Source organism: Rhea pennata, chromosome 6, assembly GCF_028389875.1.
Source record: "Rhea pennata isolate bPtePen1 chromosome 6, bPtePen1.pri, whole genome shotgun sequence".
NCBI classification, from domain to species: domain Eukaryota; kingdom Metazoa; phylum Chordata; class Aves; order Rheiformes; family Rheidae; genus Rhea; species Rhea pennata.
Window position 1 is genome coordinate 41948781 of NC_084668.1, and position 72089 is coordinate 42020869.

Consider the following 72089-nt stretch of genomic DNA (forward strand, 5'->3'; position numbering starts at 1 on the left):
CAGTATGAGTGGAAGAGTATAATATAGTCACTCAAAAACAAGAACGCAAAATGATCTATTCTTACTCTCTTCCCTGTCTTTCTCAGTTCTCATTTATTAATCAGTTGACTTCTACTGGTTCAGGCAAGGGAATAAGGGAAGATGCTGACACTTAAAACTTTGCCCACTGCCTTTGGTGCAAGGAGGGCAGATTCATAGGGAAAGCAGTCCAGTTTCTTTCCCACAGAAAATGGGATGGGCTCTTCCCTATTTTCCTTAAGGAATCCTCATTTCTGACAGCTCAAAATAGGAAGGAAACACATGGATGCAATAGAAATGGAATAAAATCCCAGAAAAGAATCAAGACTGCAGAGAGGATGAACCAATCTTCCCCAGTTGGATTCCAGAGGAGGGCTTCGTTTTCTCTTGCAGAGTAGGGCAACTCAGCATCTGCTTAGCTGCATGAATCACCTTACCACTGCTGGATCTTAGATTTCCCAAATGGCTACAGCAATGACACTGCATTCAACACGTGCACAGGAAGCTGGAGGCATACAGTTATCACAGAGGATGCCAACACCAAGATTTTTTTTTTTTTTAAGCCTTGAAATAACACCATATGTGCCACACATCTGTCATGGACATTTGACATGTAGAATTTGTCAGCCTTTAATAAAAGCATGGCATGATTGTGTACTCACATAGTCCTGGACAGAACTTCAAGGCAATCTTGGACTCTTCCAAAACTATATGGGCTATGGCTCTGTCAGGAACATTTGAACAGAACAAGTCCTCTAAATCCTGCCCAAACAGCTCTTCCAGGTAGAAGGAAGAAACTAGTTACAGGGTAGCTTTATTATGCCCATTAATTCAGCCACTACCAAGTCAGAATAACCAGACAGAATTTGCCCATACTACAAAAAAATGCAACCTGCAGTAATACCCACTTGTGGCACTCTGATGTGATCTGCCTTCGAGCCTGCCATTTGGGCATGTGAGCAATCCTGCATTATCCTAGTAGGCAAGATTAATGCAGAACACATCTCTAGTTGGACTATTGCCAGCACTAGGTCCAGTCTAACTAAGACTGAATATTTGCTGAGACATGTGGCTATCTCTGAGACCATTTACCCATAGCAGATGTTTGTCAGGAGCTCAGATTTTCCAAGTTTGCCTCCATTAAGCATTTTCAGCTTTCGAAAAGATCCTAAAGCAAATATTTTTACTAATCAAGAAAAGGTGCTAATGGATCAAAACAGAGAGGTTTCTGGAAGCCTGCACGTGTCATTCTTGCTGATAGTAAATGAAAATACTTCATGATAATACAATATTAATCCCTCACACTGGGAAAGGTGAGAGGCATCAAAGTGAGTCAGCAGGGGAGTTACTGGAAGGACAAGATCCTGCAGTGAACAATGCAGGATGTCACCTGTCACCTGCCCTGTTCACATGAGGCTGAGCTCACACCCAGGCAGGGAAGCTTTAAGATGCTGATCAAGCACTCAGCAAAGGACACAAGGGGAACTCAGACAACTGAGTGAACAGATGTAGAAACAGATGCCAGTCCAGACAAAAGAAATTAATCTTCCTGCTGCAAAATTGGTCCACTTGGACAAGTTGGTCCATCTAGAGATCTGCTTTCTGCTCTGCAGGCATAGGGAAGTTTTGCTGTGGACTACAGTCAGGATTCAACCAATGGTCAACTATGAAATTTAGCAATGTGGCTCTATTGAAGCAAAATGCACAGTTTGTGAGGGCGATTTATACCAGTTTAGCTGTATCCATTTGTCTGCAAAATGAGTTTGTGAGAGGAATTTATAACAGCTTATCTGTATTCATTTGTTGTGCAAACATGTGGCTGGGAGCAGCATTTGTCATGTAAACATTGGGCTGGGAATAGGTGATTTGTGACAGGACAGACATTGATTGCTGTGCTCTATGAGAAAAGTGTCTAAAACTAAACAGAGCAGCATAGCAGCATTTACCCAGCATAGACTGATAAAGTTGCATTGTCTCTTGTGCCAGCACGTTCACAATCTCAGGTAGAAAGTCTCCCCACAGCCCATGATACACTACCTCGGAGGCTGGCAGGGTCAAAATCTGTTACCGGATTTCAGCAAGGCAATGATTTCTGGCCATTCAGTGACAGAGTATCCCTAGAAGTAGGTCTGATCATAATGACCCTGTGTCTGAACTCAGGAACAGCAAGAAATGATGGAGAGGAACCTCTTTTCTACTGGTTAGAAGCCATGAAGTTGTCTGAGTTAAAAAGAAGAAATAATAAAGAATTCATTTCTAGTATTAAGAGATCAGGATTCAGCGTGTAAGGTCAATTCAAAGCAGAAAGATAGCATCCAGATACCTGTCACGGAGCAGTGAGAGCAGGACTACTCCATAAGCCATGAGCTTAGGGTGACCCCCTCCCTCTCAGGGAGGGTGTAATCTCGCAGCACCTGAGCAAAGCAGGCTCCATTTACAGGAGCTAAGGGGTAAGGTCCATACAGCCTAGGGTGGGCCCTGGAGCAGCAGAAGCTGGAGCTGGAGATCGGACAAGAGACAAGGTCCCTCTGGGAGATTAGACCAGAGACAAGGCTACCTAAAATGTAAGCCCAGGGTCCATCCAGGGAACCCAGTAACGACACATGGGACAGAGATAAACACAAGTACAACTACAACCTAGCTAAGTTTGGATGCCCAGAGATGATCTTAAATGGAACAGCTGGCCCCATAGTCATAGAGGTGGGGAACCCATGTCAGGCTGGTCAGGGCCATTAAGGCTCATCGGTGCCCTCAGAGACCTGACAAGCACCATCTCACATCAAAGAATGCCTTCATACCTTACAGACAACTGGATTCAGAAGGACAGTCATATGAAGTGCTCTGGGTGTTTCAGGTCATCATGGGGCTATTTTAGGAGGACATGGAGCCAGAGCAGGGATATGGCAGGAGAGACTTGGAGCTGTAGGATTCAAGGTGAGGCCCTACAGGCCAGGTGGAAAGAGGAGGTGGGAGTCATTGCTGAGAAGCCCTGGAGCAGGGAGGAGCTATGGAATCATGGGGCCAAGGGCAGGCAGGGGCTGAGGGAATGGAGTGGGGTAAGATCCATGGCACTCAGCTTAGCGGGAGCCATGGGAGCAAGGCCCTGCAGTTTGAGGGCCAGGCATCCTGGTGTCAGCCCAAGGGTGGAGATGAGCTATCAGCAAGCAGCAAGAGGGAGGCTGTTCCATGTGGTGGGACAAGCTGGGAGCCAAGGGGGACCCCAGCTCAAGCAGGGTGTGCACCAATGAGATGCAGTCTGACAGCAATCCACATACAGTGGTGCAGAGCAGAGTGCTGGTAGCAAGGTCCACCAACAGCCTCAGGTAAGTCAAGGGGATGAACCAGGGCCTGGGTCCAGCCATGGAATCCAGTTAGGAGCAGCAGGAGATGGGGTTAGGGGGTGACAACTTAGACAGGGAACTGCCCTGATACCCACAGATGCTGCCAGTTCATTACAAGACAATGGGCTAGGAATTATTTGACAAGTGAAAGCAGGAATAGATGAAGAAATCTGATTATGGAGGGAAAAGTCTGGGAGAGAACAGTCACAGGTTAGGGAACAGCATTGAATCCAGTTTGTAGGGAACAGCATTGAATCCAGTTTGTACCAGGATAAACTGGAACCCTGCCAGTTCCACAGAATATTGCTGGGTCAGAGCCATCACCTTATTCAGAGCAGAGAAATGCTGCCCTCTCTTGCTGTGACAGTTTGGGGGAGAAAGCCACAGAAACTAACCTTGAAGATAAAAGCAAAGCTTTTCTGCCCACTTGGCTCTCTAAACTGGCCAGAAGTGGCAGTGCATGTGCTCTGGAGGCAGCACAAGGTAGTGCTAATCCTCTACCCATTCCTTTTTCTGGAAAAGTTTCTCTTCCAGCAAAGAAAAGAAACCTCAGTTCTGGGATTAAAGAGATATTCACTAGTTAATCCTTAAGCAAATCACTACTCCTTCTGTTTCTGTCATGCCTACTATCAGGACAGTCTGCCACAGACTGTGTTTAGGTGAGCCAAGCTGCCCTGGATGGCTGCATCCTCAGGCAGCGTGGTCCTAGGTGCATAGGAGACACCAGGTATGGGGGAACAGCAGTCCCTTCCCACTCTCATGTCTCTGATTTCTTTTTCCTCCTACCCATTTGTTTCAACGAGGCATTTCCAAAATGTCCCCTCCTACTCATTTGTTTCAATGAGACATTTCCAAGATCTCCAAGCTCAGTCAAGACCTGAGTATTTGAAAAACAGATTCTTTACTTCATTCAAAGGTTTCTCTGTAGTTTTTTGCTTCTTTACCAACACTAAAGGTCATGCTGGCTGGGCAACCTGTCTTTTTAGACGCAAAATTTTAGAAGGAGAGATTCACGGTATGATTCATTCTATGAGACAAGCCATGGTTCTCACATACACTTTTGTCTCCTGCAGAAACTGGTATTTGAGATTTATCTTGGAGGTCTTGCCAGTCTGCATGGCTCTGAGCTCCACAGAGTCTTGGTGAAATGCTGCATCACCAGGCATCCTTGTCCTACTGTCTTCATCCCACTGAGGATGGGGTCACTGGGGTGAGGTGTTTTCTACTGGAATTTTCCCCCTAGCAGGAGTGAAACAGCCTCTTCATTCCCATGAAACCATCACCCTGGCAAAGAGACAAGAGAAATCTGGCAGCAGGAAGGTGTAAGTTGCCCAGTGAGGGCAGATGGTGTGAGCAGGCCAATGCAGGGAGCCTGGCTGGCTTTGTGGGCTATTACCTGGAGGACATGGCTGAGCCAATGCTGCCAATGTGCTGCTAGTTCTTCCCCAGAGCCTCCTGTTAACTCAGGGCCCCACAGCACTGGTGATGGCTAGAAAGGAGAAAAATGGATTAGATAAGAACATCTCAGTCCGAGTCAGGATCTCGTTTGCCCTCTGTGCTCATTTCATGGCACCATCATGCGTAGGTGGCAGGAGTCGAAGAGGCCATGGTGGCCAGTAGGGAGAAGGCATTTTTCCTTGAGCATTACCCAGCCCCATCTTGTGGCAAGGACTAGAAAAACTCCCAAGAACATATGCCACATGACACATACCACGACCACATGGTGTGTATACCATATATCACACATATATGTGTATCACACATATGTGTGATATATGCCATGACCATGTGTGATAAATGCCATGACCATGTCTTCCTGCTTCAGGATGGCTTTCCTGAAGCACTGAGCAAGGAGGTTTTCAGAATTGGCGCCTACATCCCTGTGTAGGGAACAGGGGAGAGGTAAGTGCCAAAACTGTTTTTCCCAGGCACTCCTGGTGGAGTCCTGAGCAGCAGTTCCTCTGTGCTAGATCCAGGTCCTGCCAGATCCTGGCTCATGCCAGTGCTCAGGGACTGCCACATAGAGTTTAGAGCAGAAAGACCATGAACCATTCTCCTCCCACCTCCACTGTTTGTTAGTGTTTGTTACACATTTGCATTGCCAAGCCCACATTCCTGCAGCACCTCTCCCTGGCACACTGAGTGCTTGTGCTCTTGGGAGTCAGACAGCTCTTACCTCAAAAACAGGAACAACTTCAGCAACTCCAGGTTTCACAAGCTGTCACAAAGGCAACTAGAGCCCAACCTTTTAGGGAACATGTTATTACAAGTGCTTCAATATCTTCTGCTGATTTTAAGATGCTGATTTTGTTGAGAAGCCTCTTTTTCTAGCAATCCTGATGCATACTGTTGGTAGAACAATGGCATTTATTTGTCAGGTGATGATTAGACCCTGTCAGGGCTCAGACAGCAGTGCCATATCTCACCACAACATTCAGATTCATGCTCTGTACTGTTGGCATGTGTTAGGTGTGCTGGGACAACAATCAAGGGCTGCACATCCTGAACAAAGGCTGGAGATGGGTACTGAGAAGGGTGGCAGCTTGGGCACACACAAAAACACGATACCAGGTACCTAGGGAACTTTCCAACACATACAGGTCCTAGCACATCCCAGCCTTGTGAAATAAGACGACAGAGGTTGTGAATAGACATCATCTAAATTTCACCTAAATCCTGTTGTGCAGTTGGCATCCATGATCCATTTGGTATTCTCTATAGTCAGTGGCAAATAGGGAGCAGGCTCTAATGGCTTCACAGATGGCTTTTTGGCTAGTAAGAACATTTTTCACATATACTTTGCAAAGCCAGGCCTACCTCTCCCAAGCTCCTCCTCTCACCCTGTTTAAGAAGCTGTACTATTGATCATCTGGGTCCCAAACAGTTCACCTTTGAGGGTTCAGATACTCAGAATTTCACTCATACCAAGGGTCTGTGACTGTCTCCAGTGGCCATGGGCTCCTGACACACGCTTTGTCTTTCCTGGGTGGCATTCCTGGGTGGTCCCAAACAGTTCACCTTTGAGGGTTCAGATACTCAGAATTTCACTCATACCAAGGGTCTGTCTTTCCTGGGTGGCATTCTAAGGGAGTCACAACTGTCTTGACACATCTGGACCATCCATTTCCCCACTGCCCATCAGTCTGTAGCTCTGATTTGCTCACTCCTCCACCACTATACAGAGCTGAGCATCCTCACTGACTCACTGCCAGGGAAAGTCAAAACTTGCTACGGTTTCATCATCCTCATCACACAGCAAGGTCAGGGTTACAGCAGGGAAGTTCCTAGAACTAAAGGGTTTAAATTGTCCTTGAAGTCTGACTCCAAGACTGTGGATTGAGGCACAGATACCCTCTGTTGAAGCAACAGAGTTGACCCAAGCTGCAAGTAGTCAGATCAGGTCTCTGCACCAGGACCTGAGTGCACAAGGAGCCTGTCTTCTGCATGGGACCTCACTCCAAGGGCCTATCCCCAGCTGCTGCCAGCTACTGAGCCCTGGATCTGATGCATGGTTTGTGCGAGCTGGCTGGACAAGTCTTGTTTGAATACACACACAGTCTCTAGGCAACTGGTGAGTTACCCTGCATCTCCTCTATTTAACACTTCATTACAGCCTTCAGTCCCAGTCTATCTTCCATTTTTAGAGGCTATCAGGGAAGGTCACTCCTTTCACCACTGAATGAGGCCCATAAGCAGAGAGTGATGGTTAGAAGCACCAAGAAGACTCCCTTCTCTCCACATGTTCTGTTACTGGAGGGTGTGGGCTGAGAGACTGACAGAGAACCTTTCTGTGGGGGCTGAACAAACCCAGGTCTGAAGTAGCTAATGGCATCATGAAGAGTATTGAAGAATCATGGATGTATTTTAATAGCTGGAGAATGAGATAGATTCTAATTTCCATCTCTTTGCTTTGGCAAATCTTGAATGATGCTGATAGCCAGGCACCAGTGTCTTTGGTGTAACAGTCTGTCTATGATGCATATCGACTGGCTTAGAAACAGAAGAGGTGTTTTAGCCTATCCTATTCCCAGCTAAGGGGGCCTTTGCAGTGCTGACAGCGGGGCTTTCCTTGATCTCATGGGTTCCTGTTGTGGGGAGACAGAGGCAGCACACTGACTGCATCTTTCACATCTTATCATGTGGTGGCTAATGAAAAGTGACACAACAAAAAACACAATTTATATTTCACATTTTTGTATCACAGAAGAAGAGACAGGAATGAACAGTAAATCTACAGTGAATCATAGCTCATTTCCCTAAAACTCAGGAAACCAAAGCATATGCATGTATAAGTGCAGTTATGTACATGCATATTTACACACCTGTACATGCACACACATGACTGTGCACAGATATGGACATATATACAGGTGTATCCAAGTGTCGGGATATCTTCACATGCCTGCAGAGAAGCAAAAGCACTCATCTAGACCCCAGACATCATGCTCATCCCTGACTCACAGATCCTATGAGCAGTGGGAGCTTTTGCATGAGACCATCTTTACATTTACTCTGATACTTCAATGCAGACTGAGCCCCAGCAACTATATACATTTTTGTATCTGTAATATTACCCCATTGCAAGTTCTCCTTCCAGTACTTTTTGAATTGCCAAGAGAATCAGATTTGCCAAGTTGTTTTCAAAGTGTGAGGAACCAAACATTTGCCACATGTTGCAATTAGACACAGAGTGGGGGAGAAACCTACATCTTCTTGCTGGGCATGCTAATGCTTCTAACATTTTCCCAAGACTTTTATCTTGTCACACAACTAAGGCACTGGAGGAGGTTTGGAGCTCTTCCTTCAGTCCCTACTCCCCAGGTCCTAACAGTGGGTCTGTATACTACTTGCTTGGACCATGTGAAAAGGATACTGAACCATGTGTGAGAGTATCATGAAAGGGAGGCAGGAAGTGAGGCTGAATGTGGAAGGGACTGTCATAAGTTACTCTCTTGAAAATTAATTCATACAGAGAGTTTGTTAAATCATGTCAGTAATTTATTTAATTAAGTAAGCAGTCACAAGCAAAACAGTGCTGGGTGGCCGGGGAGTCTTAGCTCCGCCAACGGCGCGCACCTCCTTCACATACAGTCCCCTTTTTATAGTCTGCTAGTTTTGGGATGAGTTGTAATCTCCTGGTGGGTTTTGCGCATATGTGAGTTGCTAGGGGGGTCGTCTGAAGTGCTGTGGTGGTCGTGGAGAGGAAGGCCGTAGTCCTCCTCCGTCTCTTTTTGTCTCCTTGTGAGTGATCACAGGTGTTTGCTTATCTGTTGTGTTGACTCCCTTTGGGATGCTGTCCTGTGAGTGATTACAGGCGCCTGCTTATCTTTTCTTCTTTACCCTTTTGCTTTCAAAGGAATTCCTTCTTGGTGACCTTCGAGCAACTTGTTGCTTACTTCAGCTCTTTATAGTCCTGCAAGATAGCTAAGGCCCTGACACCAGTTCCACAAGGGGTCATATAAGCTTTTGAGCTTACCATAATTTATTTCTCTGTCACCATGTCTCAACACTGGTTGTTGTAAAACCTCCTCCTCCCACTCCACCGGCTTATTCCTCCTTTTAAACAATGAACAAATAGTTACAATTTATTACAGGGACAGGGGTTTTCATGGACATTACATAACACATCTTAACTCCTTACACTGTCCGGCCCCCTGACAAACCCTAGCGTACCCCAAAAACTTCCAAAGACAAAGTTGGTACTAGGAAAAGAGCAAGACTCCCTCTCATTCAGGTAGCTCCCATCCCATGGCATGCTCATCTGTATTGTCCTAAGCCTCCAGCCTTTGCCCACTGTTCCCCAAAAAGGCCTTCCCTTGGGATTCTTCCCTTTCACCTGTCCTCGACTGGATTAGCCTGGGGCCGACAGCACACAAACATGTTGGGCTACCTCCGTTTTCTCTTGCCTCTACAGTCAGGAGGCACAATCACCTTTCCCTTTCTCACATCCTCTTTCTCCTATAATACCGATGAAGCACCTGAGGGGACAGAACAGTCCATCACAAAAACTGCTCCAGGATAGAAGATAAAGAATTCCTTCAATATTGTGGCCTGCTTTCTGCTCTTTCTCTGTCGAACCAGGTGCTCCAAAAAGAAACAGCCCATGCCACGATTTCTGTCTGTAAACCTCCTCACTACAGCCTGTCCTCTCTGCCCACGATCAGACACCAGCTAGAGCGTTCACACCGCACCTTTACTGCCTCGTGAGGAGGAAAGGCGCACTCTGAGCTGCTGCTTCCGCAGCATACATGCCACAGCCCAGCCCCGCGTTTCCATCAGGCACCCAGCTAGCCACCTTCCTCTCCCCCCCTCAACACCGCCCCTAAATCGTGACGTCATCTCTCTGCGAGGCCAGCGTAAGGCCCCCGCCGTGGCCCTTCCGTCGCAGCGGGGTTAGTCACGTTCGTTTGGTGGTCGCTGCGATGTCCTTGTGGCTGGCGAAGCTCCGTCCCGCCGCGGCTGCTGCCGCGCGGGGCCGCCTCGGGAGCGTCGTCCTGCCGGCGGTGAGCGGGGCCCTGTCCCCGCCCCGGGGAGGGGGAGCCGTGCGCCGCCCTGGGCGGGTGGTGCCCCTGGCCGGCCCTGCGCGCCGATGCGCGGCGCCGAGCGCCCCGGCTGGCGCGGCCGTTGCCGTGGTTACCGAGTGGTCGTGCTCTACGTCCCAGCTAGGAGGAGGCCTCATCTAGGAGCACCGCTGCACCACACCCTTGAAAGTCCCTCTTTTCCGCAGCAGCCTAGGGCAACCGCTGGTCTCCCTTTGAGAGGGTGGCAGTAGAGGGTGTCCCTTGTCCGCTGACTGTGCTCATAGCTGCAGCTCTCCTAAAGCTCGTTAGATGCTGAGCGGAGATCCTGGCATCTCTTACAGCAGCATTTTGCTGCTGAATGTGGAGAGGAAAATATTACTGGGAAGTATGAGAGCAGGGACAGATATGGCATGAAAAATACTAGTATGGGCTGTACCATAGAGAGGGAAATTTTGAGTGGGTGAATGCAGCAGGGACCTTAGGAAGGAGATGAGATTTAAGGTAGAAATACAACTAAATATGTGAATCCTGAGAGTGATGACCCAGTGACCTGAGCAGATGAATGTGACTTTTGGAGGTGGAAGTGGGGGATGACAAATAAAAATGAAGAGCTTGTATGAGATCACTGTGTTGCTCTAAATAAGTTTTTTTTCAATTTTTACCAAGGTATGTAGGCAGATTGGCTTCCAGCCATATACCACCTTCAGCTTTTACAGGCTCGGTGGGTATTTCCTTCCACCCTCATGTCCGGGAACTGTGCTAAGCAGCAGTGAGACTGTAACTCTGCAGAGAGACTGGGAGAGGACTTTAATATTAATCTCCATCCACTAAACAAAAAAACAAACAAGAGCCTGCTATAGGATATCCCTTAGGAAATGCAGGGCACCTCATGTGTCTGTGGTCTTTAGTAGGTTTGGAAAATTCTGGCAGAATAATCCTACTGCAGACTTCAAACACACTGAAAATTGATTCACTATTTCTGGCTTCTCAATCTTGCATTTCAGAAGTAGCCTCTCAGCCTAAGGACTGCTTTGATTGTTGAGCTGAAATGACAGAGTTAACTTTACTGCATTAAAATTATATGTATTTATACAAAATGCATTTAATTTACATGTATCTGTACAAAATGCCTGAAAGCTATTCTTTGAGCATATTTAATTCAGTTAAGAGTGTTAAAATCTGTTAATCTTATTGCTGTTTTTTCTTCCAGGCCAGAATTCATGTGAGTCCTAACCAGAATTTGCAGTATGGTTGGCTGGCTTATGTGTTGGGAGACAGAGCTACTAAAAAGTTCAGTGAATACAGCAAAGTTTTTACAGTGGAGGGCAACCTATCTTCTGGGAAGGGCAAGCTTGCACAACAACTAGCAGAAAAATTAGGTATGTCTTATTGTTTCTATTTCTGTAATGTTTCATAGAATAATAGTGTAATTGTCATTCTTGTGTAAAGAAAGTTAGTTCACCAAACCAGCAGGTCTTGACTAGCAAAGTATTAGTTCAATCATGCCACTTTAATGTGGAGGGTTTATAGATAAGGGGAGACTAAAATGTTGGTGAGGCTTGAGATTTCTAGACAAGGTGCTTCTCAGATCTGCAGGATACATATGTAGGTATCATTCATTGTGGATGAAATTTTAGTTTTAATGAACTCATTTTTTTCACTGAGCTCCTAGATCTGCTGAAGTTATTGAGCACCTTGAGAGATTTTTAGGTAGGGTTTTCTATACTAATCTTTTCATACTATAAAAGGAAGTAGAGGATGGGTTGCAGAAAAATTCTGCTTAGAGCAGTAGCTTAGCTCTCATTGTAAAGGTAGAAGGTAATACTTTTGATTAGGTTTTGTCCACCTTGTGTCTTGATTGACAAAGTCACAAGGTGGACGAAACCTAACGTATGTGCTGCTATCAAGTGTTGTTTAGATTAGAGCTATTTATTTAAATAAATTGAATAGGAAACATTTATTATAAACAAACAAAACTTATTATCTTACCATATTTCTTTTTTGTCAGGAATGAAGTATTTCCCAGAAGCAGATATCCATTACCTAGACAGAACCACAGGAGATAAAACGCTGCTGGATGAGAAATTTAATGGTTTTTGTAGCCTAGAGAAATTTTACAATGATCCCAAATGTTCTGATGGAAACTCTTACCGACTACAGGCTTGGCTATTTGGTAACCGTGTCTTACAGTATGCTGATGCATTGGAGCATCTGCTGAGCACAGGTTAGATTTCACAGAAAATAAATTTCATTTCTAAATTAACTTGTGAATATGAGTTCTGTCTTTGAAATACGTAAGTTGGTCTTAAGTGTTTGCTAGGGTTTTTTTTAAGTTTTTTTTTTTTTTTTTAGATTTTTTTTTTCCTTTAGTAAGGGAGTATAGGTTTGCAGTCCTATTCGAACAATATCTTGTTTCTTTTTCTGTTTTGACAGTATCTTGTATCATCCTAAGCTAAGGAAATAAAAAATCGTTACAAGTTTCATTAGTTTTAATTGGGCGATCTCTGATTATATACAAAAAACTGTCTTAAACATATTGAGACATAGCTCTTCTTTAAAGCTTTTTATGCTGAGCTAGTGTAACTCAGCCCTTAATGTGAAAGAACTGAAATCCAGGTATACATGACCCACTGCATTTGTCTTGAAAAGGGACTGTCCAAGTAAGACTAGATAATCTCTCAGATCTCCTTCACATTCAAAACCTGTGAAGAGTCAGATAAATGTGTAATGCCCAGTCATGCAAACATGAATAAATGTGTGATCTGAAAGTTGAATCAAATAATTTCTGGTTCATATAAATTACCAAAAATACTAGTCTTGTACTGAGGTATAAAGCAGAACAAAAGAAATACAATATAACAAGCTTCTATTTTACTGAAAAATAAAAATGAATATCTTGAAAGAGCCTCAATTTGCTTAAACTGTCAGTTCTACAGCCTTTTTTAGACTCTCTGTAGGCTTTTTTCCTGACAGCAGCTTTTTTAGTCCTTTTGACTTCATTAAACACTATTCTGTGATGGTATTGTTATAATATCTTAGTATCTTAATTAAGATGAGAGAAGCTTCTAAACATCACCACGGATTTCCCTATTGCTTATGCTTTAATATCTGGTTTCAAAAAAAGATGAGAATATGAGAACGTGTTTCAAACAACAATGAAAACGAATTGCTTCAATATAGCTTAGCTACTATTAAAATAGGCACAGTAAGAGAATATATGGATTAGGCTGGCATGTTCCGCTTTAAAATCACTACATTTGTGCAAACAGAAAGCACTTATTATTTTGTCTTATTTAAAATTTCTTAGAGAAGCATTCAGAAGACTGACTGTAAGAGCAGTACTGTCTTTGATCTTAAATGTTGTCACAAACAATCTTTTTGAGTTTTTCTTGACTGGAACCTACTTTCAATTGCAGGACAAGGTGTGGTGCTGGAGCGCTCTCCCTACAGCGATTTTGTGTTTTTGGATGCAATGTTTAAACAAGGCTACATCCACAAACGATGTGAGTTACCTGCGAGTGAAGGTTATTTTGCCGTAATCTCAGCCTGCATTGTAATAGTTTAGTATTTAAAAGAAAAACAAAAAAAGCCTGCTGGAAAGACTTATTTAAATGTTCAGGGTTGTTGATAAGGAGCTTAGCATCCTGATGTTTCATGCATCAAGGACTGAATTCAAGCAATTGGACTTTACAGTTTTTCTTGAAGGCTTCTGTTCTGCTTGTGTGTTAAAGATGATGTATTCAGTATGTTGGCTATTTGTGTCCAGTCAGCCAGAACTCCTGCAGTTCCCTGTAAATATGAGTGAATATGCTTATGAAGATCATATGTTCTTCAGGCAGACCTTTATCTTGCAGCATTAGGTGAGAGGTAGATCGTGCATTTGACCCATTTCCCATAAACAGCCAGCTTCTTTTTGAATCTCAAAGTCTTAATAGTCAAATTGTATTTTTTTTTAAAAAAGATTATTCACTCATGTCTCCTAATGCGCAAGATTCTTTTTAAACTCTTTCATTTTATGTAGTTTTTTTTGAAAAGGAAGGTTGGCCTAATTGAGTGATACTGCTAGGTTGTTTTGTTCTTTTTTGTCTATTAAACTATTTTTACAGAGGTGGATGCTGAGGAACATCTAATAAGAATGGATCTTATTAGAAGAACCAGCAAATCTAATGGTAGATAAGCAGGCAGAAGTTGCAATTTTAGAGAACTGGGAATAAAGTATAGAGATTATATGAAAAGGAATAAAAAGACACTGTTGAAGCACACAGGAATAGGGTTAGAAAAACTGAAGCCCACCTGGAGTTGAATCTGTGAAGGGCAACAAGAATGGCTTCTATAGGTATATCAGCAGCAAAAGGGAAATTGGGCAAATAGGGAAAATGTGGGTCTGCTTTTGAATGTGTTACAGGACTTGGTGATGGGGAGCAAAAAAAAGGCCAAGATATTGAATGCCTTTGTTTTTTTCTGGGAAGATTTGCCTTCGGGAATCTCAGTCCCTGAAACCAGTGGGAAGGTCTGGAACAGTGAAAATGGTGAAAACTCCTCAGTAGAAGATGTTTAAGTTAGGGAACTTTAAATAAGTCAGATGCACACAAATCTGTGAGACCTGATGAGATGAATCAGGAGATGTGGGATTGCAGAGAGATACCACTGGAAGGGCACTCCCAATCTTTGAAAGATCATGGTGGACATGAGAGGCTCCTGAGGGCTGGAAGAATGTGAATGTCACTTCTGTTTTTAAGAAGGGTAAGGAGGAGGATCCAGGGGAACTACAGGCTAATCAGCTTCACCTCGATTCCTGGAAAGGTGGTAGAGCAAATCCTCTTCGAAGTCATTTCCAAACTTACAAAGGAAAAGAAGGTGATTGGAAATAGCTGTCACAGATTTATGATGGGAAAACTATACTTAACCAATCTGCTAGTCGTGGAGGATGAGGGGAGAGTGGTGGATGTTGTCTATCTTGACTTTAACAAGGCTTTTGACAGCATTTTTCATAACATCCTTATTAGCAAAATGATGAAGACTTGATAAGTAGAAGGTGATGTGGATTGAAAACTGGCTGAACTGCTGGGCTCAAAGGGCATGTGGTAGTGAGAAGTTTAAATGGAGACCAATCAGGTTGAAGAATTGGGCAGGCAAGAACTCCAGGAAGTTCAACAAAAAGATGTGCAAAGTCCTGCCCATAGGGAGGAAATCCCCATGTGTGAGTACAGATTAGAAAGCAGCTTTGCAGAGGAGGACCAGGGGTCTTGGACAGCAAGTTGAACATAAGCCAGTAATGCACCCTTGCATGAAAGACCGATAGCCTCCTATGTTTCATGAAGTAAAGTGTCACCAGTAGACTGAGGAAGGTGATCCTCTCTGTTCAGCGCTTCGGAGGTGACGTGGAATGCTGAGTACGGTTCTGAGCTTCCCTGTGCAAGAAAGATATGGACTGACTGGAGCAAGTCCAGCATAGGGCTGCGAAAGCATACTGGACTGGGGTACCTCTCACATGAGAAGAGACAGAGAGAGCTGTGATTATTTAGGGTTAAGCAGAGAAAGCTCTGGAGAGATCTTATCAATACTTGAAAATACCTGATGGGAGGGAGTGGAGAAGATGGAACCGAACTCCTCTCAGTGGCGCCTGGTGAGAAGGATGAAGGGCAAAGTGTACGAAGTAAAATACAGGAAATTCCACTTAAACGTAGGAAAAAAAGGGTTTTTACTGTGAAGGTGATCAAACACTAGCACAGTTTGGCTAGAGAGACTGTGGAATGTCTGTCCTTGAAGACTTTTAGAACATGACTAGACACAATCCTGAGCAATGTACTCTAAGCAGGGTGGTTGAACTAGACAATTTCCAGAAATTGTCCAGAATTGCTTCCAACTTCAGCAATTCTGTGATTCTAGGTTGTAGACTCTACAATTCTTGAGTAGTTCAATATTACTGTGTTGGTGTGTCTTGGGCAGACTTGTTGAGTCTTTGTTACTTGGCTAGAAATGGAGTAATTACCTACTATGTAATGTAGGTATGTAGGAGACCAGCTGCAGCCAAGCCTTACAAATGTCAAGCTGTGCAAAGGTTTGAAAAAAGTCTGTAGAAGTAGCTGTAAAACCAACTCTTCAGTTTTCCCCAGAGTAAGTTCTTACTGAAATTATTCTTTCTATCTGTTCTTGGCAAACTTAGGGTTTTGGCTACTCCTATCGTGAAGATAGTTGTTTCTCAGACTACCTTGTGTTTCTGGTGTCGTGTTTGATTTGATTTAGATTTAGGCAGTTTATATATGTGTTTCTAACACTAGCTGTAAGTTGCAACTTCCTTGTTGAATGAATTTTTGAGAGTTGATGTTAATGAACTATGTCTTACTGACTTGTGTTAGTAAGGCAAAAAAGGCCCAGCAACCTATGATTCTGTAGCTGGCAGAATCATTTGTGTGCATTTGTTCTTTAATATAAAATTCAGTTAACAAATTAACAATTGCACTGGAATCCTGAAATGGCAAACACTTTGATAAAGAAACAGCTGACCACTTCTTGTGGGGTGCCAAGTACAGTAGATTTTAACTTTTTCATCAAAGTATTTAAATTTGAAAGCCTAGCACTACAGTTTTAGGTCAAGCAATGAACCTTATTGAGGAATGTTTTCATTTGAGCTAGGTTACCTAGTTATAGAAGGGAACCTATCTATTCATAAATGTTAAAAAGATGCTTCCATTGAGTCAGAGTGTGTTCTTAATTATCAAACTATTAATCAAAGGATGCTTTAAGCTGCTGATGTGTTGAAAGAATCCAGTGGTGAAATCCTGTGGTTGCTGTACGCTGTTCCTGGTGGTAGAGCATAAAGCTATTGAGAGACAGTAGTATAGAGTACGCCTCCAAGATAGCTGGAGGGGAACAGTGTACTTGATTGCTGACTTCTTTTATAATATTTGCTTTCCTCCAGAATGATTTTGTGTATGCATCAGGGGACAAGGTAAATGTATGCCTTACCCTTGAATTCTGCCTCCTGTGGTGGGAAATAGAGTACTTCTTGAAAAGCATCCTGTTAGTCTTCCTGAACAACGTGATGTTTTCCAGCATGCTTTTTTGCCACACTCTCACCTTCACTTTGCTCGTACAGTACAGATTTCCTTCGCTCCCTTCCCTCTCTTCCCCCCCCCCCTTTTTTTTATGAGACTATGCCTAATGGAAGGCAGCGGCAGCCATTGATCACGTCAGGTAAACTATGTGTTGCAGCTGTCTGACTTTTATGAGAAGCTGTACAGGGTGGGGAAAACCTATGTTTCTCCAAACTTAAGTCAGAAATTTCCATCTGGTATAACTAGTTTGTTAAATATTACTACATTTTAGTGCTTGTAGTTTCTTGTTTTAATTATATAGAATTTTAGTTTTTATTTCTGGAAGATGGCTTGGCCTGAAAACTTGTTGAATCCTACTTGAGGAAAAGCCTACTTAATATATCAACAAAGAAGAGGAGATTACAAATACTTTCGTGGGGGGAATGATTTATTTAGGAGTAGAATATACTTAGTAAATACAGAAAGAACACTCAAGAAGTGGTTGCAGATTGATTACTGGATAATTTGTAATTTTAATGCCGTTATAGTTCTTGTTCCTTATTTGGAATATGGGTATGTGTTCAGCTGTGCTGCTCTTAGGTCTGTGGTGTTTTTTTTTTTTTCTTTTTTTGTTAATCCAGGTCTTGATCACTACAAGGAGATCAAAGAGATAAGCATCAGTGAATTTCTACCACCTCACTTGGTCATTTATGTAGATGTCCCTGTCTCAGAGGTACAGAAGAGGATTCAAGAGAAAGGAGAGGTAATTCTATCTCTTACCACTGTTACTGTCCACTAATATCTGTCATAATCAGGCCCTTATGCATGAATTCCATAGGATTTGCTGCAGAATTCTACTTCTGAAAAGCTTCTGGTCCTCTTCAGTTATTAGACTATGTGTCAATGATGACTGTGTGATTATTCTGGTACATTAGTTTTTTAAAAAATCGAACCTTTGACCACTTCAGCATGCTTTTACTTCTGCTGTGAGAAACTCTGTAAAATGCGTGTGCTCTTAAAAATCGGCCCTTATAGTTGTCACGCCAGAAGTCACATCCAGACAACATGCTTCTTTCAACATGCTCTATGATTCTCAGTGCTTCGTGAGAGCCATCAGCTGCAGTTGGCTACCTCTGCCTCCAAATTCCCCAGTTAATTGGTTTTTCAGACCTGTTGAACTGTTGACATTAATGTGTGGGTCACTGTGAGAATGGATGGCCGGCAAATTCAGTTAGTTGTATGAAATTTACTGCTTGATGCTTTCATATTACCTCTGTAAAACTGTCAAATTTAAAGCTATTTTTTATAGGTTTTCCATCAGATATAAAATCCAAGGAGCTTTCAGTTAATGTGGTATAAAATTAATAAGAAATGCAGTTTACTGGTTTGTCACTAATACAAACTCAATCTTGTCTAAGGTCAGAGTATGTAAATCTACCTATTGTTAATTTTTGACAGTTGAGGGACATCTGCTTTTTATTTCAAAATCCTTTGAGACTGACATAACTTCTCTCTTCGGACTGTCTTTTTCTTAAGACATAGTATTGAATGGAGAATACTGTTAAAAAGAAGAGAAAATTAACTTTAGTTCTGTAGCATTATGACTTAAAAATACCTATGACATTATTTCAGCATGCTTGATTACTGAATGAGTTTTGAATCAGAAAAGCTGTAGAGTGTTTTTGCATAGTAACTTATCAAAATAATGATTAAAGTTTGGAGTTTTTTCTTCTCCCTCCTAAGATATTTGGACATGTGCTTGTAACTATTCTCAGATGGGTTATGAGAATCAAATGATGTTTACCTTGTATGTTGTTCAAAGGCAATGGAAGTTGCAGTCAAGTGAAGAATTTAACTGTGGAAAACCTGGTATATGAAATGAAAGTTTTGATTTATTGGAAAAAAATTTCTTTTATGCCTTAAATGGTTGGCTACATCTGCTTCTTAAAGCATATCTGTATATAGTAATGTGCCAGAATGAGCTAGTAGCATTTGATTTTGACATTTTGTTTCATTTAAGAGTGAAGCTGATCATTGCCAAAGGGGAGTGACTTAAAACAGTAAATGGAAGGTTGCATTTGCTGCTTTGTGATCTCTGTGGCCTGAGTTGCTTTGTCTGTTCTTCAAGTGACTCTGTCCTTCTGCCCTTGAGCAGTTTAGGCAATGACTGAATATGCCTCTACCCTTTAAAAAAACAAGATATTCTTATATCGGAAAACTATAGATTTTTTTTTTTTAATTTAAGCAACTTGTGTTACAGAATTAGAAGCTTCTTAATGTATTTTGAGAACCCACGAATTCTTTGCCCTCATGGGCGTAAAGATTAGTTGCGTTCCTGAGACCTCATGTTCTGGTAGAAATTGTTGATGTAACGGAACTTCTTGAAACAGTGGCATTGCTGAATATTGTAGTACTTGTTTGGGAATGGTGTTTTGGGGAACTCAGTGTGCCCAAGTGGATGGAGGGTTTGTGACTAGTATTCAGTGTGCAGTTATCCCAGCGCACTGGAAAGACGGAAGACCCCTAATGGGCCCAAGTTGCTGAGAAGCAGATCCTTCCAACATAATGGACATCTCAGATGGTCATTCAAAGCCAGCTAATGGGGAAGGGAGAATGTCTGTCTCCTTCAGGGCATCAGAGAATGTAACATAATTTTATGATTGAAAAGAAGGAAGAAAAAGCTCATGTGCCATGGTAGATGAGAGAAATTCCAGGCATTTTGCAAATGTGGTGTTTAAGTACACTGAATGATAGGTGCAGGTGGTGGTGATCTGTTTAACAGTAGGTATGATACCTGCTTGAATTCGTTGGAGTGGATGGTTGCCAATGCACTTCTGTGGAACTGGAGATACAGATAGAAGTTGGCCCCCTTGCTGAAAAAGGAGACTTGGACAATCCTTTACCTTTTTATGACTGATTCTACATCTTCAATGTTGAGGTGTCAAAGATTAATCAGTCCTTACAAAGTTAATTTTTGAAGGCTTTTTTTACATAGTACTTTTAACTTACTTGAACTCAGGAAAAATGAGGTGATTCGTGTAACAGATTGAAATAAATAGGTGGGTGTTTTTTTGCTTTGCTTCTACATTCTTTTATTGAACCTGCTTTTCCTTTTCTTTCTAGATTCTATTAAAGATCTTGAGGTAATAGGTGTGGGATAAAACAGTGATTTCAGGAGCTGTAACTCATTCCTTGGGGTTCTGTAGGTATTTAGTGCCATGTAAGAAATTCTGAACAGTCAAAATGTCTTAATTCTTTAAGCCTTCGTTAATGCGTATGTGATTCGGTGGATGTTTGGCTTCTAGTGTAAGAGTAAGTTCTTGACAGATGGTGTAGCAGCAGCTTCTACGTAAACTCTCTGAAATCTGCATTTGTGGGAAAAGAAAGAAAACAAACTGTGTTCTTCTGTTTATTTTTAGCCATATGAGAAAAAGGTATCTGCTGCTTATCTCCAGAACATTGAAGATGCTTACAAGAAAACTTTCATACCGCAGATCAGGTTAGCAAACTAAACTGTGTTATCCAATGAGTAAACACATTTCTGAGTAAAAATGCATGCAAATCCTGAAATTTCTGCAAATGCAAGTGAAAAAAACTATGTCATATGAGAAATCCTCTTTGTCCTGTGTGGTACGATGTTATGTTCTAATGACAGACTGTTGCATTCATAGCATAATATCCATGTATTATTAGCTACGTGTGTGCTTATTTTTTGCATCTGAGAAGCCCAGTGCTACCTTTACAATACTGGAAGATTAAAAATGTAGTCTTTGTAGGTTTGACTGCTTAGATTACTATTTTTTTGGACTCTCTTGAGATTCAAAGCAAGAGAAGAGCTGTAGAAAAGTAAAATAATTAGATTTCATTAATTGACTCATCTAATATATTGCAGAGGTAATGAGCCATGACCTGCAGTACATTTCCTCATCCTGTTTTTCTCAGGGCATTACAATTAGTCATGGAGTCAGAGCAGGGTAACATAAATTTGTTTATAGTTAAAAGGACACATCAGCAATAAAGCAAGGAATCAGATCTGTTACTGCTTACAGTTATCCTCTTTACTCTGCACAAACAAGTACTGTCTATCTCCCTCTTATGATAGCACACTGTATGTGGTTGGTGTTAACGCATTTGCTGCTCTTTCTTTTAGCTAGAAAGAGTGGATGGAGTGCTTCCTTGGAACTATGTATAGAGTGCCATAGTTATAGCTGTGCATTTGCATTCGCATGACTTGAGGAGAGTGTGATGCAATGTAAGGTTATTTTAGGCTTTTTTTGAGAATCTGATCACTTGCAATTTTTCTCTTTTTAAAAATTCTTTTTACCTGTCATAGCTTTGGTTAGCCTCTTGATATGAAGGGACAGGAGAAAGAGGTTTTGAGATAAGAGCTTTTTGTTTCCTTTTCTAGTTCTGTTTCTCTCCCACATGAGGCAGACACCTGACAGCCTTCCATGTTTGTAAAAGGTTTGGTGGGCTTGTCAGTGCTATTAAATAAACCCCACCTGCTGTCTGCTTTGACAGACTAAAGGTGCTTTTTTTCTAGGCTCTCCTGGCATTCCCTAGCTAGGAAGTGAGAATGTGGGAACTGTAAACTTGAGATTTGGAGATTCTTCTAGATTGTCGGCGGTTCCAATTCTTAGCTCTGTCAAAAATCAGATTATTTTAAAATTTAAAAGCATATGAACATAAGCGATCTGGTGTCTTGTAAATAGATAACACTCTGGAAGGGCAACACTTAAAACGTCACAGACCCAGGCCTGCTTTACAACAAAGTTTTTGGTCATACAAAATTTTAGTTTGTCTGTGAAGTTGACTGTAGCCTGCTTGTATCCCCTCATTTTCTTGCTCCAGCACCCGAGATAAATCAGTGTAATTGTTGGCAGTTGAACTGACTTAACTTCATATTGAGGCTGTCAGTCACACAGGGCACAAGTTCGTGTGGTGTATGGTCAGCTGCCTCTGAGCACGTCCCCGACAGATTAGCAACTAACACACAGCTGTCAGAGGAAAGAGGAGCGAAGAATTGAGTTGGAGGGTTGGAAACCATCCCCCTGAGGGCAGAACTGTTTTGAATTTACTAGTGAGGAGAAAAATGCTGCTTATCCTTTGAATCAAATCCAGTCTACTGTATTGTTTAGGGAGGCTAAATCCTAGACTGGCTGGTCCTGCTGTGATTTCAACTCTTTCCTCCTTTGGCTGTCCATGATCATTACACTTGTTAAGCAAACACCCTCTGGTTGTCAGTGTATGGGTTTACAATAGCTTGTCAGATCAATCTTTGTGCTCAAGTCTGAAGAGAGGACTTCTCTATCCCCATTATATAGAAAAGTTTTAAATGTGTGAAACTTCTGCTTTGCACATCTCTGGACCTCACTGATAGCTTGCATATTGGATGAATATGCAGAAGCTCCTATTGCCTTTAACTGTTTGTTTGCTGGCTTGCAGAATGAGACAGTAAACTATTTTGTGCCTTGCTGTCAGTCTCTGAACAGACAAGGAGGTATTTGATTCCTTAGCTCCTTAGGACAGCTAAAAATCAGATCCAGATAGGCTAAGCAGAATTTTATTTAGACTTTTGAGCAAATTCCTGCCTGTACACTTTCCATGTTTAAGCTCACATTTGCTTTTCCTCTGTCACCTTTCTTGAAAATGTCTTGAAACACAGTAGGAAAATTAGTAGAATTCTTATTCTGTGGTTCCATTTAACAGAAGCAGCCTGGCACTGCCTTAAGTGGAGTGTCCTGTATAATGTGGTTAGCTCCTTTAAAATTGATGCTTCCTTCTAGTCTGACACGTTTGTGAATGCCTTTTAATGTCTTTTTTGATACTGATTTGTGAGGCTGGTGCTGGGGCAGATACTACTTAGTGATTTTGAACAGACAGCTTTTGTCTTTCATTGGGTTTTCTTTTCCGGGCCTGAAGCCTAAGATTAGCAATGTTGCTTCTATGGAGCAGCTGTTTTCTCTTAATGAAAGCCCTAATAATCTGCAGAGTATCAAGTGACTTGATCTGCACTGTTAATGCAATTACCAGTATAAAGCTCCATATTTGGTCAGGTCTGGCCTCTTGTTCTGATTAAGGACGGTTGAAATTGAAGATGTGAGTATACATGCTGTACTGTCACAACAGCTCCCTTTAAAAGGATGCCATTTATTTTCTTCTGTTCTGTGACTGTGAAGAGTTGTATGAGTCTGCTTTTTTTTTTTTTTTTTTTTTTCCCTCACCAGTTAAGGACAAACTCTTTAAATGGTACTGTCATTATGAGCACTATTTGAACTGCAGACTATCAAACCAGCTGCTTCTCACTGACTCTGTAAAAACTTAGGGGGTTCACAGGAACAAAAGGTACTCTTGTTTCTTCCCCTCCCCTCCCAGAGCTGGGAGTTAGCTCAGGCCTAGTAAAAAAAATGATAAATGAATTTATTATTTTCTTTAAAATAACTCATGAGTATTAATGTACTTGCTATAAAATTGAAAGTCTACTGAAGTTTTGGTTATGACTGGTTAAAGATTTCACTTGGCTTCAGATAGATTGAAAAATTGTAATTGAGGCAAGTATACACAAGTGAAATGGAAACAAATTCATAGATGGGACTTTTGGGGAACTGAAACTAGCCATTTGTTCTTTAAAAACAATTTTGTATCAGGAAAGAAACAACTTACAGCTCTAACAGGAGTTCTATTGTATGAACTCCATAAAAATTCTGAATAAATATTCTAAAATTTTTGAATATTCCTACTATTGTGTCTTTGAACTCCATTTCTGCTTCATTCTGGAGCAGTGGAGGGAGGATAGGCCTCGCAGGTGCATCTTGCGAATTAAAAAAATGTTTCTCTTTGCAGTGAGACCAGTGAAGTTCTGCAGTACACTGCAAGTGAGGTAGAGGATGTGGAGAAGGTAAGAGTTTGCAGCACGTATTGGTTATAAAACTGCCTTTACATATGAAAAGATCTATTGTCTTTTCTGGATAATGAATGTGGCAAATTTCAAAGTTGTTCCTTAATGTTAACAGTATGGCAAAATTGACTCAACTTTTTTTTTTATTATTATTTATTTATTTTTTTTAAGTTCCAAGAGCAAAAGGTAAAGTGAACGCCAATCTATTTTTTGTCCTGCTAGATAACTGCTTTAGGTATCTACTGTTTTACTACAATGTCAATGATGTAAGCTGGATCTACACTACAAAATTTTGATGAGTGATTGTAGGTTTATTAGTCAGCAGAATGGAAATCTCTCTCCTCCCCACACCTTTCCCTTTGCTAAATTTTCTGGGTATCTGAGTAAGCAGAGCCTACTACAGACTGTGTGATCATCACTGGTAAAAGAGTCTTTGCGCTAATGTAACTTATTCCAGGAGTTTCCAAATTTGATTTGTTTTTCCAAGCAAATAGCGTGAGGGAGATGAAAACAGCATCTCCTCAGTCTCTACTGAGCTGTGCAGTGTTTGGCTGTTCAGTTGTTTTCTTATTTGAAGTGGCTGGTGGGAAGGACATGGCTCTACATAGCTCAGTTTGGCAATTAATGGCATAATCTAAGAGGTAAGTCACCCCCACTGTTCAGCTGAGACTCTTTTTACCAGTGTAAGATCTATCTTTGTTGGCTTTTGCCAGTATGCAGCTTTCTGCGATATAGGTGAAGTACACGAGTTCCTATGCAGTAAAAAAACTGTTACCTTCTAAAAGATGATCATTATTTGGTTATCACGAACAACTTGATAACTAAAGCTGCTCTCAGCTTTATAACCTGGGTTATTCGTCTGTATTGATTAGTATGTGGTATCTGAACTGCAATTCTTTTTCTCCAAACAGTTCGGTCAGACAAGCTAGTCCTGGACCAGGCCAGATAAATTGGCATCTCATTGCCAGAAATAAACCATCTAGTATAGATAATAAACCACCTGGTATATGACAGGAATAGCCCTAGATGATTACTTACTCCTACTTAAGAGTGTTATTTCCAGTGTAGATGTAACTTATTTTGTCAGACATACTTGTTTTTGGAAGGTTACTAGTGGGATAATTGAAGCGTTTTGCTTCCTGGTAGTTAACATTTCTCTGTAGTTGTTGTCTGCTGCCCAGATATAATTCTGAACAAGTTTGTGGAGTCTGTTCCAGTTCTAGGGGTGAAAGTTGCACAATGAATCCCTCAAAGCTCTTTTGAATTCTGTAGTGGCAATAAGGGTGTCAGCTGTGCTGAAAATATCCTTTTCTGATATGGTTTACTAATTTCAATGCTTTCATCCTCTGTGTTTCTTGTTTAAAACTTCTGATATGTCACTCTGAGGTCGATTTAATGCTTTCTTTCCTTGTGTCTGTTACAGCAGGAAAAGAATGAGAATCTGGCTGTATTGCTTTCTGTTTGAGGAAATAGGCCCACACCTTCGTGTATTAGTAGATGACTCATTCCTGAATAAGCTGGAAAGAGAAGTGTCAGGGTGATGGCTTTATTTGAGATAGAAAACTTACTATTTTGGAGAAGGGGAGAAAGGGGAAGCTGTTAATACAGCACTGGTGTGCACTCTCAGTCTAAAGTTCACACATTTGCAGCCTCAGTGAGAATGCTGCTCTCCAGTGAGAAGCATCCTCTGTGAAGAGTAAAGATTAGCATCCCAGGCATTAAAAAAAAAGGGGGGGGGGGGAGAAGCTGAAATGAACTGAAAAAAAAGATTAGAGTATGGATGAGATTATTTAGTAATTATATTTAGCTTTTCAGGACATCATAAAAGAAAGGAAGCAAAATTTGAGAGCCATAATGTTTTTAAGTGACTAGCCACAGGTGCTCGATAAAGGAAATGGAAGAGAAAGAATTCGTGTGACTGGTTGTTTATCTGCTTGTTTTCTCCCCCTCTTTCTCTCTGAGCACATCTGAAGTAGCCAGAATAAAGCCATTTGTTTCCTCTCTGGATTTTGTAGTAAAATGCATTGCTGGTGATTTTTATTTTAATCCTGTAAATCAGTTTTTAAAGTCAACCTAAATCTCTTATTGTTCAAGTAGAGAGTCCACCAAGCTCAGCAATCTCACATCATCACTGAACATAAGCAGAGTACAGACTGATGACCTTCTTAATTTGTTTAATTTGTTTGGACAAATCTGGACTACTGAAAGGATTTATTACGCATTGCAAGATGATCTCACATTTTCATTACTGATTTCAGTTCTAAAAACTAGTAGTCGTTCCATTTGAAAAAATGTAAACCATTTTTTTCATCCATGAAGATGAAGCCCATAGAGTATAGATAAGCTTTGTGCCTCCCTTGTCAGTGCAGAAGTGGAAGGCTTCAGAAGCATCCTGCATAAATTATTCCATTGCAGATGCTATATACAGGTTAAGCTCCTTCCTGCTAGTTGTAGTCTGAGTTCCTTAGAACTGTATCCTGAGTTGTTCCATGTGTCTGTCTCTTGCTTAAAGAAGAAACCTATGAAGAGGAGACTGGGGAAAATTCAACTCTCTAGAGTACCCACACCTCAGATGTGGTGTCCTTCTCCTCATAAATTACATGAACAAAAACAGTGTTGTCATCCCCTGCTCCCATCTTCCCACACATAGTTCTTCCATCAACAGAACTTGCCAGTTGCCCACAAAATAAGCTTATGTTTTGCACATTGTTTTGTATTGACTTAGTTGCAAAGATTATTGAAGAGTCTAATGATTGAAAATTATTTTTTTTCCAAATCCTAACATGCTCTCCAGTATATTAAAAACTGATCTGTCCTGGACATTAGTGTATGTTGTGCTACTTGGTTAGGTTTACATCATTAATTTGCTGCTAATAACTGGGAGGTGCCAGGGCGTTCATTATGAAATAAGAAGCTACTGTCCTACCCTTGTAGGAAGCTAATACCATTGTTAAAAGCTGCTGGAAAATATGTCTCCTGATACGATAATAAGAGTGTGCAAAACTAATTTGGATACTGAATTTTCCTCCCCTCAGCATGTTCTGAACTCCATTTTTAGAAACTTTATTATAATACCTGTTGTCAGGGGGGGACATATCTAATAGGAAGTTGAATGTTTGGTATTTAAATTAAGAATAAGAAATACTTCAATTATCTTACCTTTCATTTTTCTTTCTCTTTACATCTTTGAATGAATGTAGTGGTATTTTACGATGTTCAGATGCAGGTAATACAAGTTGGTGTTTGAGCTAGTTTATTAAATATGACATGATTTGTGATGGGACTTGTCATGCAAGCTCAAGAACACCTCCCTGCCTCAGAGAACCAATATTGCAATTGCAGCAAACACAAATATTCTTTGACTATTGTTGAGCTCTTACTGTACTTAAGGAGTGTCTGGGTAATGTGTTTTTCCAGTACATAGGGATCATGAAATCTGAGTGGAAACTGGAAAATGATATATGCCTCTGATCCTATTCTAAATGTAGGGATTTCTGGAAGGGATTGGGACAGTATCTCTTTGCAATCCAGAAATTTCTTGTTGCTAATAAATCTTAAATATATACACACATGTACACACAATCATATATATATAAATAAAATTTGTAATACATAAAAATACAGTATTTATATTTCATACACATATAAATATATATATATGAATAGATTTTTTTTCTTTATGTGAAAGGTAGGTTCCCATACTCTTGGCTACAGTATCTGGCTTGCCAACTTTGCTTACTTGTAAGAGATCAAAAATGATTAAATAAAAACTTGCCTGAAGTTTGAAACATACTTTGCTGTTGTCACATGCCAACAGTATGTTTTGATTCTTTGTCAGCAAATTTAGTCCTTAAGCAATGCAAATGCCTCAAATAAAATGGTTGTTCAATTAGTCATATCTCTAAGCTACCTCTTCTTACCATAAAATGTAATACTGGTAATAGAATGGACCATATTATAGTTGAGACTTCCGTGTAATAACACTTTCTTTAATTACCCTTTCAATTTAAGTGGTAATAAATGGGATTTAACCTTCTCCCAGACTGCAGGGAATGCAGTACTGTGGATCTAGTATATGCAAATAGAAGCTTCTTTTCATTTATTTCTCTACCACTTACTTTATTACTAGTACCTGCTTACTTGTTGTCAATGGAATGACATCAGGATTTTGATCCTGACCTCAATAGCTTTTTGTTTTATTTTGTTTTGCAAAGGCCTTTGCAAAATAATGTTTAGAGCTCTGTTGATCGATTCCTTCCCAAGTTGTTTCAAGATATTATCCCTACTTCAAGGGTTTATAAAGTGGCTTCAGTGCATCCTCCCACCCGTACTTCAGATTTTCTTCTGATCAAGTCTGTTGTATGTAATCACATCATGCCTGTGTTAAGCAATTACCCAGTGTGCTGGCAAAGAGGTTTTCTGATGGAACTAGTCTGTAAATGGAACTCAAATATGATATTGATAACTTTGGAGATGCTAGAGGAGTGGTTTGCTGAGACAGTGCTACTTGTTTGAGTCATTCTTGGTGCAATGTTGTGAATTTTGCCTTTACTTTCTGCTCAGATTGTGTGCATGCATGAGTAGTTTTTGATTACTGATCTAACTGGGAGCCTTTGGACTTCTGTTACTGTGGCTACTTCAAGTATACTAGGGTATTCCAGCCTGAAATATTCATCAGTGTCCATTTTATGAACCTTGCGCAACAGCACCAAGAAACAATTGCTGCAAGGTGGAATAGCCAGTTGCTATGTAGTACTGTTCTTCAATCTTTTCTTAAATAACGGACTACTGAGCCTTTTGAAAAAAAAAAAGAAAAACTTCATATGTAGCATGGAGAGTGATGGCTTTTGTTTGCTACCTTTTGGCTATTTTTTTTGTTTCCTTTTCATTGTACCTTTGACTACTCTTTCCTAGCCTCAGCATCAGGTAGAGGAAAAGTACTTTAGATCATATCAGAACCTGCAACAAAGCCTCTCCCAGCCTATTTATTCCTTCCCATTCTCTGCTCCCTAGGACTCAGAACACCAGGATCTTCAGAACTGGGCTCCTTGTGTCTGTCCAGTTCTTTGGCAGGACCAGGACCTCCAGCAATACAATTTTGGATCGTGGAAACTCTAGTATCTGCACTGTTACTGTAGCAGTGAAACCTTCCTGCTAGGTGGCTTGTTTACTGTTCATTATTTCATTGATTTGGTTGAGGAGAATTGTTAAAGGGAATAGAAATTATAATCAGACCACCTTTTAGTGTAATTTTATCTTCTGATTCCAGGTGATTGAAGACATTGAGTACCTGAAGTTTGACAAGGGACCTTGGTTGGAACAGGATGATGTTTCTTTCCATCATTTAAGACTTTAGTAAGTATGATGTCTTTGAGTAACATAACGCTATTTAGCATCAGAGCTCTGGGAAAATAATGCTTGCCATTGTAATATGGGTATGATATTTTAGTGCTGCTACTTGATAATTGTTTGGACCAGAGACTCCAGACAAACAGTTCTCATTCCGTTAATGAGTCAAAAGAACTTTATAGTCATTTCCTAAGTACTGTGACTTGTGGTGCTTTTTGGAGGGAGTATTTTTTGCAAGTACTCCTGTTTCTAGACTGTCACAATACACAAAAAGGTAGGTAATTGTAATGTATTGCTATGTTCAAAGTGTTTTTTCTAAAACTAATCTGGTTTCTTACATACTGTACTTTTTTTCTGCCTTTAAATATCTTCCCAGCAGTCAAGAAGCTGGCTGGAGGGAATATAAAGGAAAAAGGAAAAGGACAAATTTGGACAGTTGCTCAAAAAGTGCTTTTTTCCTCCTTTCCCCTAACCTCCAGTATATAAGGAGGTTGTGGAAGCTTTAATTCTAATTTACAGAATGAAATTTTGCAGTTTTGTCATTAATTCTCAATAATAGCAAGGAGAATTGTAAATATTCTTTTGTTTGAGATCCTTATCTACCGTATTGATTCTGAAGTGATAAAATTTGGATGGTAGAGAATGCCTTGCTGGAATAGAATCAAACTTAAATATAATATTTTTTTGCAAGTATTCCATGAATTTTTGTCCTCTAATTCAGCTGTGGAGGGCTACTGGTGGCATTGCATGTTTCTCAAGAGCAGTGCTGAAAAGAGAGGTAACACTCCAGGCTCCAAGAGAAGTGAAGCAAAATACTGACAATTGAGAAGAGCATAGTGCATCACAAACCTACACGTATACTACAGATGAAACATAAGAATGCCACTCTGAAGTCCTGTTGAGCAAGATGTACTCCAGATAATGCCATTTTTAAAATCTTCACTTGTAAAGGTATAAAAAGGTATATCCTTGCACTGAAGTGTGAACTACCCATTTGACTAGGCCCTTGTCATCTTTATAGTATATGTACAAGGAGTAAGATCATTATAGTTATTACTGTTCTAAAACAAAGTTTAAGGATGATACTCTTCTGGTATTAATTTCAGGTAATCTCACAGGTTAAGAGAAAGATGGGATTTTTTTTTTTAATTGAATATTTGCTTGTGAATTTGTCTTTTATTCTAGTGCCTTCCGTCAAAAAAATTGTCACAAAATAAGTTACACCATTTTTTCAAGGATTTATAGCCTTCGGATACTCTTTGCCTTTTACATTTCTGTGCTTTTACTTAAAATGTCTCCTAATATTAAAGATAACAGTGTCCCTTTTCTGTGGCTCTCCTATCAAGAGGTGAAGACAGTTTGCAGAAGAGCAGTGTTGGACTGGATGGCATCTAAGAGAAGCAAGTCATGACTTGAATGACCGTTAACTATCTAATAAAAGGTTCTTCATATAGTAATTATAGAATCTGACAACTTAGACCCTGCAAAACTATCAAAATCTAATTTTCTTTTTCAAAAACAAAATAAGTTTTTTTTTTTTCATATAACTTCACACCTTTACAACATTAAGAAAGAATTATTGTTAATTGTACAATGTAGGAGGAAGTTAAAGGAAAACGTACAATTAAAGAGCAGCATATAAAGATATATGGAAACTGCATCACCGTTGTAGAAGGGAATAAATGCCATCATTAAGGACTTATTTTTTCACTGAACTTGGAGGAGGAGGTTTCCTTTACAAGGCTCTTGTCATTACAGAAAATGCTAAATTATTTCTACAATTGGCAATGTTGCTATGTTACTTATGATGTAACAAACTTCTAATTTAAATACAGTTTGAGTTTTACTGTTCCCACTTGCTTTCAGAAGAGTGTTGTCAAGATAGTGTTTTTATTCAGACATCTGATGAACTCAGTGTTTCAAACATCGTGGTGCTTTGAACCTTCATTTGATGCTGGGATATTAGAGCATCTGTCAAATACATGACTAATGTATTTGACATGTGTCAAATACACGCTGTTTCTTCTGTGCTGTTGTTATTCCCACACCTTGTTCAACTGAAAATAGGAGGCAGTATGTTGGGGCAACTTGGGTAGGTAATAACATCTTAAAACTTTTTACAAAAATGTGTAGGTTATATTCCTTTTTCATGTTAACTCTGGAAGTGTAGGTCAGGTGTGGAGTTCCTGCCTCCACTTATACAACCTTCACTCTTGAGAACAGTTTTAGTGTCAGACAGAGGGCAAATGTATAAGGACTGAACAAATGCTGCAGATAGTCTGCATTGTCTTTGATGCTGGAATTGCATCCCAGAGTGTCAAATGCCAAATTCAGATGCTAGTTCATGAATGTTAAAGCTGACACTTCCTCTGAACCATCTCTTTTTTTTTTTAATTGCTTAAATTGTTTAAGTGTTAATGACAGAGTCTGCAAAGCTTATGTTTTCCATTAACAATATTACAGTTTTTAGCTTTCAGTTATAGGAACCTAGCTGTGCTTAGCTTGAGTACACTTTCAATTTCAGTAAGCAAAGGCATCATTCTGTGCACAAATGCATACTATGTACGCCATATTTTAGCCTGTTCTTGGCATCTCCATTTGCCAAAGTTGATAAGGCTTCCTCATGTTGTACTTATTTTTTCAATGCTCAGAGGAGAAAAGAGTTTGTGATACCTAGGCCTCCATGGGCTTTCAAATGCCTCATACCTGTGATAATTTTGATGTTGGAAAGTTTTCTTGGTATGTTATGTGCTGATGGGCTGTCCTGTTCATATGCTGACACATGCTGCCCTCTTGTGGGTGCTAGACTGTTGATGAGTTCTGTGGCTGAGGTGATTCTGGAATAGAAAACATGATCAGAAAGCATTTGGCTATTTTTCTAGTTATGGTTGCTTGCTTTACTGTCTCCTAGCATTTTGCACAGCCTACTTTTTTTGACTTTGACTTTTTCAGATCTGATGCTACTTGAAAGTCCAGAGAGACAGTGTGTTCTGACCAGGGCACTGCAGTGGGAGGCCGTGAATTCTTACTCCAGTTCCAGTGCTTGTTGCTTGGCAGTGGGCAGGTTTTAGGTTTTGTGGTTTTCTTTCTTCTTTCTTTCTTTCTTTCTTTCTTTTCTTTTTCTTTTTTTTAACCCCTTTCACCTTCAACTTCTAAACAACTTGCTGTTTAAGGGAAGGGGAATGAAGGGCAGATGAGGATAACTTTTTCATTGCTTTTATACAGGGCCTAACACATGGAAACCCTAGCAGTGCCTAGGAGTACTTTGCAAATAATAAGTAAGCTAATCAAACCAGTGAGCCACACCCATGTAAAATCAGTTGCATAACAGCATCTCTCATCTCCCCACCTTGCCCTCTAGTCCTTTCTCCCTTGCCCTAATAAAAGGTAGCATGGCTATGGGATTGAGGCATATCTTGGTAAAAGGTTAAAAACATATATGCATGCATATATTTAAGATGAAGAGCTCTCCTGCAGAATGCTCTACACATCTCTCTCACACCTCCCCAGACCCTCAGTCCAATAAAAATCTTTCTGCTGGGTTTGGCAGCCTGCGTTTGAAATGTCTTGAGGGTTTCCATGTTGCTGCAGCAGTCTCAAGCATGTTTTTATTCATGCACTTCCCAGTAAAATCATGTGCTGTTGTATACATGCATTGCAAAATAAATAATGTTTTGGAACAAAGAACTGCAGTTTTTGTAATGTTGCTAGTATAATATTTACTAGCAGCAGGTGGGGCAGACCTTGAAAATCGTGCATTTCAGGCCCCACTGCTTACTGCATTTGGAATTTTTTGTCAGTCGTGGTTAGATCTGTTATGTCTCTGCAGCTTTTTAAGAATTCACTGTAGCTGAATATGCTTTTTATGGGCAAATCTGGGTTTTTTTCAGCCACCACTGATTTCAGGAAAAAAAGGATAAGTAGCAACATTTATTTTATCTTAACAAAAAGGGATTTATTTCTATCTGAAATAAATGTAGCAGTGAAATAGTGTGCCACTCATACACGTTCAGTTTGGTTCATTAATAAGCATTACTGTGCTATATACCCTACTTAGTAAATCATAGAATGGTAATGTTGGAAGGGGTCTCTGGAGACCATCTAGTCCAACCCTCAGCGTAGCCCATACAGGGATTGAAACCGCCACCTTGGTGTTAGCAGCACCATGCTCTAACCAGCTGAGCTAAACCTGTAAATCCTCCAATGGCATCCCTGGCAGGACATCAGAAATATTTTTTGAAGTTTTTTACAATCTTGTATGAGAAATAACTGTTATGATAATCTCCTAAGATAGTTTAACATTTATTTCAGATTCTGGGAATTGTGACTGGTCCCAGCTGCTTTGCTTTTACTTCTGTTTTACTTCTGTTTTGTTCATTGTGCTCTCATTAACTGAAACTTTGCAAAGAAGCAGCAGTAGAATGAATGAGGAAAACTGACTCTTAAGTTCTGTTCCACAGTCTAATTGAATGCACTTAACGAAAGGAGGAAACATGCAGCTTTGAGTATCTTATTTTGCACTGATTTCGAATAGAAAGACTAGAGTTTATTGTAAGAGGATATCAGTCTCGTTTTTAAGGCTTTTTGTCTTGGAAACTCCAAAATCTCATAATCACCCATTGGAAAACTTCTGGCACAGTTAAAAAGCTCTTCCCAAGCATCCATCTCTTCTCTTGCTTCAATTTCAACAGTTTGTCGTTTCCCCTTTGCAGGGCTTCTTTTATAGATTTGAAGAGTTATTACATCTCCTTGGCATTTTCTTGCAGACCTTCTGCTTTTGCTTGGAATGTGCATTTATTTTCTTGGCAGTTACTTAGTGTTTTTTGTTCATGAAAGGGTTGGTCATGGTTCATCTTAGACATACCATGCTTGTACTGCCTAACCAGACGATGAAACTGTTTCACAGAAGAAAGTTTGTAAGTTATTGCCCTACCTTTCCAAAGGTCTGAAGCAAATGGGGACCAGGCAGGGAAACAGAAATGGAAGGGGCAGCTTACTGTTGTCCTCTGTGCCTGCTGAATGAGCGCAGAAGTAGACGTCAGTATGATATGAGGTGGACACAAGAGTCCTGATTGCTACCTTTCTCACTCGGTTTTATATACCTGTGGCATGAGTCAGAAGCATTTCTCCTTTCTCCCACTCTCACAAGGATGGACAAAACTTCAGTGTTTCACACATGCACACACTCATTTGCTCACTCACACAGGTACGTACCCTACCCAGTGGATGTAAGGAAGCAGACCGCACCAGAAATTGAGGCTCTGTGGCCGAGGTAATAATAGCAAAGGAATGAATGCCATCCACTCGCTCAGATTTTGGCTGGTTATTGCGTTTCAAGTTTGAAGCTGGTTTCAAGATGTGCTAGAAAATGCTCTCAGTTTTCTGGTGTGATCCACCTGCTATTCTCAAGTTGCTTTCATGGATGAGTGTAGAATTTAACTTGGGATGAATTTGTGTTGCTGACTCTAAGTCTTTTAGGGCAATAAATGCTTTTAGGTACAAGTGTGTTTTTTTTTTTTATTATTGTATTGTTCCATTTAAATTTTTGTAAAAATGCCAGCATCAGTCATTGAGAAATCATGATTCGGGCTATGCAAACTGCTTTTTTATTTTTTATTTCCTGTTTGTTTGTTTTCCAAGCAATCTACATCCCATAACTTTCCCACCTTGCACCTGTAGCAGTTATGTTCATAAGACTTTCTAACTTTGATTGTGATAGATACAGAAAGTTGACAACTTAGGAACAGAAGTTTTAGAAAGAATACCTAGCTGTTGTGAGAACTGCAGTAACTTCAGGACAGCTTACAATACTTGTGTGTCGTCAGGTTTTTGCTGGTTCTCTGCAAACACTGTGCATCCTTGTCGTAAACTGCCTTTAAGAGAAACAGAACTTCCTGCTCTGAAAAAGAGGCAAGTATGTATCAGTCCCGATTCTTCATTATCTGCTCACACAGCTTGCCTCTAACTGTATCATAGATGCTTTTGGAAAAGAGATGAGAGCTATCCATCACTGTAACATAATTGCAAGTCTGCCTCCTTGTTCTGTGTTACAACGGGGAAGATCTCTAGCTAATTGGGTTGTGAACAGTTTTGATGATGATAAACTAAAATCTAATATTCCTAAATTATTAGGACCATGTAGTCACGTACATGTTCACAGTTATGTTTGAAATTTCATATAATATGGATAGATAGAACATACTCTGGATAGTTACGTTACTGCACTATAAGTGAGCTGCTTCTAGAAAGCACAGTAAGTGCCAGAAAATACAGAATGGTGGTACTTTTTTTTTTGGGGGGGGGGGGGGGAGGGAGGAGGGGAGAGAGAGAGAGAGAGAACTAAGGAGACTTACAGTGGTTTTGTGAAAGAATTTATAAGAGCAACAGGTTTTCTGTCTCAATCACTAACTATGATAAGCTGTGTAATTGTCCTTTAAAATTGCCATTTAGCATTTGGCTAAGATGCCTGAAAGAATGGATTAATTGCAGACTGCTTGACAGCTGGACTCAGGTTGTATGTGTGCGTGTGCTCAGATAGGTTATATCTGTGTTCTACAGACTTGAAAGGTCCAGAACACCTGCTACTGTTTGGCAGAGGCTGACTATCCCATTACTATGGGACACTGGCGTGGGAAGAAGGGATGGAGGTGTTTATTAACTGATAAATTAATGGGTATTCCACAGTCTGTGCTGTTAAGGCTGAGCTCAGCAAGATACTTAAGGATTGCCTGCAAGTAGTCCTTTTTTAATCAATATTCTTAGCTTGTCTTTCAAAGGGCTTTTCTCTGCTCTCTGAACAATGAAAATGCAGATGAAAGCTCCTTGCTTCACTACTGATGAGGTTAAAGAATGAAGAGTTGATACTTGGATATCTGCTTTCTGGAGGGGATCTGTTTATTTTAGTTCCATTTTAATTAGCAATGGTTGTTAGATCTGATTCTATCTCAGCAGAGCCTTAATAGAAGAGACTTACCATGTGCAAAGGTGCTGTTCACAAAATATGCTGGGATTCAGAAGGAAAAGCATGTGCAATGTCAGACCACTATCTGGGGCAGGCTTTTCCATCCCAGCTCAGCTATTCCCCATTTCTCCTCTGGTGGGAAGTTTGGGAGTGGCACGTGGGAGGCCTGGTGTTAGTGTGTCCTGAAAATGGCTCATTCTGCACAGGGGAGGAAGCTAAGGAGGGCACATTTCCCTTGCTTCCAGCATGTGAATGATGTGGGTTTCGGCAGGTGGATGAACCTCGCTGGATTTGCCATGGTGTGTCATTCCACAGATTTCCAGAGCGTTAAAAAAATTTATGATAGTTTCCCAAACGATTAGAAAATAATATATGTGAAGACAGATAATGTAAAAGTTTGTAGGAAACATCTTTGATGTTCATACTGATCTTGTAAATAGGCCTTTATTCTTATCTTCTCTCCCCTCTCCTTTTACTGGATTCCTGTATTTCATTACTGATTTGGCTGTATCGGGATATTTTGCAGTGTGTGGGTCAGTATATATTAATAAACTAGTTCGTTCATTGAAACCACAGTGCAGTGGAGTAATATCCTCAAGCTTTGTGCATTAGGGAAAAATGTTAATTGTTTAAAGATGATTAACTCTGCCTTTCTCAGTGCATTTGTTTGTTATAGGTGTGTGTAGCTATTTGTAAAGAAGTGCAGTTTCCTGACAACTAATAGCATGATTTGTTTGTGGAGTTCTCTAGTATCAAATTTAGAATGCAGTGCTTGTCCACTGCAAATTGATAACTGATGTATTTTTCCCCAGACATGTATAGGTGGCACTGTTGAGCTGTATCTAATGTCTGTATCCAAAAGGTGGCTTTCTAGCAGTTTCTCAGACATTTCAAATTTGGGATCTTTGTAAGTGCTGTTTCCATGTAGCATGGATTTTTGCTTGGTCCTGGTATCTGTACTCCTCATAGCTGACCTGTCCTAATAGCTGTCACAGCAAGCTTTCTCTGAATTAGTCCCGGCAGGATGCATTTCTATAAATTGTTTGATTTGCCTCAGTGCAAGGTACCTAGGAAGTGCTGATACATTTAGGATGGGAATTTGGGGAGGAAGAGAATTACCAGCTTTAATGCTTGTGAGTGTTCATTTGTGAAAACAGATTGAACAGGAAGTAATTAAGTGAAGTTGATTTAGCAAAATGGAGTGTGGAACTTGCTAAAAGCATTGGCTTTATCTTGCTTATATAGGAAAGCAACAAGCTTAGAACTGCCTTATACAGAAGGTTATTCTCAGCAATGACAGAGTAACCCCAGGGAGGTAAAACCTGTGGGGGAACTTAACACACTACAGTATGAGGAAAAGGACTGTGTGTCTATCATAATTAGAAGAGAGCCAGAGTGTGTGGAAGAATTGTTTAGCAGAGAAGTTGTTCTTCAGTATTTGGGCAAACTCAGGGTGGATGTTGCTCTCTTTTTGGGAAGGATGTGGACTAACTATTCTGTTTTTACTTTTCTTTTTCTTCTTCTTTCCTATTTTCTTTCAGTGTTCAGGATAAGGATGGTGTACTAGATCCTGCAGCCATTCCTCGCTTCATTCCAGAAATAACGATTGGAGGCACGGAATATGATAAAATCTATTATGAATATCGATTGGTAAGTAATTCTGGAAGAGGAGCAGTTGATCCACAGCTGTACAATTGTACCTACAAAGGTGTGAGTATATTCATACCTTTCCTGTGCACTGCCTGGGTGTTACTCTTAGGAATGTGCATCTATGTGCATGAGATTAAGTTCTGGATTTTGCCTAGATCTCCACCTTTTTGAAGTCTGACTTCCACATAAGAGGAATAATGAAGTAAACTGTTTGTTTAGTAGGGTGATTTTCTTTTTTGATCTTTAGAGGTGGACTAAAGGATAAGTGGTTTTCATTTGTATGTGTTTCTTCTGTCCCAGTTAGTCTCTGACCTCTGAAACCTAAAATAATCCTTTCAGTCAAAGAAGAAAATTGGAAACCCATGGAGACTTCTAAAAAGAAGGTTGCTTATAAAACACTTCAGGAGGGGATGTTTTTCTGAAGTAGGCTGAGGAGATAGCATTAGATTGGTTCTCAAAAGTGTTGTTGCTTTAAATAGTGTGTTTCTGTTAGTGGGCACACATCCAAAGCCTGTTGTGGCCCAGCACTTTCTTACACCTCATGCAGGCTCCCACACAATGTTTTAATTAGCTGCTTGCCTTTCTGGTTCTCGAGACAGTGGCTTAAAATTGACTAAGTCCTTTAGTCTTATCAGTTGTTATTTGGCTGACATGGGATCCTGTCACACCATGCAGTGTTTTTCTAAGGCCCAGGTACTGTAGATTTTCATTAGAGAAATTGTGGAACTGATGCCAATTATTATTGCATGGACGAGCTGAAATTACAAGGGATGTAAAAGATTTCTGTTGAAATCTTCTCTGCCACTGCATTTGTTTAAGCAATCACTGAAGATGAAAGAATGTATGTGGAAATTGTTACAAACCATGATTCACATAGGGAAAACACTATTTTTCTGGTTCTGTTGGTGCATAGTCTATTAATAGAATTAAAATGTAAGGTGTAGTTTTGTGGACTTGTTTGGAAACTCTGAACTAGCAAATGCTTTCTTGAATAGTTAGTTCAGAATTTCCTGTAAATATTCAGCATAATATATTCCTCTTCAGCTAGCTGTGCAATGCAGAAACTCTCCAAGTTCATGTTGTTCTGCCTCATTTGAGTTGTGTAAGCTTAGCTAAAGCTAAGAGTTAAAGCAGCAGAAAGCTTGTCAATATTCCTTGAGTTTGTCTAATGGCTTTGAAAACTCCTTGGTTCATTTGAGAAATTGCTACCAGAATTTAATGCTTCTTGCTATCACAGTTTCAAATCTAAACTTCAAGCTCAGACTAAGATGTTTGGAGTCCTTCCCTCCAAAAGACTTGTTCGTGCAGCACGTATTTCAGAATGATCTGCTGTATGACTTGTCATCAGCGTGTAATGTCCATCTGTACTGACTGCCTTTCTTCCCGAAGATGATAGGCCTTTTTGGTTGAAATGTCACTTTGCAGTGGAGCAGGGAATTATTGAGGCTGCCTGACACACAGCTAGATGTGACCTCAGTGCTGTGTGCTGGGAACCAGGGGTACTAGTTCTGAAAGCCTTTTCTTCTCTGACTGTACAACAGCACATTCCTCTTTGTGTTGGCAAGAAACTGAGAATGCCCTGGATCATATGCAAGCTAGCTGGCTTCCAGGAAAAATTGTGACTTGACTTACAGACATAGGAGAGGGTTGCTTAGCCATAGGAATCTGAATACCTGGGAAGGGAAACAATGATCATAGGTTACTCAGTTTGGTGCCAGTTAGCTGACAGCAGAAGCTGAGCATTATCAGTGCAAAAAACCTACTTTGCGAAAATACCATCTCCTTTCTGCAGGCTTGTATCATTCAGGAAAATACTATGCAAAGTGTTAATGTCTTTTGGAGTAAGAAGAGATCATGTGCATTTCATGAAGGGATCTGTTAAATTGAGACAATACTAGCTAAATTGCTTTTTCTCTTTTCTGAATGCTTAAGCACTTGTAATCCTTCAGGTGTCTCATGGAGCCATTATTCAGAAGGTATTTTTCCTAGTTGATCTGCCTGTTCTCCTCTTTTTTGTCATCTTCCTGTGAATGCAGTGACCTAGCAATTCTATCTTTTCTCATTTCTTTATTTTTGTTACTTGAAAGCAATCTGTTACTGAATAGCTTCTGTTCAGCCTTTCCCTGCTTCTTGGAGTTGAGTACCAGGGAACCATCTCCTGAAGTCAGTCATTTCTTCCTGTACTATGGAGCAATGCTGTGGGAGAAGTGGTTGTCATGGGATAGGTAAGAATTTTTCTACTCATGAGAGGGATGCATGGCCCCGTGCATGGTGGTCTCTGCCATGTGTGTAAAATTCCACAGGGTTGGATCATAGCCTGAAACTAAAATGAATATTCTCTCTTTAGCCTTTGTTGTCAGTGTTTGCCCACAGCCCATTTGAGATGTTCAGAAGATTTAGTTGCACTGAGACACTGAGCAGCCTGTGATGCCTTTGCTTATTCAGTCCTGGCCTCTGGAAGGATTGTCAGGAAGTCTGTTCAGGGTTGTGCTCAGTGCAAAAGATGCTGATTTTTCCTACCTCTCATAAGCTGCTAAAGAAAAGAAAGCTACTAGAAAAGAAAGCACGAAAGCAGCCCCATGTACCTTTGTATGTTCTAAGAATTAGATTTGTTGTATTAAGATCTTCATTTTAAGAAGATCAGATCAGATGATCAGAGGGCTGGAGCATCTGCCCTATGAGGAACGGCTGCGAGACCTGGGCCTCTTTAGCCTGGGCAAGAGAAGACTGAGGGGGGACCTTATCAATGTGTATAAGTATCTGTAGAGAGGGTGTCAAGGTGACAGGGACAAACTCTTTTCAGTTGTCCCGTGTGACAGAACAAGAGGCAATGGGCAGAAATTGAACCACAGGAAGTTCTGCCTGAACATGAGGGGGAATTTCTTCCCTGTGAGAGTGACAGAGCACTGGAACAGGATGCCCAGAGAGGCTGTGGAGTCTCCTTCTCTGGAGATATTCAAGGCCCGCCTGGCTGTAACCCTGTCTAACATGCTGCAGGTGACCCTGCTTGAGCAGGGAGGTTGGATTGGATGATCTCCAGAGGTATCTTCCAACCTTACTGATTCTATGATTTTTCCCTCAGTTTTGTTTAGCAAATGACAGTGTGGTGGCTTATATTCAGAGGTAATATAGTATGAGACCAATATAAGATCAACTACTGCAAGCAGAAAAAGTAGCTGATCTTTTAGACATACAGATCTTTATTGTGAGGTTGCTTGGTCTAATGAGGGAGGATTTCAGCCCTTAAAACCTTGCCTTGTTGATGTCTTATGCACAGGCAGTTACAGCTATACTTCTGCTCTTGCATTTGAAGGCAGATAAAGATTTTAGGCTCACATGACTTGAAATTAAAAACTTAATTATGCTATAATTACAAAACTTCCACATTTCTGAGTGGAAAATGCGTGCTTTTAAAGTTAGTAAAATAAAATTTACCAAATAAATTCAATGGTTTTTGTAGGAGAATTTTTTTTTCCTTCAGCAATCCTGTAACTAATCATAAATCCTTGATCAAACAAATGGACAGCTAACTCCTGTTATTTTCAGAGTTGCATGCAAACAATGCACGCTGCCTAATACTACTGTTGCCCCTATAGTTTTCATGGGTTCTCAAATCCCAGGCAGAAGCTGTTTTTTGTTCAAGGATTTCATTAGTCACAAACAACTAGGGAGGAGGAGGAGGAAACACTTTTCACTGAACAAGGTACATTCATCTCTCTTTAGAATCATGAGGTAGCCACATAGTGTTGGGTTTCATAAAATTACCTTTCTTGTGTCTATCAGGTTTTTGTGTGAGTCAGGTTCTGTAGATCACTGAAAGATAAGCATGTTCATTCTTAAATGAAGTAACATTATTTTAGGAACTGTCAGACTAGTAAAGATTAGTAAAGATTGGAGTACTCTTTTTTTTTTCTTTTTTAATAACTGCTATCTCTTTGCTTTCTTCCAGCCACACACAGTCCCAGCAGATGATGCTCCAAATTCTTTGTGTTCCCTGTGAAGCTGGAGCTCTTAGACAGATGTGTTTGCAGAGAAAAAGAAAACAAATGGTTCTGTTTATGGAATCAGTGTACTTAAATAATGTACTCACGCACTTCACACTCCCAAATGAGGTTGGAGGTTGGCAAGTTCTGACTGAATCTCCTAGGGAGGGTGAAATAAGAATTTTTTTTACATGCATACTCTTTTATGCATACGTAAAAATACAGCTTTCTGAGATTCTCATTCTAATCATCACTTACCTCTTTACCTCTGAAAACTGAGCTGGAGAACTTTGGAATAGCTGAATTAGCTGAATAGTTGAAATGTTAGCACCTCTCACTGCAGATAAAAAGGAAATGATCAGCATTTCTTTTACACAAACTTTGTTTATTTAAAAAAAAAACCATAAATCAGTGGACTGCTTATCACAAGGTCTGCTAGAGTCTGAAGTCCAGTGCTTGCTGGTGTTTGGTAGAGTGGAGAATCTTTTTAGGTGTATTAGTCACTTGGGATTTCTCTGAAGTACCTCTCTGAGCTAAAACTATGCAACTCAGCCATACTCAGGTCCCTAATTGCTCCAAGATACACTGTCATTCTGACAGATAGAAGCAAAACCTTTAAAACTAAGTCACTTTTTTCATGTTACAAATTCTAGCAGAAAGCTAGAATTAACTAGAAAAGCTAGAATGTTACTGCACTCACTAAGATCCTGGTTTGTGTAATTGATTTCCTTTGTTTCTCCAGTGGCTAGCCACAACATCTTTAAACAGAAGTCTAAGAGATCTTGTAGTAGGAGAGGGCTATTTTTATGTTACGTTAAACATTGCAACCTGCATTTTGTGATCTAGGGTTTGTTTTTTGCTTTTTGTTTCCACTACCCTTTCTCCTGAGGATAAGACTGAGCAGTTGGAGTATTCTCTTTTTAGTTTGGTGGGGTTCTTTAAGCTGGTGTGTATACTAAAGAAAGTGAACAAATGTTTGGCACACAGATCTTTCTTCAGACAAGAAAGGCCTATGCACCTAGGAGTTTCTTTCGTACCAGAGCAAAATTTGTACAGTGAGAAAAAAAGAAAGTCAAGGATGTGTACCTTACCCTTGAAGCAGAATGTTTGTGAGGATTTCTTTGAAGAATTTATTCCATGCTCTTGAACTACCTTCAGAGAAGCTTTCTATTGTAGTGAGTTCCAGTGAGTGAATTTGCCTGTGTAAAGCTTCCTTAGATCAGTTTTGATTGTCATCTTTCAATCTTAAGTATTGTCTTGCTCTTGTATTGACATAGTGAATGACCTGCTTCTCTTCCTTTCTCTATCCACTTACTATTTTTCCCACCATAGTGCTTTTGGCAGATCATTGGACACTGGCTGTCAATCCTTTCAACTTCCATCCCTGTGTTCCTTTCTAAGCCCTTGATCATTCTCTTTGTCCTCCTCTAAAACATCTGATTGTGCAGTGTCCCTTTCTAAGGTAAGGTAAAGTCTGCAGTCATGCATATTCATCATTTGAGCAAATCAGAGGCGGCTTTGGGAGTAACATTGGTTCTGTGTCTTCCATCCCTATCCTTTACTCATCTAAACATTATATTTGTGTTGTCAGTATAGTTGCACATTAAACAAAGGTTCAGATTTTTCTGCTAAACATTTATTTAACTAATCAAAAATTCAAATAAATATTCTGCTGAAAGCTAGAGAGAACTCTCACTTTCCTTTTTGCACTCTCCTCTCTTAGTGGGAGGTTATTCTTGAAACACAGGTGCTGATAATGAAGCAAAGAAAGCTTGAACCAGTAAGAGTTGGCTACCTCTAGGAAAAGCAAAGCTGCCTCCCTTTCTTGTGCTGGCTCTGATAACTGCGTGCCTCTGGCAAGTCCATTCAGCAGCAACTGATTTTTTTTCTTTTCTTTTTTTTTTTTTTTTTTTTTTTTTTTTTTCCTTCATGGACTAGTCTTATGCCAAATTGAATGGGCTTGCTGAGGGGTTAGATGAATGCTGGAGCCATAGAAGTGAAGTATCAGGAATATGTAGCCAGAAGTGGGATGGCTGCCTTTCAACAGCAGCTGCATCAGCACAGCTGCCTGATCAGCTGCATCTTCATATCCCTCTCATCTTCCTTCTCCCTTTTGGCCTAGTGACCTGGAACAGAGTGGTTGGCAGTTCCTTGGAGGCTTGTGTGTAACAGCAAATGGAGAAAAGGTAACAGGTTGGAGGAGAGAAGAGTTCAAGGCTTTTCCCCCAGGCTCTTTGTTTCCACCTTTTTTCCATAAGCAGTTAAGGATGCAATCTTAAGGGGAAATTCCTGGAGTGTGAAATGTCTCGAGTTAGTTATATCAGTAGTTTCAGGAAAACAGTTGTATCACGGTGAGCTGTTGAATGACAGGAAGATAAAACATCTCAGGAAACAGCTGTGGGCCTATGACATTTGTCAACTACCAACCTCAAAACACCCAAAATAAGGGTATTGTAAGATCATGTGTTTATACTGTGAAAGTTATAACTAGTCCAATAAGCAGAACATTAAGAGAAAACTTTCTGCAGATTTGACATAGACTGAGACATCCTGGTCGATCTGGTGGCAAGGGGCTGATGATGGCTTACATGGTAAATGAGAGGTTAGGAAGATCTTTAGCCTTTCCAACTCTTCTTTGGATATAGAGCACTCTTGGCTTAGAGGATAATCCCCCTTTTAAAGTGTTACGAACTACAGAGGAAATCCTTTAGGTTCTAGGAACCTGGGTGAACAACGAGGAGCATTTTGGTCAAAATAATGCATTGAGTTTTAACATAGTAATAACTTGTGGGGTAGTTAGTAAATGTTTTAGCCTTTGGCTCATTGCAGCAGCATTTTTATACACACGCAGACATATATATATATACATGTGTATGTATGTATATATAGAAATACACACATGTACATATATATGCACATGGAATTGCCTCAGTACATAAAAGTAGAATTTGATCAAATGGTTTTCTAGAAGCTTGCATGTTTTCTTGCAGCCAAATTGAATCATGAATCATCTTCAGTGGTATCCTTACCTTTTCTGATGTAAAGAGATTAAACACTGTTAAGACTTCTCTTTTTCTTCCTGATTCTGATTGTGTCAAAGATGGCTGCTGTGGTAACATGATCCAGTGTTTCTCTCTTCTGACATTTTTCCTTGTCCTGCTGAAGTTTTTATTTTTGAGAATCGGTCTCTCATTCATTTATTTTTTAATGAAGATGTTTGACAGCTCTAATGCATTGTCTGCTTGGATCCAGGAAGGAATGAAAACAGACCACAATAAATGAAGAAAGACTCTACTTATTTTTTAAATCTCTTCAAAAATATTTTTAGTGTTTTCTAAACTAATAATAAGATGTTGCCGTCACTTTTTGTAATTGACTAGTACATATAAACATGTAAAAGTAATAAACATGTAAAAGTAGCTAAATGCATGGAAAACTAAAAGAACCTGAAAAATAACTAAAACCTAGGAATGATGAAGTTTTTCCTGAAGGTTACCTGGAAAGGGGTGGAAATAGGTGTGTGATCTGCTTCTCTCCACTTCTTCATCCTTCTCTACTTCTGCCTTTCTTCTGTGCACAGAGGGAGCATGAGAGGTTTGTACAGCACCTCTTCTGCTTTAGAAATGTGTAACTTCTCCATCCTTTTCTTTTTCTTTCCCTTGAAAGACTTTATGGGCAACCAGCAGGGGAATCCATGCCATATATGGGGAAAAAAATAAACAGGACTTTAAAGACCTTGGGGCAATCTCAAATCTCAGTCTTGTTAGTTGTATCTGTTTTGTTCTAGACAATAAAAAATGCTATCCCAGGCACTGGGTGCCCGTGTAAAGCAAAAAGACATAAATTCCTACTGGAATTAAAATAATCCATTGAGCCTTATGAAAAAAAGAACTTTTTTTTTGTGGGAGCACATCCTTCCTCTCCAAAACCCTTCTCAATCCTATGCCCAGATAGGGATGTGATCCTCAAGGTAGAAATATGTTAAATTAAAAAACTAAGAAATATCTAGGAAGAAATACCTTTTCTTAATGATTAAACAGGGTGGAGACAGAAATCAGAAGTGAACTACTTCCTCTCCACTGCTCTGCATGTCCCAGGAGACTTTTAACAAAAGCACAGAAGACAATTTGATTTTGGTATCTTATATTGAAAAACATACTCTAGAGCAGGACGAGGTTTTATAAAATCTGTAAGATTGCTAAGAAAAAGCAAAGTATATTTTATTCTGTCAGTATGTGGAATAGTCACTAGGGCAAGCTGGTATTGTGGAGGAAAGCGCCAACAAAATATTTAGTTAAACTGTGTTGCTTACTTATTCTTGGTTGTCTTGCAAAAGCAGGAGTAGAATTATGTTTTAGTTTGTTTATGGTGCTTGTAGTTGTTCAAATCATGATTCATAAATTAATTTCCGATCAAACGTAATTATGGAAATAAAAATACTTCAGCTTAAACCTCCCTCACGTCCCTTTTCGAAAGGTTTCCACTGCCTTTTTTTTTTTTTTTTTTTTTTTTTTGCGGCAAATTGTAATTGTTTTAGCCTCTAATTCAGTAAAGTTTTTGAGTATTCTAGTATCAGTTTGGTATTTCTTACTTGGATGGATGTTAAGTTCATTAAGAATTTTGTTTGAGTAAAGAATGGCAGAAATAGAGCTATAAATGAACATCCATCTGTGTAACTTGTTTGAAAACCAACGCATATACACCTTGAATGTGTGTGTGTTTAGAAGGAAATATCACCTTCCTCCCTCTTTGTTTTTTTTTTTGTTTTGTTTTGTTTCTCCTGTTGTTTAGTTATTTATATTCCAGAGCATTTCCAGAATATAACTAATATATGAAGTTGCATGTTGTTAGAGTTTCTTAGCTGTTGCCACACAGCAAAAAAATTAACATTGACAGTAAATTTATGGAAATTAAGATTTCTGCAGGAAACAGCAGTAGTCTTCACTAATAGTGGTGGTAGTAGGTGTTATTATACTTATTTTAAATAGTCAGTTAAAGAAAGAATTTGTGTATTGATGAATGAGTCCATGCTTTGCAGAGTAATGTCTCTGTTCTTAAGAGCTCTTGGATCAGCACTGCTCAAAATATGCTATTTATAGATCTAGATTAGCTGTTCAGTGCAGCCTTAGTGGAAATTAACACAGGAATTGAAGGAAAAATTTTTTTGCTCCAGAAATGTTGGAAAGTAAGACAGACTCTAAACTCTGACAGGTGTAGACCTTTTCAGATTGTTAGAATTCTCCAAAGCTCTACTTATTCAAGTCTGGTTTGAAATCATTTTAAGGAGCTATGGAATGCAGCTGCAGCGTATCGCAAACGGCTAACGCAGTTTGTTGCTAGCCTGCAGCATATACCATTTTGCAGGGCTTTTTATCTTGTTCTTAAATTAACTGATGGTATGATCTTGTTTTCATCTTTTACCAATGTGCTCTTAAAGTAAAGCAGTTCTACTTTTGCTGAGTAAAACTAATTTTATTAGTGTCATTCTTTGTGAGGTCATTTTCATAGCATGTTTCTTGATTAGTTATTGCTGCCAACTTTACATTCTGTGCAGTGTAACACGGACAGCAGATTGAGATTCCATTCTCAGTCTCATCTGTTTCCATGGAGTGGGAAAATCTGTTCCTGAACAGCATCTCTGCAGGAGCTCACATTTACCTCCTGCTGCAGGGATAAGGGTGACCAGCTGGGTCTGCTTAGTTGAATCTCTGTTGCTTTCTACTTGACCAGTTCTGCCTCAGTTGTAAGCCCCTGTGGGCAGAGACTTAATTCTGCCTTGCAAAGCATGTGTCTTCTAGATTGCTGCAGTGATAATGTGACTTCTCTTTCTTTTCATGGGAAAGATGGTTCAGCTTTTGTGTAATCATCAACTGCATTCATTCACTGTTACTTGGTATTGGAAAAACCTGTTGGTATGCTCCTTAGGTGTGTCTGTTTTGGCCAATGATAGTGAAGGACCTAAGAGGGTTTGAAGGGATTTATTTGAGCCACGGTTTGACCCTGTATGCTTACTACCTCTGCTCCCCAGTGGAAAGATGTGTTGTGGTTAGTAATTAATCAAGCATCATAAGATGCTTTATTATTGTTATTAACATGGCCATTAAGCTGCACCTTTTCTTTGGTCTTACTCAAGTCTGATTTAAAGTTAACAAGCATGGAGCAGTCCTGTGAATGTGCAAACCACTTGCAATGATGTGGCCTTGCTGACTTTCATTACAATTTGGATTGGGGAATGTGCTCAAATGCAGAAGTCTTATGGAAAAAACAAATTTCTTCCCACCAGTCTCCCCTTGAGACTCTCCAAACTGTTAGTGTCAGCAGTATCCTTCCCCAAGGAGTTTCTTATGCCATTATTTATGGCCTGAAGAACAAGCTGTTTTTGTTTGTTTCTATCTTGCTTCTTTTGGCTTCATTTGATGTCACCTAGATCTTGTACAGCAAGACAGTGAACATTTAGTGCCTGTGTTCTCCCAGCTACTTGAAACTTAGCTAGACCTTTGTACTGTCTTCCTTCAATCATTTCTTTTCCAGACTGAACAGTTCACCTCTTCTGGCTACAGTACTGGCAGTCTCAATGCTAGCCATTTGTTCCTCTCTCTTTCCTTGTGCAGGTTTAGCAGCCATGGGAAAGAGGCTGGGAACTTAAACTGGGTCAAAACCAAGGGTGAATTTTGTGGTGCTATTTTAATTATTTATTGTCACCATCCTACCATACACCCTGCTTCCCTAAATCTTCCCTTGCACTCCCACCACTTGCTACGCAGCTGTCTGTGTGTTTGGCTGACTGAGCTCACTGAGTCACAGAAAACTATTCCAGCCAAAAGGACTAAATAGCTTTCCCTGGGCAAGGGAGTTGATTAAGCTGATGGAACAATCCAGAATACTGCAGAAGTGGTTTGGATTGCACAGCTGGGAGATGAGAGAATTGGTACTGTAGGACCTTTCCTTTTTGTTGGCATCAAGCTGTTCAGTCCATTCAGCCACGTCATGCACCAGCACTGTAATGCTTTTTATTTGACTGTTTTAATCCAGATTAGTTCTCCAGTCAGGCTCTTCAGTCAGCTGAGCAAACGCTTGTTCTGGCAGAAGATGGGTTTATGAGGAGGTAGAAGAGAGGCAGAGGACCACAAGAACAGGAATGACACCTTTTTGGTCAGAAAAATCACTTGTCCAAGTAGATAGAAGCAGATCTTCTGTCTGAAAACAGAACAGAAGCAGAATCTAGAGGCTTTTTCTTTTGGGGCCCATATTCTGAGACTCATAAAACAACAGAGTTGTGAAGTATCACAGATGTCTAAACCCTTCGAATGCTCCCCTAGAAGGAATGTCATTGTAAGCAATCTTTTGGGGAACATAGAGCAAGCAGAGATTTAAGCATGTGGCATGCTTTTATTTTGGGGGAGGTGATGTTTTGTGCATTACATCTTACATTATTTTTCCAAATGTTCCATATATGCTAAAAGAATAACTTCATCCCCTCTGGAATGCATTCACCTTGTTGTATACCTCTCATGACAGTTTAGCAAATGTGAGCTTACTTGTACTAGATCTAGCTGTTGCAGAGAACCTAAGTTTACATGGTTCTGCTTGCTAGGTAGCATGAGATTTGTTTACAGTGCCTTCCTTTTTGAATTTTTTGGCTATTTTGAAAGCTTGCCTATAACATATGCTGAAACTCAAGTACTTTTGCCAAGGCCCACTGTGAATGACTGAGTATGGATGAATGCTTATTATAAAAATTTCTTTGATGTGCTGCATGTCTTTAACCAAAGACACGTGGGAAATTTGTTTTGGACAATGAATTTGGATTCTATTGGGATTGATATTATGTCTTTTAAAGAGGAAAGGTTTACCCAGAAATGAAACTGTAAACTCCTGCATTTTGCCAGAGAGCTCCTGTTGCTTTAATAATGTAGTTATCTGGGAAGTCTCTTGAAGTATCAAAGGGACAATTATGTGCTGCCTGGAGAAGACCAGGAAAGGCTGCTTTTGTCCTAGAATTAATGGATACAAGCTGGTCACAGCAGGTTTGATGTCTTCCCTAGCCCACTGCTGTAAATTTATATGGCAGAGATAATGTAATCATTTATTTTCATCTCACATCTCTTTGCTCAGCAGGAGTAATTCTTAACAGGACTGCATGATTTCTTCTGATATTTAGATAAGACATTAAAGACAACTTTAAATGAAAAACCTTAGAAAAACTGATCAAGAATGACTTGTAATGGCTTCTGACAAGGTGGGATAGTGCATGTGTTATGAAAGAGGCAGAAATCTTTTGTTGGCTTGATATTTTATGGAAAGAAATGTCTGATTTTCTGTTCTTAATTAAAAAAAAATAAAATAAAATTAAAAAAAAAAAAAAGAGAGAGGAGGAAAAATCCCAAGCTTCTTCCTAGAGCAAATAGCTATTTCTGTGGCCTAAGTATAGATTACATGAAGAGCTTGTCATGCTTATTTTCACAGGAGCAGCTCTTTTAAAACAGGATGCTTTCACAGTTTTTTGAAAAGGCTAGGTTGGGGTCCTGTGTGGAGCAAGTGTTTGTTTCTGTGCAGATGCATAGTGATCTGAGTTTAATTATTTGTAGTGATTTTAATTATTTGCAATAATTCGTCAACTAATGGCTTATTTTTTTTAAAAAGAGTTTTATAATAACATCTTTGCTTAATAGCAAATATTAATAGCATTTTGCTAATTATTATTATGCTACTAATATTAATAGCATTTTACTTTATGATTTTCTCACAAAGTTCATTTGCTTTTTTGATGGTGATTTGCTTTTTGATGCCAGTTTATATATATCACAGATAGATATTGTCTTTTTGTCTCATTTGCTTATACAGATAAGAACGAGGATATTTCTTGAGATAGGACCCTAAACTTTCTGGCAGTTTAGGTTGTTGTGAGTACTTTCTGAAGAGGAAAAGATTGAAATGCGTCTACATCTGTTTCCTCCTTAAGATCACTCAATGTAGAGTAATTGTCAAAAGTATCTATTTTATGTTCTGATTCTGTAGCTTGGAGATTTTATTCACATGACTTTGCTATCCAGTGGGTGCAGAGTGTGATATATGTTTGTTCAAGCTGAAGTTACATTGAAATTTTGTGTTGTTTCTGTTAAACAAGTTGGTAAGATGATTTTGATGACAGCATTGTTGGCAAACTTGTGGTGAGACAGTCTTCTGTCATGTAAGAGTGTTTTTGTTGACCTGATACAGTGGGTTTCTCCTGGAGGAACACTTTCTTAGCCTGCAGAGAGAGCATGTAGGCTGTGTAAGGAGTGTTTGCTATTTTAACTGGCCTGACAGACGATTTCTTGTAGTCCTCCATGCTGTGTCTGTAATCATTAATCATTTAAAGTGGCTGCTACTTATCCAGCCTCTTTCCCCAAATCTTTAAAGACAGAATGGCTTTGCAATTGACTGTTTGTGTCTATAATGCAACCTTAAGTGGTGTTTTTGTGGTGTAGCTTCACACAGCAGCAGGCTGAGAGGGCCAGGCATGACTTTCTGTTTCTATGCATGGCTGCGAGGCTATGCACATCCCTTTCCTTCTGAACTCTCCTGCAGGGCATTGTTTGAGAGATATCTGTGAAGCTGGCTGCCTAGGTGAACTACCAAAAAAGGGATCATGTGCTTCAGTCTTTTTGCTTTCTCTGGTGAGCATGCAGACCCTTCAGCTTTTCTAATATAACTGCTATCCCTTTCCTAGTGCTCCAGTCCATGCATCCTTTCCCTCTGCAGCCTATTCCTTGGTTTCCTAGACTTAAACTGTTCCTTGCATGATCCTGTTGTTTTTTCAGAGAAACATGTCTCTCTAAACCAGCCCCAACTTTGACGCCCTGTTGGAAGGTTCTTGCTGGAAAGGCCTCTGTTGCAGAGGTTCCTAGTCCTGCACTGCCCTGTGCATGGCAGTATGTATCTGCCAGTCTGCATTGTAAGAGCTGGAACTTCTTGTAGCATCACAGTGTTTCCCTGAGCCCTGATTTGGGGACAACTGATCCAGAAAAGTCAGTTAGGCTAGCCACCATGTCTGTGAGCTGCTTAGGCAGAGGTTAACTCACTAGAGCATTAAGGATCTGTGCAGAAGAATTACTACTTAAAAGGTCAGTGAGGTTTGGAGGTAGCAAGTGAGGGCTGAGGCTTAACTCTCAGGATAACTATGAAATTTGGGTAGGGGGAGTTAAAGAATTTTGTTTTTTCCAGCAAATAGTGGTTTCTGGCTTTGCTTATGAAGTCAGACAGATACTGCTTTCTGCATTAATAAAGTTAAGTTCTGCTCTTGAAAGCTAAATATGCAATTTCATTTGAATGGTTTAATTTAATGTAATTAACTCAATATTTCATGCATGAAATATTTCATGTGTTCAATAACATGTGCCTATTTTGGCATGAGATTCTACTAGCTGATTCCATTCTTCTACTGCATGCTATGGTTAAATCTCTTAGGGAGTATTTCTTACTAGAAGGTGGGACAAGGGAATATAATAGAAGACCTGGGTGAATCTAGATGTAATATGCTGTTGTGTTGGTGAGATATTGGCCTAGTATTTAAATAGTACAGTATAGTATATTTTGTGAGATTTTCTACCAGCTACACAATTCAAGTTTTTTTCCAAAGAGGACTGAATTTTCTGTAAGTGCTAATCTTTAGTCTATAGAGACAATCTAAAAGTTCAGTAAACAGTGAAAAGAAAAATGTCTCTGACTGAACTTTCTGCTTTCTCTAGCTTCCTGGTCGCAATTTTAGGAAAGGCTACAATGCTGATGTTGGTGACAAGTGGATCTGGCTGAAATGAAATCTGCCTTGCTTTGAAGCCCTAACAGTCATCGACAACAGAACTTGAGTGAAGAAGAAGCTGAGTTCAGTGTGCCTGCTCTGCATCAATTCTGTATAGCATGGGAAAAATACTGGGTAATTCATTTTCCAGCTACAGAATAAAAGAGTAGACTCAAAGAAAGCAAATCTCTTTATTCTGGCTTATTGCTCCCTGATGAATTCAGGGTGCTCTTTATTTGAATGTTAGGTAGTATATGTATAATAGGTGATCTGGTATTGCAGGGGCAGACTTAAAATCAATGTTGAACTTTCTCTTCATCAAGATTGTAACATATAATATCACACCGTATTGTTGTTGTTCTATTAAATCAAGAGAGATTAAACCTGCATCCTTCTGTCTCTTACAAAGTTAATTTCTTGCTCTGTGATGCATAGTGTTTTCTTAGTTTTGTTAGAAGAATGCACCTGCTTAAAAAAGATGTATTTGCTTGTTCTCAAAGTCTCTTAGTGGACATTGGTATCAAAGCAAGCAAGCATAAAGAAAAGTTCATTGAGAGAAGGAAATAAGTGTGAGCTCAATTTAAGCAGCAAAATAGCAGTGCTTTAAAGTAAACACTTTATAATAATTGCCAGCGGTTGTACTCATAATTTATTCCTCTGAAAGGAAGCCATAGATCAAAATATTTGTTGGGCATAACAAAGTAAAAGTAATTATTATTTTTGCAAGTCTCTGAAAATCCAGGTTAGAGTGTTTTTTAAAGAAATGATTCATTTGGTATTAGTTAGTCATACAGATGAAGCACCTTGGCTTTGGTTCAAGCAATGCTGTCCAGATTTAGTCTGCAGTAATTCTGCATTTCCGGCAAGGGGCTAAATACTTCAATCACTGAATAAAAGTGTTGCCAGGCATTCCAGTATTCAGAGCAATACTTTTGAATTAAGCCAGTGTCTAGCCAATGCCCCTTCCTATATCAAAACTATTGTGAAGAAACTCCTTTAACAAGTGCCAGGGGTGGGAGGGTGCAGTTAGATACTAAGATAGATGAACATAAAAAAAAATAGGTAGCTCTTCTCACTGATCTCCTAGCTCTTTGTTTCCATGTTTTATGACTTTAGATAGTTTCTTTAGTCACTAAAGGACTGTGTGCTCTGCTTTAATGCTCCCCTATGCTAACACAGCTGGTGCATTCATGGTGACAAGCAAGTGTCTGAACACAAGGCCAGCACTATTCCTTGGACCTGTGTGAAACTCAGCAGAACTGGTTTAATCAGTTCTGTGAAGTTTTCTGGCCTTGGGCCCTAATCAGAAAAAGGAACTGCTCAGCTATGGTCCTTCTATCAGGTTGGCAATGTGCATGTGCTGTTGCACACTTGTTTCCCATCTCCTGCTTGTCATAAGACAACTCATAAAGAATTGTGTCTTTCTAGTTACCTTGTCAGTTTTAGTGTTGGTCCTAAGCCTTGTCCTGGAGCAGACGCTCCTATGAGGCTGGTCTCTAAGCAGGATGTATGATTATATACACAAAAAGCAGACTGGCTGCAAGCCTTGTAACTGAGTCAATGGGACTTCCTTAACCCAGTATAGCAGGTCCTGCTCTTCTGCATAGAGGTGACTGCTTTTCTTGACCTACAGAAATGCTGAACATACTTGTTGTGCACTTCTTTTAAACCATTGCAAGATCTCTGTGAATTTTCATCTTCCAGAGACTGGTTCTCTGGGCAGTGTACCTGAGCATGCTGCAGCTCAGCCATGTTCCTTATCCCATGACTTTTCCAGGAAGGTGTATCCTGGTTCTCTCTTCAACATCAGTCAGTTCTGTAGACACCTGTTGACTTACCAGTCTGAGCCACTGTTTCCTTCTTATATGCAGAGAGATCTTGAGCAATTAGTGTGTTAGCTTTTCTTTCCATGCTTGGAGTGCCGTCTTGCAGCAATCAACAATGAATGTGCAGATGAAAAAGCCGCATCTGCAGTGGTTTTAAGTTTTCTTTGAATGGTCCAGCTCTGTTTTTACAGGTGTCCTACATTTGGCTATTACTCTGTTTTGCAGGTGTAGTAATTCACTTGACTGTGCAGGCAACCTTGGGTCAGATCTAGAAAGGCATTTTGTTTGTGTGCAATTTTAGCAAGTTTTAATATGGTGTTTAATTTTGCTATAGTTGGGCACAGTATGGTGCAGAATACGTGTTCAGAATAGGCTTCCCTGTTTTTTCCAGCTGGACTTTCAACAAAGTGTGTGTGAGCTGAGCTGCGCTTTGGGTGGAAAGGAGTTTAATTCTAGTCAGGAAAAACAGCGTTTACTTGTATGGTGGGCAGTGCGGTATGACTGTGTGTGTTGAACATTTCTTTTTTAACCAAAGCTTTAACTCTGCTTTAAAGCTGCTTATAACTAAATCTGAAAGAAATATCTTTTTCTTCTCTCACTGTAGGAAGGAGCTTTAGCTATGTTTTTCTCTTCCTTCCTCCCCACTCCAGCACCTCATAAAAGCATCTCTTAGCAAGCCATGTCTTAAATTCTTTGGCTTTTTTTAGTCTGTAATGTGCTAGTTAAATGAGTCTGTCTCTAATTCTTTATTATATAGGAAAAGATAAAATTGCTGAAATCCTCTCCATACCTTTCCTTTGACTTACCTAGTCATACTTAGTCATACTTAGTGTGTTTGTGATATTATCTGAAGTCAGTCTTGCTATTCTGACTTCTCATTGCTTATATTCATAGATGGCAAAGTTTGCCTTCTGCCTATCATGTTCTATGCATGAATCTGCCTATTTTACAAAGGCAAGTTCACTAGGAAAGGTTGTTCTGTTTAATTTGTATTTATCAGCCCCATTTTATGGAAAAAGCCACTGACTTCCTTGATGTCCTGCAATAGGCTAGTCTAGTATTCCAGTGACTCCCCATTAGGTTCTCTGTACAGTTGCACAAGTGGAGTGAAAGAAGAGAAAGAGGAGGTGGGAATGGGTCCTACGACCAAAAGGGATACTTGTCACAGTATAGCCTAAGGTGAGATTGTTATGATGATTGCCTGTCAGCCTCAAGAACTTGTGATTTCATGCCAAACCCTGTCCCACTTAAATAATTTGGCTTACCACATTTCAGATTTACTCTTTTAAACCTTCTCCTCTGGCCTTTGCTGCTGTTGACTGGTGAGTTTTTTGAATTTTCTCAACATGTCCATTAATTCTTTGTCAGCGAAGGGACAGCTGAAACTTTGCAGGGCATAATGAGGTCAGCCTCTCTGCAGAAGTCATCTGCATATGTCTGAACCCCCTCCAGCTTTGAATTTTAGCTTAAGGTATGTTGATTCTTCACCTTCAATAAAAATGCTCATTCCTTCCTCCATCCCACCTTGTACTCTTCAGCAATGGCGTTTGGCCTAGGGCTACAATTAAAGGTTCCAATGATTTTCTTCCTCCCCTTCCTCCTTCACTTTCGTGTTTTAATAGCCATGAGATGTTTTATTTTCTTTGATTTCATAGATGATGTGCATTGCTCTGTCCCCACTACAGACAAAAAATGAACTGAATCCCTTCTGTGGAATAGCTTGCTGAGCAAGTATAATCTAGATGCACAACAAATTCCAGCTGTCTTCAAATTCTGTTTACAAAAGCCTGGGCAAAATGAGTCATTTGTGTGAAAGTTAATGGAAGCAACTAGAGCAGAGGAGAGGTGGAATGGCATACCGTAACTTGACAGTCTACTCTCAAGAAATGTATGCTCTCAGATTTAATGTAAACTGAGCATTTATGGAGGATCTCAAAAGCCATCAACCTTAAAGGAAACCCTTGAGAAAAAAGAAGGTCCAAAGTTTGATAAAAGGGCTTTGGTGTGCTTCATATGCTCCTGGTCTTTTGACTTGCACATCATCTCAGGCAAGGCAGATGTGCTTGGCACTACGAATTCCCATCCATGTCAGTCAAAACTGACACTGCTTCCTGTGGCCCTGCTTAGCTCCCTCACATGTGAAATGAGTGTTTTATAAAACACTAGTTGAAAGATAATATGGTCATTCAAAACTTCATTCCCATCCTGATCTCTTCAGAGGCTGAAATAGGAATGATATTTATCCCAGGTGGCTGCTGGACTGTGCTTTTGGAAAAGATACATTCAAGCAATGCAAGAGTGAGTTTTGACAGCCTTCTGCTGTAAGGCTGCTGCCTGGCTCTAAACTCTTCTATTTCTGAGGTTCGCTTTTACTCCTGTGTGTACCCTTGTGGTAGGATGAGCTTCCTCCACACTAGAGAATGGAAAGGCTGGAGCCAGGCTACATGCTTCATTGACATTTATGTCAGCTACTGGTACTAGACAAGGATTTACAACACAGAGTAATGCTGGAATGGCATTAGTCTATTTTACCTATTCCACAAGTCCTATATCACTTCCCCAGAGCAGCAGGATAGGGATTTCTAAAGGCCTCCAAGCCCTGTGGGAGTAGGGAGGGAAGAGATCAAGTTCAGCTCAGACCCTGAGCTTTGGCACTGCTTCTGAATAGCTTTAACAAAGCAGAGTCACAAGCTGTTGGCTCTGTTGTACACAGCCCTGTTCTTGAATACCTTGCCCTGCCGAATAACATAAACCAACAAATGGTAAAAGAAGAGCATAAAAGTAATCAAGCAACTCCACAGCAATTGTTTTCTTTATGTACTCCCCATTCTTCTAACAATAAGGTTTTAATTTGGGGATGAGGTTTATGCAGATTATGTGTGTGTGGAGAACAGCATGATCTTGGGAGAGGCAATCAATGCCCTCTCTACACACTTGTGTATTCAGAGACCATTTGGGGATCAGAACTAGGAAATCAGCACTGTAATGATGCTAAGCAGACATGAATAGGGTGGCCAAGGTACAAGAGATCACTGAAGTATCATAAAGCACTGGGTTTGTTGTACTTTGCAGGTGCTGTTGTTTGAAGCATCACTTTGCCTGTCCTTGCCTTCTAGCAGAGATAGGGTGCCTTAGAGGGTCAATATCACGAGACCATTGGATACAGTGTGCGAGGCCTCAGCACGTATAGAGAATGACTTGCAGTGACCTGTGAAGGCCATGCTCAGCTTGGCAGATCTTTCTGGAGCGGAGGTGTATTCTGACTTACTCCTTTTCTGATGCTTTCCTCAGGGCTGAAGAGAGCTGGGTTCCAAGTTTTTCTGACAGTAAGACACTGTTTTGCAGTCCCAACTAGTATTTTTGCTAAAAATGTACCACGTCTCCCTCTTGCTGTAGTGATGAGCAAACTTTTCTTAGGTCCTGGCTGCCAAGCACAGTACTTTGCTCCAGTTTTGGTGTCATAGGTTGGAAACATCTATTGTGCTAGAGGAACAAGATCAGATGCCATGTTAGAAAGCATGTCTGAGAAAGGAAAAACTATTTCACCTTAAAGTAATTCAGTGAGAACCACTTAATTTGATCTTACCCTTTTAACCCTGATTAGAGGGCAGCATTCTTTACACTGCTGCTTATCAGATAGCATCCTTGTGTTAGTGCTGGAGGTGCAGGATGGCGTGAAATGTGCAGGTTCTGCTGCAAATCCCAGGTTTAAATTTTATTTGCCAAACATATTCACAGCGAGATCAAAACAAAAGTGTTGTCTGCTGGTGTGATGTAATTCCTCTGCAGCTGTTGGAACCCAGTCCAACCCTTAGCCTTTTCTATCTGGTGGGACCCCTCCTAACTATTTGATTTCTGCTGGTGTTCTCCACCCTCCCAAACAAAACCTCCAGGTACAAATGATACCGAGACCTTATGTACCTGAGAAAACTTTATCTCAATTAGCACAGTGGGTACTGAGCATGTTCAAAGATAGCTGGGCATTTCAACCTATGACACTTGCTCTGATTTTCTCTAGGAGGGACAGACACACCTCATTCCTTCACCTGCTTGTGTATCAACAGTTTACACAACATGGTCTAGAGACAGAATCCCAAATAGTGGTGCTATATAGGGGATAAAGACTGCATCTGTTGTTTTGTTTGAAGGTTACTGCACCTATGGGAATGTTCTTAGCCCTGAATCGTATCCCCACACAGAGGTCTAAGAAGGGGAAATACAAGTGTATAACTGTGGAGCATTGATGGTGGATCTGTGCTGGGTAGGACCAAAGGCATGCTGAAAGAGACTGTGCTTCTTCCAGCCCTGGGCTAAAAATAGTAGCAAAATAAGGCTGAAGAATAAAGTCTCTCTGTGTTTTCTATCTCATTGTTGGAGGCACCTTCCTTTCAGTGCTTGTAGAGCTCTGGCAGAAAGTGGGATACCAGCACTCTGGGGAAACTGGATTGTTCTGTGTTATAGTGCCAGAATACCAGAGTGATGCCACTCTAGATATCCTGAAATGAGATGTAAGTGTGATTCACCAAGCCACTGATTTACAGGTTTGCTTCTTTCTAGTTCCCCATGTTGCTTAATTTGAGAGTCAAATTCTTACATTTAAAATTCATCCCAGAGATTCTGTTATGGAAAGGGAGTTGATGCTTGTAAAAAACAAAACAAAACAAACAAAAAAAATGAATAATGCTAAGATAAAGTAAGCATGACATGTTCAGCCTTGGCGTGACTGGCCCTTGGCGTATGCCTATTTGCTGGTACCTGCTATCTTCTCTGGGTGTCTTGGGAAAGAACCTGTAAGGATTTTTATCACCTGTTAGGATTAAAGGCATTCAGAGACTGGTGGAATCCAAAGCTGAGCCATTAAGAAAAAAACTTCACTTGATCCTTTTGGGTTCTTGTTTGTGTCTGGTTACAGGGGAGTTCCGAGCACTGAAAGAAGGAAGAAAGCAGGAACTTGTCAAAATCCTTTGCTTCTTTTTCTCTTTGCTGAATGCTGGTGAAACTGAGACTTCTGTACCCAAGACAGGAATGTGAGATCTGTTTCTCCTGGCTTTGACTTCCTAGAAGACTGGCTGTTGCAGAAGTTGTAAATCCTACTCCAGGAATAGGGTCCTGGTCCTGGTTAGTCAGTTGATCTTTTTTCCTTTGAGAATTAATGTTTATATGCAGACATGGTTTTCATCTTTCTGCTATTCTGAACTAAAACTGCCTGCTGCTGGTGGTACTGCTGAGAAATGCGAGGGAGAGATGTCTCCAAAGATTTTCAATTCTTACACCTGACACATTTCTCTGGGGTTAGCTGACATGGCCTCATTTATCCCAGGGTTAAGACAGGGTGGAAGTTAAGCATGCAGTTAAAGTCTGTGTCAGCTGGGTTTTGAAATTCTGGCATGTGGTGTGTGATAGGACCAGGGCCATGCCGTGCTATGGCTTTAATCTTGGATTTAGCCCTGATTCACTCAGCTCAGTCCCTCCATTGTGCAATGCTTTCTAGGTGGTAAAACAGAAGAGCCAGATTTGTCCCTTCGGATGAAATGGTCCTGGAAGTCAGACCGCTATGGACAGGTGTTGTACCCTCAAAGAGAAGGAGAAACAGGAGCCATCAGTCCCTCAAAAGTCTACAAATCCTTGCCAACTTCTCCCTAAGGTGCTTGTTGTGATCAACGGGCAGAAAGAGAGACAGCAGCTTTTCAGAAACAGTGGAGAAAGAGCAGAAGGGAGATGAGGAACTAAACTGGAATATTGCATCAGAGTTGACTCTTTGTGTCTTACTGCTGCTTCCTGTCAGGATCTGGTTTGTGCTAGGGGAAAAATTGGCAATACAGACCATCTTAAGTCTGAGTCTTAGTCCCCAAACAAGAGTTGGGAGGTGAGCAAACCCTTCTGGCAGAACATACAGCTCAACCATCACTCCCAGGCAACTCTGGCCAGCATATTAGTTCAAGTGAGAGAGAGATGGCATTGTGGCTGCTTGCAGCAATTCCCTATAAAGGACCATGAAAGATCATAGCAGTTTTGGGGGAGATCTGTGCACTGTTACTCTCCAGGCGGTGGTGGGGAACAGCAGAGTAGAACATAGTGTGTTTGATTTTGTAGGTATCATTTCCTTGCACAGAGTGGCATGTGTTACAGCAGTCTGCTGACCTGCACTTACCAGTACATATCTTTCAGAAGATTAGTCCTCAGATTCTGTTGGCACCTTCAGTTACTGCTACCGGCCCTTTGGATAGCCCCTGCGTTTGCCCTTTGCAAGGCAAAGCCTATGACTTCCAGATTGGTGAGGACCAGGGCTGCTCCCATGTAACTTTCTGGTTTCCTTTGGGTTAGTAAGATGAAGTGCAGGCCTACCATTTCTGCTGCAGCTTCCCTTAGGAGTAGGAGGCAAAGGGAGCAGGCTGTGATGAGGAGGAGGTTAAGCAGGGTTGGGATATTTGGCATCTGCAGACTCCCTTTTACAAGGCATTCATGCAGTGAAACAGCTGAAGATAAGTTGAGTAGGCTCTTAAGAAATATTTCTGTGGCTCTTTGCTTTATGAGATGAGGCTGGCTTGCTGCATCTCCCAGGTAGGAGCTTTGACAGGAGAGCTGTTTCCCAGCCTTCAGGGCTGGTTTTCTTGGGCATGGAGAGATGGAGACGGAGGCAGGTGAAATGGCTTTCCTGGAGCCACAGAGCAATTCTGGGGTGGCAACAGACTCCACCCAAGTGGTCTTGTGTTCTCATGGCACAAAACCCCTCTTCTAACCATGCTAATTGTTGCCCTGTGGGCTAAACATCCGTTGCTGGTTTCCCTGCTGGTCTAGTTTCCCCTGGCTGTCCATAGCATTTTGACAAGGAGGCATGTTTAACTGGACAATGTATTCGCTCCCTCAAACAGCTTAATATTAAACATGCTCTACTGGCAGCTTTTATGAGACAAGGAAGCAGTGAAGGAAAACAACTTGATATTTATTGATACTCAATAAACCTTTTCCCTGTGTGCTCAGATCTGGGTTGCGATATCACTGGGTCACAAGTGGTTACCTCATGCCGGTGTTTCCTGGCATAACTCTGAGTACACAAACACCCACTCACATCCTCCCCATCCTCTTTGATTTGTGCCCCCTGCACTGTATTTTATTACAGTGCAAGGGACGTCTTGACAAGTAAGTACTAAATGAAGATCTCAGCCAGCACAGGGGAGCTGGCTGAGCATCTCTACCTCCTGCTCAGTGCCTCCAATATACCAATCTTGCTGGTTTCCAATAGGACACACAGGGCTTTCCCAGTACATCCCATTAGGTGGCAGTGCAGTTTCTTCCTCCATGTGACACTGGATGATGAAGGCAGCTGAAATGGAACCCTCAGCCTGACTGGGGTAGTTTGAGCTTCAGCCTTAGGTCTGTAGATTGCTGTGGGATAGACTGGTGCAGCCAAGTCTCTGAGCATGTAGGAAGGGCGCTTTAACTCTTGTGTCTATTATGATTTTTTGCTGTCAACCAATTGCTTTCCCATCCTCTTGACTTTCAGATGCCTTAAATCACCTAGTGGCTATGGTAATCCTAGGGCCAGCCCTGTCCGTTACTTGGAGTACATAGGTTCTCTTTCACAGTGCCACCTTTGGCTGGCTTTTGGAGCTCAGACTTGCTCTTCTTTTGCATTGTTCAGAGTGGTCATTTCCTTATTGCTATGGTGTCATCCTTCAAAGTACTTTGTCTTCGCTAGGAAAATCCATGGCTCAGAGGAGCATGAGAGTTTTATGGGGGCGCTGGCTCCCAGATGTCATCCTTTTTTTCCTCAGGGACTTCACCTGTGGGCTACAAAGAAGTGAGGGAAGTTTCCCCTGTGCCTCCAGGTCTTTGTGGACTTGGCCTGTGTGTCCACAAGCCTGGTGTTTCCTGTCACCTTCTTCTGTGTGATCTCTAAGCAGTGTGACAGTAGTGAGTACCCAGCTGTGTGAGACTGTGACAAATAGAGGCACAGAGCACCTGCCACAGAGCCAGCAGGGCTTCCCTTGTTCATCCAATCACAGTCATTGGCCTTCCTCTCAAACTCGGTCGTAGCTCAAGCTTCAAATAGGTCAAGACTTCTAATCTCTCCACCCTTTCCAGAAGTCTTTCCTAGGCCTGCAGAGGATGGAGGGAGACACCTGCAATGCTCCAGAGAGAGTGTTCAAGCTCTTGCTCAAGAAACTGGTAAAGTAAAGAACCTATCTGGCCAAGTGCTTACAGGCATGCCTGACTCTGCAGCCAGAGGACTTCCAGGGATGACTACTGGGCCAGACAGCAGCATTATGACCACACAGAACATCACCTCTGTTAAATCACCCGTGCATTGATGGCAACTAAATGACCAAATTTCCAGGGCGTTGGGGACCCTTCATCTTTTATACTAGGAAAAGTTTACAAACAAGACTTTAAGTCAAGGTGCAGGGCAAAAGGTTGCAGGTGACTGTCCAGGAAAGTATGAGGAACTGGCAGATCTGTCATGAGTTAGTGATGCACTGAATCCCCCAACCACTATCCAGCTCAAAGACTGACCCTCTGGCTGGTGGGTCTGGCTGCTGATTGACACTCAGCATGACTGGTGTCCCCCCACAGAGTCAGATGTTATGCTTGCCCCAAGCTGTGTTGTCCACTTCTCCTGGGCTTCTGGCTTGTTGTGCATCCCATTACTCTGCCTCCCTCTTGTTTAACTAGGACATTATCTAGAGATCAGAAAGCTCTTGGGTTCGGATCTCAAACACAGAAGCATTTCACAGCAGCCCAGCCAAGGGGAGTTAAGTAATATTAAAGCATAATATTTCATTGCTTCATAATTAACTTCAGCTGCTTTTGAGCTGAAACAAATTACCCTCAAAGAACATTTTTATACTGGGGGAACTTTGAACTGCGTTACCAATCCTTTTGTTGTCTGGGAGGGGAGCTGCCAAGCTAAGAGCAGAAACGCTGCTCCTGTCTGTGGCTCAAGCTCTGTGTGTGGCTTTAGATGAGATAGAGTGGCCCAAACTAGGCCCCTTTCCCACTAATTGTGGGTGTGCCAGCTGTGGGTGCCCAGACTTCAGTGTAAATAAAGGCAGAGATTGTTAGCTGTGACTTCAATTAACCCCTGAAAGAGACAGCCTGAGGCATGGGAAACTACCGCTGCAGCCCAGGGGAGCCTTCAATTCCAACATGGGAGTCTTTTCCACTGTGAGATATCCTGATGTACCATGAGACACCAGGCTTGAGGGTGGGGAAGACTCATTCCTTCATCTGTTGAAGCCAAATAGGGAGTGTTTCCCGCTTTGCATTGGGTGTTGCAGGCTGCTGTTGTGCCTCCAGGCCCAAACACCCTCTGTCTTACCTGGCATGCAGTTCTTAGCTCCCCATACCATAATGTGAACAGCCTCCTTTCAGGCTTCAGGCACATGCTACAGTCTCCTATCAAGTTACTGTGCACAAGTTAATCCATGAAACTTCACCTAGCCTGTTGGGAGAGAAAGTTCAGCAAAGTTACCTTTATCTTGCCATCATGTGTGCTAAAACAAGGCTGGCAGTATCAGGATTTGTCAAAGACCTAGTGTTCTGATAATGTGCTGAAGTCACCCATGTCCTTTTGAGGCAGAGAGAAAGAATGGCTCAAAATATTACTCTGTATTTCCTAGCAGGACACTTTCCTGCTGCAAATCTTCAAATGCTTTGTAGAATACTCTTTACTATGCATTTTTTGAATTGTTTGTCTTATGGTCACAGTGCAAAGAGCAGCAAATACCTTGTTATCTGAATGGTCCCCCTAGCCGCTGAGATTTAAAGCTAGCAGGGACCACAGTGATGTTTCAGCCTGGCATTCTATGCTGCCCAGGCCAGAGAATGTGACATGGATTCCTGCAACTTACCCAGTGGCTCATTGTCAAACCACCACCTAGTTTCCAGGAAAACCGTTAGCCTCAGCTGATGGTGCGAAGCCTTGTGTGATAGAGCCCTCCCCAACCTAGAGACACTGTTCTGGAAGAGCAGGAGAATTCAGTAGCTTGTCTGGGATGCTTCAACCACAGATGGTTTGATAGTCTCTGATAAATTCATGAAATCATAAAAAATGAAGATGGGAAGGATTCATGCTAAACTCTCATTGCCAATGAGATGGAAGACAAATGTGCTTTGAATTGGCATGGGTGGGTTAAGTTCAACACTCACAGGAACAGCAGAGGCCAATATGGCCCTCACCTTGGCCAAAAGAATGCAATAAAAAGATGCCAAGACTAAACCTCCCAGCTTTGTAGCCTTATCTGGAGGTGTGTTATACCATCCTACAGCCTGCCATATAAACTGAGAGCAGGAAGGTGCAATGTGAGTCCCATGCCAAGCTGTGCTGCAGGTTTGCCACACAATGTTGGTGTTAACCCTCCAATAGGCTCATAGCTTGGTTCCTTGCCTGTCACCTTCATCTCTAATCAAAGGTTTGTGGTATGTTTTACTATCATCAGGGAAAGGGCTTCCACATCAGGGTGCTGTCAGGAGAGAGAGAGAGAATGAAATCTTGCCTCTCCAGCAGGACTAAACCTTGCTAAGGTGCTTTACAGCCACTGAGGAGCTGATCAGAGGCATTTTTAAGAGCTGCCCTGGGACTTTGGACAAAGAGTGTGTGAGTTCCTGATTTGAGTACGTTAAAGGGAGAAAGGTAGAATTTCTGCCTAGATTGCCAGAGAGAAGTCTGTGAGCACAGACCTCACTGCAGCACCTTGGTGATAGTTGAATATCTGGTTTCCTTTTTTCCATGAAGCATCAAGTGATTGCAGTGCTCAGGGCACTAGGATAAGGTTAATCCTGGACCCTGTGCCCCAGGCCTTTGACAAGTGTGGGTTACCAGGCACTCTATTTATACTCATGTATATGGATACCAGCTGCTGGGCATTCCAGTGCCTGAATTGTGACACAGCAAAGATCAGAAGGATTTTAATCTATGGGGCTAGAAGGAGAAAGTGGGATCTGAAAGCTGGGAGAATTCAGGCTCACAACACTTTCTGTTGGAAATACAATGCCATGTCTTCTCGGGCTGCTCTTCCAGCTGCAGAGAGGCACTGAGAAGCACAGAAATTTTTGTACTGCTTATGACCTGAGCCATGAGGGTGTGAATCTTAGCTGTCATAGGTAGCATAACTGTCTGGTCCTTATTTAAAAAAAGTAAAATAAAAGAGGACATTTCTTCAGCAACCACTTGTAAACACAGGATTACTGGGTTATCTTTTGGAAAGTGCTGAATAACCAGGCCTGTCTAATGGAGCTGACCTAGTGCATTGCACCTGGCTAAAAGGCAGCTCTTATTTTAAAACCTTGGCAAGAATGATCGGCTCAGCTAGACTAATACCTCTCGACATGATGCTATGTGGAGCTGCCACTACATTGTTCTTGTGTGAGACATCAGTTTGGATAATCTTTGCCTTCTCTTGATATTAGAGTCAAGGCACATCTTGAGGAGCAGCTTGCCAAATCAGGACAGGCATTCATAATACTGCAGCCACAGCACAGTATACTGGCAAAGGCAAGTAACTGCCAACAGCCAGGCATATATCAGGACTTTGGCAGGCATGTTGCAGTGAGAGAGGACAGCCCACTGAAGCCAGGAAGTAGCCTGGGTGGGTTTTAAATGGTGCCTGTGTGCTGGAGATAAGGCAAGAGCTCAATTAATGAGCATCTCAGTGGAAAGAAGATATCACTCTCTGCCATTTCTGCTCTGAACATCCCCCAGCAGAGTCCAGCCTAAATGTCTTCTTTTCCCAGCATGTTGTGTTAGAGCTCTCTGGGTCAGGGGATATCTTGAAAGCTGTAGGAGTCTTGCTGGTTGGAGAGTTGCAGTAAGATAAGAATGTGCCTGGGCAGTTTCTGCAGGGCATTCCGTTTGCAGGTGTTTTCATAAGCTGTGCTAGAAGCAGGGCATGCCCAGAGTCCTTTGCAGTGATCCTGTCCTACGATCACAGGTCTCCTGCCCCTTTTTGGAATGAGCTACTTGTAATTGCTTTGGTTTTTACTCCCTTGAAACCCCTGTTGTGCAACTGGTGTGTGTGACTGGGGGACATGCTCCCACAGACTTGCTTCAGCTTAGCTTAAATCAACTCCTTGCACCATCTCTAGGGGAGAAATCTTCACTCATTTAGCTTAGAAAATATTTTTTAAAAGACTATTCAGTTAGGGATGCGAGTGCTTTAATATACAGGGGTCAGCGGAAAATTAAAAAAAAATAAGCTCCTCTGAATTGTTGGTCAGGCCATTTGCCCCTGCTCCTGCCATGTGAATGGGAGGGGAAAAAAAGGTTTCACCTCTTTTTTCAGAGATGCTTTCAGAGTTAAGGGGGGGGGGGGTTATGGAAGCCAAGGGACTGTCCAATTGTTCCCCCAATGCCTCAGAAGATGTGTATCTCTGTCTGCATTGGGGATGCAGAAGGAGGTGGCATGAAATGACAGCATTTGCCCCATGTTCATTTAATCCAGCAGCAGGGACTGTCTGCAGAGCTTGCCACTGCATGTAGCAGGTTGGTGCAGATGTTCCTGAGTTCACCCCAGGAGGGCAAGCTGAAACGTGTGGCTAAGCATTCCATAACCTGAAACATGTGGCTAAGCGATTCCAGACACCATCAAGCGTGTGAGTACGCACTGGAAAACATCTCCCTGAGTGAGAGCTGGATGCGGCCCGCCAGGGCAAGGAAACAGGGAAGGCATTGCTTCATTTGCCAGAGACCTCTCAACTCTGCTGTCAGGAGAGACTATATCTGGCCCATTGGCTTGGAGTGCTTGGTGGCAGATTTGCTGTTCACCATGCTGAGACATTTGTTGTTGCAAATCAGGTACCATCACTGTGAAGCTGTGGAAGGCATAGTAGTTAACAGCTCAGCTGGGACAGCTGCAGAGCCAGGCTTATAACTCTCAAATCAGGCAACTGTAGTAAGTTAATGATTAGATTTATCATCAAGCAATCTAATGAGAAGCAATATAGCCAAGCACTTTCCATTCAGTGACGCACATCCAAATCTTAATAGAAACTGACAGCCTGACCCTGTTACTGTGTTCTGGCCAAATAAAATCATTCTGATAGTTCCCTGGAGAAAGCAGCCACAGCTTTAGTATTTATCTGTCCAGCTAAAAAAAAACTTGCAGTGATTCAGACTCAGTTTACATGACCTCCCATAGCTCTTGCTTTCCCAGGTCCTCTGCAGTGCAGAGGAACCAAGGTAATTTAGCTTGAAATACCATCACTGGTCTGCTGTCCTGGGATCATCACAGCATCTCTAGCCAGAGGACAAATCAACATATCAGAAAAAGCCCTGGCAGCGTCCTTCAGTCCTGCGTAGGTTGTGCTCTTAGGCACAAAGAGTTTGCAGCTTTGGCACCTAATAGAAATGTTATTATAAGGCAAATATTTATATGAAAATTGCAATAATTGGGAGTATCTGGGAACTTTTATTAGCATAAGATTTTTTCCAAGTAATCTTCTATTGTGCTTGTTCTTCCATGGGTAGGCCTCTGATCTGGATCCTTCACTGCTTTTCCTCCTGAAATTTAAATGGCAAACAGCATGTTTGTTATTACAAATTCTCAGCACAAGCTGTTGTCCTTCTCACTGATCATATCTTCATTTAAAAAATCTGGTTATCTCTTAGGATCTCAGAAATAATTGCATCTTTCATGAAAAGGTTCAATCTCTTACGTAAAATGGGACAGGTAAAAGACAGGATTGGTCTTTCCAAGACCCCGTTTTATCTTGACCATCACTGAGTTTTCATGTTTTCATATTGTTTTGCACCTTCTCCCATTTTGTTATTGTTAATCAACCTCTTTACAGTGCTGCAGTAAAGGGAAGGATCAAACCAGACTGGGACTTCTCTCCATATCTGATGGCAGCCATGAAGGAGAGTAGGACACAGTGAGGCTGGAGCAGGTTGGGGGAGTCTGTTTGTGTCTGAGGCCAATGCTTGCATCTTACACTAGCTACAACTTCTTGCAGGGCAAGTACAGAAATAACAGAGCCAAACTCTTCCTAGTCATGGGAGATGGTGTAAGGAACAGTGACCCTAGGATGGGGATCTGAGGGTCCAGGCTAGGCACTAGGAAAATCTTTGAGGAATGGCTGTAAAGGAGTGAGTACTGGCTTCCATCCTTGTGATAGGAGCACCAGTCACCACTGTCACTAGCAAAGGAGTTTTCTGGCATTGGCTAGTACTAAAAACCTCAGTGAAAACTATAGGAAATTCTGCAGTCTGCTTCTATCCTATTCCCAGAAATGGTGGTCTAACATTGTGGAAGTCTTCTCCAGTGTGGTACTCTACGGACAAAGCAGACAGAGTGATTTTGGGGCTTGCACACCTGCTGCTTGCTTAGTAGACTTTTCCCATTTACATTTAGTTTATTTTTTGTACGATTAACAGAAATACGCAGGGTCAGCACAGCAGTTGTCTGATCTCACAAGTTCCTGCCCTTGGCCATATCATGTGATGCTGAGTTCCCCAAGGCAAACTGTGTGAAAAGATGTCTTTTTCTACTCACTCCTGAATTTACTGTCTCTTCATTTTTCCTGAATGCCCTGTTGTTTGCAGAGTGTGAATACAAGCTCTGTCCATGGAATCAGAATGACCCCAAATGCTGGACACTGGAGAACCTCAAAGATTCCTTTTTTTGAATACACTGATTTTCAGAAGAGCCCTCCAAGGCAGGGCAATTACTCTGGCTTTATGCAACAACCTCGATCCAGGACATAGCCCAAAAGCAAGATGGAGACAGAGGTAAAGAGAGATACACTTGTGTGCGGGGTTGGACCAGTCAGTTCTGTCAGGAAGTAGCTCTGAACCCCTCTCTGTTTTGCTGAACTTATGTAGCAATGACCACATTTTTCATCTTCCCTAGCATGATAGCAGGTTCTGTAAAAGCAGCCTTGCATGCCTGGAAACTAGTGGCAAAGCAGGGGCCAGTATTAAGCTTCCTCACTCCCCAGCCCTTTTTTCCTCTGCAGCCCCCACTGCTCTATTCCACTTGCTTTTTTAACCACCTTGGAGGCCTGAGAGCTTGTTGCTTAGACTCCTTTATCTTGCTGTGTTAGTGACCATTGGTTTATTCTAGGGCTGTGGGCTAGCATTGCTGTGTTGCCTGGGCATGCCAGTACATCAGCCCACGTGCACCCCCAACAGGACTTACACATGTATAGTACTGTAGTGTGGATGTTCCCTGAGGCCCATAGCTTGCTGAAAACTCATCCTAACACATTCTGTGACTGGTCCACAGAAGCATGAGCATCTTTTCCTTGCAAAGGCAGGCAAAGAGGAGTGCACAGATATAGAGCAGAATTTGTCTTTTGGGAAAGTAGGGAAAGTTTTCTCTCCTGTTTGTTCTTCAACAGCTGATGTTTTCAAAGAACAAAACTTTGGACAATAAGTTGACTATGAGGCAGCAATGTGCCCTTGTGGCCAAGAAGGCCAATGGTATTTAAGAGAGACATGGAGCTACTGGAGAGAGTCCCGTGTAGGGCTACAAAGATGATCAGAGGGCTGGAGCATCTGCCCTATGAGGAAAGGCTACAAGAGCTGGGCCTGTTTAGCCTGGAGAAGAGAAGACTGAGGGGGGGATCTTATCAATGTGTATTAGTATCTGAAGGGAGGGTGTCAAGGGATGGGGAAAAACTCTTTTCGGTTGCCCCGTGTGACGAGACAAGAGGCAATGGGCAGAAACTGAAGCACAGAAAGTTCCGCCTGAATGTGAGGGGGAATTTCTTCCCTGTGAAAGTGACAGAGCACTGGAACAGGTTGCCCAGAGAGGTTGTGGAGTCTTCTTCTCTGGAGATATTCAAAGCCCGCCTGGCTGCAACCCTGTCTAACATGCTGTAGGTGACCCTGCTTGAGCAGGGAGGTTGGAGTAGATGATCTCCAGAGGTCCCTTCCAACCTTACTGATTCTATGATTCTGTGAAAAACCTCTTGTAAGAAACCAGTTCTCTCACTGTATGTCAGAGCTGGTGTCTTTTATCTCCTCCCAGCCTATTTGTGGTCTGTGGTCTCCTTTTCTTTTGGTGCATATTTAGGGACTGTGGAGCTCCTTCAGCTGGTCTTTGCTGGGGAGATGCCTATTTTGAGTGAGATGCTTTGTCCTGCTCCAGCGAGGGTCTTGCTAGCACCTACTTCCTTTGACTTAAATCAAGATGTCCTCTGATATCTTTACCAGGTATTTAGCAAAGATTGAGGCTGATGACAGAAGCTGATGATTCCCAGGGAGCCATGCTGAGCACCTGTACCCCTCTCTCAGGGATACTTGCAAGCTTAGCACAGAAGGGGTTGGCAGGAGGAATGGAGTAGTTCATCAGAGGGTTTCCAAGGCAGTCAGCTTGAAGGGATCTTCAAGACTCTTTTTGCTAACTCTCTTGAGCAGAAATGAATACCTTTGTATTTTGTGATACTCTCTTCTACACTGCCTTGTCATCCTCCTCCAGTGCCTCCTGCGTGCTGAGCTCTCTTTCCCATATTGGGCATGGCTGAGCGAGGGGAGTGTTCTTTTAGTGTCCTTCATCTGACCAGTCTGTGTCCCCTTTACACACACACACACACACACACACACAGAGCATCTGGCAGAGGTTTTAAAGAATGTCAGATCTGACCATTGCCTTTGTGGTATCTGGGTAAGGGCTGGAGTCAGGATCTCACCCTAATCCTGCAGTCCTACCTGAGACATCCTTCAGATGGACCAGATTCATACCTCCACATGAGCTTCCTGGATTTGGGAGCATAGGAACAAAGGGTGATTAATCAAAGGAGCAATTTATTTGGTGAATTTTCCATCTCTTGGTGCCTAGGTATCAGAAAGAGAAATGCTCCAGCTAAGCTGTCAGGGACAGATTATCAGCAGGCAGGCCTGAGTGAAACTGGGGTTAGGAGGCGATAAAGAGGCAGGAAAGGAACATGTGTGGCTCCTACCTTGCTCAGAGATGGAGAACAAGCCAGGCCACCATGAGGGGTTGCAAAAGGAGCAGAGGGTGAGCCCCATTTGTGCCTGTGGCCTGGCAGTGATACCCAGGGAGCAGGAGTAGAGATGCCATTCCACCCCCACTCCCCAGTACAGCTGGGATATCCTCCACAAGGACAGCATCCTTCATGTCCTGCAAGCTTTCATGCTGATCTGGGGCCCAGTTCTGCATCCTCAGTCACTGTCAGCTGCAGGGACTTTACAGTGTTCCCTAAGTGTCACTAGAGGTCACTGCCGCACTGGCTGGGCTTTGGAGCCTGCTCCTCACCTGGAGACTCTACTGAGTCTACTGAGGTTGACAAGCAGCAATGGCAGGGAGCCATCAAAGAGCTGGTTCATCTGCCCTTAGAGCAGCCCTTCTAGGGAGCTGGACAGAGCTGAGGTTACACTGCATATCCTGAGTATAGCAGGAGAAGATGCTCATAGGGACTGAGGATGGCATAGCAAGGATTTTATTTCAGACTCATCATCAAACTTCAGGCACTAAACCTGCCTTAGTCTGGGAGGCAAAAAGACAGGGCAGACGGATTCTTTAAGATACAGCTGTAGCAAAACCTACATCCGCCAGTAAGCGCCTACCCCCTTCACCAATTCTTAGGACTTTTGCTGGCTTCTCCTGGAGCTGAACCCAGCTCCTCCCAGGCACCAAACAGCCTCTTCCCTTCCTGAGGCACAGGCTGAACCCTGGGGTCAGGAGAACTGGATGTCTCTGACAGGGGCTGGTTCTCATCCCAAACTGACCTGGTGCTGCCATATGGGACTATGCAGGGTGAAATG

The 72089-nt window shown here is 41.3% G+C and overlaps 1 protein-coding gene across 1 annotated transcript; it reads left to right on the top strand.

The window, feature by feature from the left end:
• Positions 1–9723: 9723 nt before the first annotated feature.
• NDUFA10 (NADH:ubiquinone oxidoreductase subunit A10) lies at positions 9724–52927 on the top strand. The gene is made up of 10 exons (XM_062578548.1): positions 9724–9862; positions 11091–11259; positions 11889–12104; positions 13297–13383; positions 17559–17680; positions 20337–20416; positions 23761–23815; positions 29085–29170; positions 37667–37775; positions 52489–52927. Exons 1-10 carry the CDS (start codon positions 9782–9784, stop codon positions 52555–52557), a joined length of 1074 nt encoding a protein of 357 aa, XP_062434532.1. The 5' UTR covers positions 9724–9781; the 3' UTR covers positions 52558–52927.
• Positions 52928–72089: the final 19162 nt, after the last annotated feature.

Coding starts and splice junctions, on each gene's coding strand:
- NDUFA10 (XM_062578548.1), top strand. CDS start 9,782: ATGTCCTTGTGGCTGGCGAAGCTCCGTCCCGCCGCGGCTGCTGCCGCG. Junction 13,384..17,558: donor AGGCTACATCCACAAACGAT/GTGAGTTACCTG, acceptor TTGTTAATCCAG/GTCTTGATCACTACAAGGAG. Junction 17,681..20,336: donor GGATTCAAGAGAAAGGAGAG/GTAATTCTATCT, acceptor GTTTATTTTTAG/CCATATGAGAAAAAGGTATC.